The sequence below is a fragment of the Poecilia reticulata genome, linkage group LG16 (assembly GCF_000633615.1).
Source record: "Poecilia reticulata strain Guanapo linkage group LG16, Guppy_female_1.0+MT, whole genome shotgun sequence".
NCBI lineage: Eukaryota > Metazoa > Chordata > Actinopteri > Cyprinodontiformes > Poeciliidae > Poecilia > Poecilia reticulata.
Window position 1 is genome coordinate 9,330,632 of NC_024346.1, and position 72,089 is coordinate 9,402,720.

Below are 72,089 nucleotides of genomic sequence, written 5' to 3' on the forward strand. Positions count from 1 at the left end.
GAATGTAATTGAGAAATTTGCAAGGCAGAAGGAAAGGAGGGCAAAATTCATGTTCAAATAGTGCTATTTTTTAAGATTTGTTTTGTTTGTTTGTTTGTGTGCGCCCCCCTCAGTTTTTTTAGCACCAGCCGCCACTGCTAGACAGGTAGCCACTCGTTCCGGCATGCATATAATAAATGAGACACACAACCAGTCACATAATATACACTCTTAAGGGCAAGTAGAGGAGTGACTGACCTGACATGACATCCATTTTTTGGGACCCTGGTGAAGAGCCTCCCTCACCCTCCAAAAAAAAAAAAAAACAAACCGACGGACAGAATTGAATTGACTGGAATTTTGATCAGTTTTGAAAATTACTGCAATAAAATAAATGTCCACCAGAGGGCGGTATTGGGACACAAATGATCTTATCACCTTGCAACATCCCAAATCAGGTATTCCAAAATCTTAAGAAAATCATGTATTTCTAAAACTAATTAAAAATGTTTTATTTTTTATTTATTTAGTATTATTACTATTTACATTTGAAGGAAGACTGGGCAAAAAAAATTTGGTTTAACAGGAAATATCAGTCTGTATTTAAGTAGAATCATGGTGAAAAAAAAACTATTAACAAATTAATATTTTTCTTCCTATAATATTTTAAGTGATCAAAATGTAAAAGTTTTTTGTTTTTTTCATCCAGACGGCTTCCCACTCCCCCCCTGCAATGGCACAGCGCCCCCCGCCCCCTAGGGGGAACCTCTGCCTTACACTAACCTGCAAAATTCTCACAACTTTAAGAAACAACTCATTTAAAATCTTATGTGTTGCCTTAACCTTTATTTTTTCCAAAATAGTATTTGTAATTATGTATAGCTAAAAATACATTTAACATCTCATATCTATCTGCAGTTCTGTTAGCACATACAGAGAAAAGGTTTTCGTTTTGTCATGTGAACCACATTACCACTTCACAATAATTTTGAGGCTCTCTCTCTCTCTGACTTTCAGCTAAACCCATCAGACACTGAAATACAGCTGATCATCAGCAACCATTCTTCAAACTTTTTGCATACCAAACATTTTCTCTCCAAAGCAACTGCTCTAACCAAGCAGCCCAACTGCCAGGAGTGAGCAACTCCATGGGAATATAAATGGAAAGCCATCTTGAAATAAAAAAAGATGGCATCATCAAATTTCTATTTTATTTTTTACCCTCAGTTCACCCCTATGTTGTAAACCCTGCAAATGCTGAGATATTCATCTGATTGTGGACTAATGTGGATTAATTCTACTGAAACAGAAGCTTTTCTGTCAACAGTTTTGGTTGATTTGATTAATCTTTCACCATTTTGTCATCTGGCTTTAAACCAAAAAGCATTAAACCATTAAACAATGAAACAGTTAGTTTTACATTCTTTATATTGCTGTGCAGATTTGAGTTTGTTCCCCTCTGCTACAAGCATGCATTTATATGGTCGTGTTGAAAAGCAAGCTCATTAAAAATATAGTTCACCTTATAGCCCAAGCTCAAGTCAAATTTGTTGGAGAGTATATATATATATATATATATATATGTACTCTCTTCTACTATAGCTCTGGCTTAAAGCTTAGGACAGAAAAATCTGTCTCTCTGCCAGTCAAGCCTTTATATCCATAATCCCCCATATATAAATAAATCATCCAGCAGGTTGGATTGAATTTTAATTGGGGTTATTGTAATAAAGACATCAAAATAAAGCTGGCTGTGCATCACACTTTTCAATGGAAATCCCTATGACATACATTAAAAAATGTAGTTGTGATGTGATAAAATGTAAAAAAAAAAATGTGTGAATAATTTTGCAAGGCATTGAATTTCACTTCAGCTGCTCCTGTGTGATGAGGCCTCTAGCTCTTATGCTTTGGAGTTGAAGGAGTTTCTTTACAGATGCTATTAGAAATGTTACAATTAAACAGATATGTATTTCCGCAGCCAAAATGAAAAAGGTAACCCAAACATTAAATCTACCAATACAGAGTCCTGTCTTCACTTGAACCAGGGTAAATATCCGACAACTCAAAACACATTTAGGTATTACATTTCTTCTGGTTTTCAACAAACCAAACACAGACCAGGACCAGTCTTAAAACCAAAGTCAGACAATAGACTTATTTTGCCCCAAAGATGCTCATGTCTGAAGATCCCTAAAAGAATTTATCACATTCTTTTGACTCCACATCAATATAGCGTTTTGGTTCCAAAACCTCACACAGCTCCACAAACGTGCAAAATGTGCATGGAGAGAGTTAATGGCACCAACACAAACAGACTGTGTGTACTGACACATTTTGCAGCTAATGTGTTATTTGAAGTGTGGGTGTAAAATGCAAGTGAACAGAAGTGGAGTGTAAATGTGACATTTACTGCATAATCAGTGACCATGAGGTAACAGATTCCAAAACCTCTATTTTTCTATTTGCATTTATACATAACTTGATTAGCTATGAAAAGAGTCACAGATATAACGCTCTTCAAAGGTTTGTTTCAAAGGAGGTCATTTTATCGTCTTCATTAGTAGTTCTACAGACTTTCTCTTGCTTAGTCTTTCAGGAGTTTATTTTGGCCTTTCGGCTGTGCTACCATTCGCTGTACTGGACAGTGACAGCATATTGTGTAAAATGTGCTTTTAAAAAAAGGAAGAAAGTAGAAAAGTGAGGGATAAATAAAAAATGTGTCTAGATTATAACACTTTTTTTTAATTAAGGAGAAGAAGTGAAGGGACTTAACTCACATAATCACATTCATCTGAAAATATTCCTGGGTTGGACTAAAGATGAGAGGAACAGAACATAACAACTGAGGGATATGAAAAGCTGAAGAAATATTTCTCAGTCACACTTCCATCTTGCAAGTAAAGTTTAAAATTAAATCAAGAATTATGTACTACTTTTGTACATAATTTTCACATTTCTATACAATTTATGACAGTAAAAATATGCAGAGACCTCATAGCCACCAATGACAGGAACTTGGGTCTGATCTGAGCAACACGCACATCCAGCCCTGAGCTCTGGAAAAACAAGGATTTGTTTTCTTGCTGTGAGCACTCATTACAACAGTTTAAGACCTTTCCACAAGCGCAACTCCTTGACCTGTGCTGGGAGTGAATGAAAAGGACAAAAGCCAGGCCTAAACCACAGAGGCCAACTTCAAACCCTGCCAAAATCACCAGAACCACGTCAGCCCTGCATATAGATGGAGTTTTTGAAATTGCTGATGAACTCCTAAGACTGTCAAAAACTCTGATGGCGTGTTCTAATACACATTCTTTATATATATCCATATATATATCTATATATCTATCTATATATATATATATATATATATAGATATAGATATATATATATCATTATCTAAGCTGCCCATGACTTAAACATTGTGTTCTCACCATCATGCAACGCCTCAGGCTGCAAACATACAGTTAGCAAGACAATGAAAATGCTAAATTACCATCAAGAGTATAATATCGCTGACATTTTGGGTAAGCCAATGTCTACTGAGGTTTTAAGCAACAGACGAGGCTGCGGTGGACCGGAGCACTTTGTTAAGTGGACGCCGAACACAAAGTTGAAAAATACACAGGCCAGAAAAGAAAAGAAAGAGGAAATAAGGATTGTTTGACACGTGGCAGTCTCTTTTCAAACATCCTTATTTTTTTATGTAAAATTCCTAAAACAATAGCTATATGTCAAACTTGTGTTTTAGTGTGTTAATTCTAAATTGCTTTGACCCTCCCTGTCAACCACATTATTTGATCAAATTAGTGACTAAAGGAGAGATTGATGCAGTTTAGTCTGACCTAATAAAGTTACATTTCAATGGAGTGAAACCCTCAATCTATTTTTTAAACCTAAAAGTAGGAATGCACCAATATGAACATTTTACTTTTGGGAGAATAGAATCAACTAGAAACAGACAACAACAAGATAAAAAATAAATATTGGTTGTTCATATTGGCCCAGTTTATCGAACCGATACTGATATGTTAAAAAAAAAAGACTAATATTATCCGATACCAATGAAGGTGCCAATATATCGTGTATCCCTACCTGAAATAGCATTAAGATCTCCTTAGAATTGAACAAACAGAAATACAACACTCTGAACCAATCAAGTGTGGACCGATATAATCTATACTAGGGTTCTTAAAATCCAGGCTTCCAGAGCCGGTGTCATGCAACTTTTAGACGTTTCTCTCCTTCGACACACCTGAGTCAAATAATGAGGTCAACAGCAGGAGTCTGGGGAACATGACTGCATGCTGAGGAGGTCATTGCCATTTGATTCAGGTGTGCTTGATCAGGAGCACATCTCAAATTTTCAGGACACCGACCCTCAAAGCCTGGATTTGAAGACTCCTGAGATATGCAAATTACAGACTTGATAAACATTCTTCATGAAGTAAAAAAAATGGGAGTATTCCTCACTTGCCTAAAACTATTAGAAATATTTTGTTCGCAAAATCTTCTAATGAGCTGCATGTATCATCGTAGCTAACGATTAGTTTATCTTTCATTTCAAAAGGTCAGAGATAAAAGTAATTTCCACAACAGATGCAATTTTAAGTCACAGAGTTTCAATATTTTCTCTTCACATGCTAAAAAGAGGTTTGAGTGTTTGGGAATGTTGTCCACCTGGGAAAATAACCAGCAAAGTTTGTGAATGAAACCAAACACCTTATAATAGGCTCCATCTACTAATGGAAACAATTACTTTTATTCAATAACTTAATGAAGAAAGTATGTCATGCGACTGTAGAATCAGATATCAGCTCCACTGGGCTCCCTGCCATTCAGGACAGATAACATTAATCTTATTCGATTTAGACACGTCTATGTGTGATAGATAAGCTTATTAAACTTTAGTCTGTTGAACATGATGTCGTAACACTAACTCCAGTTTAATCCAAACATTAAAAGTCATTAAAACATCCAAACATTAAGTGTTTGAGGTTTAGGTTATTCTAATTATGTAAAACATTAGTGCTCTTAAGGGACTGAAAAGACAATTACAATGAGCCCTAAAGTCGGTCTCCTACTTTTAGAGACGCAAACTTAGTCAAGATTATTGCTTTATTTTTTATTTTTTTTATAATTTAAAATATCTATATATAGTTTTATGATTTGAAATTGTCAAATATTAGAAACCTTTACATGTTCACAAAAATCTGAAACAAAACAAGGAAACTGAAAAAAAAAAACAATTTGTGGCGAAAATAAGCCTGAACAATAAAGCTGAACGATGAGGAACGGCAGCAGAGCAGAGCAACAATGTTCTGGCATTTTACCAAACCAGCTGGGCCCAGTAAATACTGTGGCAACCATCGACCAATAAACAGCAGGTGAGTGCAAATTATTGGAGGGTGAGACGATAGGAGTAAAACGGCCTGAAGTAAAAAGGGAAAAACAGAAAACATGAATAACACACTATTTTGGGCTTTTATCATACGCATGTTATTGCAGGGAGAAGAAGTAGACAAGCATTGAACTAAACTGGTATGAGAGCAGAAATCTTTTCATGGAGGGTTTTATAAAGGTCTGATGCAATCTGATAACCATTGAAGTCTCAGCTAATGAAACTTCTAAATGTTCCCTTATTACTTTAGATACTCTGCTATTTACTCGTCATTACAAGTGCAGTAAGTAATTTTGATTCATTAGTTACTTCTAATAGGAAATCCCTTTTAACATACTGTCTACAAATTTCATTAACAGTTGATTTACAGATTGGTTGTGTTAGTAGCTTATGGTCAGTTTCGTAAATATTGTTATGATGTTTGAGTATCTCTAACTAGGAATAAATTATTGTTAGAGTTTCGCAATATATTGAGTTACTGACACGGTTCAGGCACTGATGGACGCAGGGACTGAGCAGTGAATTCAGAACTGGTGTTTATTGAGGGCTCTGCTTTTTCACAGTCAGACAGGCCAGGATCAGAGCCAGGGAATCCAAATCCAGGTCAGGCAGTTCCAGATCTCAGGGTCAGACAGACAGAGGGCCAAAAAACCAGGAGGTCGAAATCTGGTTGAGTAGGTCAGGACTGGGGACCTGAAGGGCAACTGGACAGAAGGAAGGAGACAGACAGGTTAGTAACCAGGCATATCGCGCTAGTATCTACTCCAGGCCTGAAGGTGTTACCGCAAAGGGTTTCCACAACAATCTGATGCTGAGTAGGAGGAAGATGTGTTTTTATATGACAGCAGCTGGAGATCAGGGTGGTGATGATCAGGTGCGAGTGGTCACAAGTTCAGCAGCAGCTGTGACAATTACAATCATCAGTGAAAGTTTAACGTGAGGAAGATCACAGTCACACTAGACAGACAGGACAAACCACAATGAATGCACACACTCATACCTGACAGGTAATGTACAGAGGCCTATAGACCCAAGAGTCACGTTTTGCGACTGTGTGAGGAATACTCAAATCTACAGATGCATGGCGAGAAAATTCCAAGATTCATTAAGACCACGGACAGGGATTTGAACCCAAAATGTGAGTTAACTGAAAATAATATTATCACAATATTTGGCAGTAAAATGAGGCCGCATTTTCCCATTGCTAACCCCTAATCATAGCACTGGTAAAGAAATGAAACTCCTTTTTAAAATATAGACACACTGACATCACTTCCTGTTGGATTTGACTGAAATTGTTAGAAAGTCCTGGAAAATACAAAATAATTCACTTCTTTTGATTGATTAATATACTGATGAATGTATAACATTGATTGGTTATTAATTCACTAATACAATTTTACTCAGTGATAACATCTTTAACATATTTAAGATTATTAGCTTTTTCATTGGTAGCTTTAATAGATAAACCTGATTACGTTTATGAGGTTTTTTATGTTCGCATCCTAAATAAGATCCATATAGATTCATTTTAGATTAACAGTGTGGGAGCTGGTGAAGCTGAATAAAACAGAATATTTGAATCAGTTGACCAACTTACAGAAAGTCTAGCAATAGAAAGATCTGATGTTTTTTGTTGTTGTCTTGGACATATTTGACATGGAAAAACGAGAAAATGGAAAAGGAGATCTTCATTTAAGACCGATCATATGATCTTTATAACCACCGCCATGATTTTGTTGCTTTTAGAGTGTGTGTCCTGTCTGACACAGTTCATTTTCAGCCTCTGACCCTTCATGTTAGCCCATCATTTCCCCTCTTGTCCCTTCTTCTAATAAATCCAGAGGGGGCCGCGTGTTAGCTGACCCCCTCCAGATGAAAGTGCCATGGAGTAACTCCAGATGTGAACATCCTCCCTCTCCGTCTCTCTCCTCTCTTTCTCCCACACTCATTTCTCTCTCTGTGCTCCACCATTGCCCTCCCCCACGCAGCTATGACTTTTCCATCTCCTTTTTTGGTGAAAAAATCTGAAACAGAGGCAGGGAGGAGGACATTTCACCAACAGCCGACAGGAGAGTGGATCTGGTGTATGTGCACTCCATCAAGGCAGGAAAACAGTCGACTCAGCATAAACAGGAGTGCATTCACGTCCAATCAGGGGCAAAACGACACACATGCGCTTCTTTGTGTTATGTATTTTGTACTTGCACATATTATTATCTTTAGTGTATGAATACACTCACTTTTTACTTCCTTCTAAACATGCATGCTTTCTCTCACACACACATTTTCAAACCCCCTCTCTGGACTCACACACACTTTCTTTCCTAGAAAGACATTTTGATCACTCCAAAGGGGTTTTCTTTGGCTTAGGCCTTAAACACAAGTCACCAGAAAGCCATGCTGGCTTAGTCTAGCAATAGATCTTCAGCATAACCACAAAAGCTAAAAATATAAAAAAGCTGTAAACACAAATCAGTCAGTGTCACTTTATTTAATTGATCTTTAAAAATAGAAGCAACAATTTATCCACAACAATCACAAACTGATTTAAAGTAAATTAAAAAGATTATCATTTTGATGGCATATTTTCCATCTTAAAACATGTATTGGCCAACTCTGACTCACCAGCATCAAAGCTGAAATAATCAAAAACAAATATTATAACTATGCTGCTGTGAAAGAAAAAAAGTATTTGCCTCATTACTGATTTCTTGTTTTTTTGTTGTTGTCACACTTGAAAGTTTGAAATCATCAAACAAATTTTAATGAGAAAGATTACCAGAATAATGATTAAAAAAAATTCCAAATGATTTCATTTAGAAGGGATAAAAGCTATACATGTCAACCCACAACTATGTTAAAATTATTAACAGCCCCCCTTCAGTAATTATAAATCTACTATGATTAACAAAACATTTGGAAAGGCCAATATTAACTAGCCACACCCAGCCTTAATTACTGCCTGACCTGTACAAAGAATGAAAACACACAAATAAAACCTCTCTGACAACATAAAGTAGGATTAAAAAAGCTCAAAAAGGCAAAATGTAAACAAAGGCATTGATGTCCATCTTCTCACCATCCACAAATATATAAAACATGGAAAGGTGGAAATAGTTCTGAAAAGTGGCTGGATGGCCAGAATTACTCTAAACGTCCATTGGTGACTCATCCAGAAGGTCACAGAAGAGCCCAGCCAACATATGAAATGAGTGGCTTCAAATACCCAGGTTAAGGTCCTTGTTCATTATTTAACATTAAGAAAATGGTATCAATAGGAAAGTTTCAAGGTGAAAATCACTGGTGATCTTTCAGCTCTCATCTGCAAAAACAACATCTTCTTTCCCAAAACATTTAGGAAAATATTCTGTGGATTGGCGAGGTAAAATTAGAATTCTTTGGAGGATGTGCATCCTGTTACATGTGGCATAACAATAACAGCCCCTAAGAAAAAGAACAGTATGCAAACAGTCATACATGGTGGTAAAGTGATGGTGAGGCTGCTTTGCTGCTTCATGACCTGGATGACCAGCAATAAGTGATGCAACCATGAATTATCTGGCTATCAATTTGTCAAGTTGTGACTTTAAAAGTACACTTTGGTTATGCAGCAGAATGGTAATCTATACCATCCCAATATTCCCACCACTGAACGACTCAAAAAACAAACAAAGCAATAAGAAACGTTTGGAGTGGCCAAGTCAAAACCCTCAGTTGAATTGAGATGTTGTGGAATTAATTTAAAAAACATAAGTTTACGCTGGAAAACCATCAAATGTTACTGAAATAAAACAATTCTGCATAGAACCGTTGGACAAAATTCCACTTAATGCAAATGCATGATGACAGTTGCTGCCACCAGGAGTTAAAAAGCCAGTTGTTAAGTGTCCACTTTTCACAGAGGATCAGGTATATGGAGTTTCTACCTTAATACATAAAATTATGATGTAAAAACTGCCTTTTCTATCTTTTTCAAATATAAGTATTTTGCTTGATGACTTAAAATGTGTGACAAAAAACAAAAAAAAACTAACAGAAGAAATCGCTAAGACTGCAAATAGTTTGATGCAACACAGTAATTTTTGACATACATGACTGGAGCTAGCTATAAAAAAACAACAAATTAAGTAATGAAACAGTGGCAAATGAAGGCATGTATACTTTTGCAATGCAAGACAGTTTTGCATTTTCTTTCAAAGTTAAACATACTGACTCTTTGTGAACAGATAATAAAAATGCACATTAAAATATAAAAAAAAGAAGGCAGAACTGAACATTTATGTAAAATAAGATAGGCAGACACGTGGCAAAAGAGATCTGTTGCTTTTGCCATGTGTTTCAACTGTGTAATTATGTGCACATAACAGTAAATAATGAAAGCACAAAAGCACATCTTTTCCAAAGTGCAAATGAAACGTCCTGAAAACCAAAAGCTACCTACACCAAGAAATCTTCTACATGTTTTCACTTTAAATTTAAGGAAAAGTATGTCCAATGTTTGACCACTTTTTACAAAAAGTGTCACACCTCCTTCTGTGTCACTGTGTACAGTAACCTATTCAAAATGCATAAGGTAAGGCATAAGATAATAATGCAATAAGAGAAAGGTGATAAAAAGCAACATTCAAAATGCATGGACCTGCAGTTATAAGAGCATTAGAATAGTAACTCCACCATACAACTGAAATATAGACCGCAGCCATTTTTATACTTTATCAGTGTTCTGTGTATTTTCTTTAGAGCCCTGAAGTAATATTAATTAAGACATTTTTGGCAAAGTGGCAAGCATTTGCAGATTTTTACCTAAACACTAAATAACATAGAAATAATGTTGTAATAAGGCACTCAATCTTTAACTTTCGCTGATGTGTGCAAACAACATTGCAACATCACGATTTTGCACACTAACATGCGCAGCTCCTCTTACGCGACAAGGTTTTTGAGAAACTAATGTCTTTATGTTAAAACGACCTGAGGCAGAATATTTTTTAGCCTGTTACCCTCCATGGTACATCTGGGTTGTTTAAAAAAGCTGCTGAAGAACAAAAGGAATGGTGAGATCAGGTCAAGTAAGTGCTTTATAGGTTGCTGTTGCAGTCACGGCACAGGATCTTGTCGCCATCAGGGAAAAAGCCAGCGCCCACGAGAGAGATGGAGCACTGGGAGCAGGTGAAGCACGGCTGATGCCACTGACGATCTTCAAATGAGATGTACTTCCCTCCTCCAAATCCTAGAACAAGAAGTCTGGGTTTTAAAAGATTGCTGATTGATCTTTTAAATGAGTTTAGTTGCACAAAGGCAGACTTGGTCGTAGTGAAGTCTGAGCCAAATAAGCATTTTTCTGTTTGAAAAGATCTAGAATGGGTTTTAATTTTTAGGCTATTCGAACAACTGCTTCACGGTATATGTTAAGCCCTAATGAAAGATGAGGAATAATATTCCTATTTTTATTCCTATTTGTGCAACTTTATTTTCAGTTTGTGCCTACGTTTTCCCCTTAAAGCTCAATCAAGTTTTTATCTCTTTGAGTCTTTCCCAGTTCATACAAAAAAATGTTCTTCTAACCTACAGCACACCAACTGATAAAGCTTTCTTAAATATTAAGGGACTGTTTGTGACTTTCACAAATGTACATAATTGGATGAAGAAAAGTAATTTCATCTTGCCTGTAATTGGTTTGCTGCAGGCCTCACACTTCTTGGCGTACAAGCTGCCAAAGCACTTCAGACAATAGGGGCTGTCATCTCTGGAGGTGAAGTGTTGACCCGCCAACTGCGTCTTACAGTTTGTGCACACAAAGCACTCCTTATGCCACGGCTCATCCCGATAGGTCACACCACCTTTAGCCAGGGCCTTAACAGAACAAATGTGGGATCATTTCTCACATGGGTTTCTGCAGCTTAAAAGTTTTTCCTCTGCCTTATATAATGGAAACCATGTTATACTGTAGATATTTGACAGATTTACAGACCTTTTTACAACGCGTGCAGCGGGGAGCGAACTTTTCCTCGTAGCAGGGCACACAGTAGTGGTCGTCCTTGTCTGGAATGAAGGACTTGGAGCCAATCGGCTGTTCGCAGCTGTGACAAATGAAGCAGCCCTCGTGCCATGTGGAGCCTGCATACTCCAATTTTCTTGTACCTGCAGAAAACGGAGACCGACAGGAATAAAATATGACTGGGTGCTCACTTAAAATGGGAAATAAGATACTTGATTGCACAGCAGCATATAAAAATCCTTGTATTTCATATTCTGATTGAATACAAATACCACAGACCCATGGTTCTTTTCTATGGCAAGAAAGTGGCAGCAAGCTTTAAACAAAACAAAAGTAATACAGTTTTTCCCTCTGTGACGCAAGCCAATTGATCTTCCTGTAAATCCCCTGGATGTTGAGTTTATTATGCTGTGATCCAGTGGTTTATGTGGGGCTGACATTTCCACAGATTGCTTACGTTTCAGTGCTTCAGACTTTCTGTGCCGCACTGCTCCCTAATCAAAAACATGAAAATAACCTGCAAAAGTCTTTCCAGATTACAAACTCATGCAGGACTCACTGTGGCTCAAGGTGGATAATAGAGCTTTTGTTGTGCACAGCTAAAAACAAGGACCAATGTGAAAGTCTAAAATCTAGTTTTATAACAACCAAAGAGTGTTCCTCAGAGGTGCAAAAGAAGAAAATTAGATATACTCCTAGATCGTTATGTATTTAAACGTATTTATTCATTTGAAAAATAAGACACGAAAACCTGTGCTGTAAATAGTTTTAGATTCCAAAATAAACTTGAGATACGTTTTTAGATGGTAGGGACCAGGGATGGAAACACAGCCTCTGTATTTGTCAGAGGATTTGACTCCAGGATGAATAGAATATCACTGACAATGGGAGCATTTAAGCAGCTCAGTCAAATAATCTTGTTAAAAGCTTCTGCTAAAGATGATTTCACAACTTCCCTGTGAGTTCATTTATGCTTTCGTGTCAGCTGGGGGTGTGAATCTGCTTGTTGTACATTTGGATCCTGGCTGGATATCAACTTGAGAACATTAACAGTGGGGAGCAAATTATGAAGTGATTTGGAGAAGTTAAATCACTTTAAATACGACAGTAAAAAAAATAAAATGTTAATGTTGTAAACATGTAGTTGTGATAGTTAAGGGGTTCCAACATTACCTGCTGCGACAGGTAATGCTGTATGAGTTTGCGACCAACAATTCTTCACACAACATCTGAATGCTGCAAGAATTCATTTTGTTTTGCTGAAGTAAAACAGAACAAGTCATAAATCATATTCTGTGTTCATGTTTTCAGCAGGTTTGTACCCCATTTTGAAAGAAAATATCGAATTAATCTAAAAGTTGACACCTTATAAAACAATGATACGACAGCAGAAACTTGGGTTGTTCACACTACAACACCTTGATAGTTTTAAACAAGAAGTAAGTCACTTCTTTTTTTTTTTTTAACCAAAGAGTATTTTTTTTACCTTTATGTTTACTAAATAAGATGTATCTAATACCATGAAACAAATAAGATAAAAAAAGGTAACTGGTGAACCTCCATAAACAGCTGCTATATAAAATATGTCTAACGGTCAGCAGCTTTACTTCTATCTTTGGGTTTAAGCCAGAAGAAAGCATCACATTTTAACAATGTGTTTCCTCTTTGAGTGAATCAGGAAAAGGAATGCGCTGATCCACTGTCATCAAATTCATCAACATCACTTATTAAATTGGGAATGCAAACCTGAACATGTTTACCCTCTGATACAGACACATGATCTTGATCTGGTCAGGCCCTGGAGCGCTTTATTAGGAAATAATTTTCTTGATGTGATTTTTTTTCATTGTGGTTGCATGACTTAATGGGTGTGTTTTTGTTTTCATGTATTCAGTGAAATCTATGCCACAAATCTGGTGAAGACATAAAGAACAGAGCATGCACAAAATAATGGCCAAACAGCAGTGCAAACATCACAGTTTTCTGAAATTACATCAGTAGGAGCACGACTAAGAGTTTGACTGTTTTCTGTGGTAACTGTCTTTTCCTATAAACTTTTCCTAAGATTGCTGGAAGAGTCTACATTTGACATAAAATTTCAACAACATTTTATCAGCAGTTTCTCTGAATTTGAGCCTCTTGAGCTTTTCTAAATAAACAGCAGTGGAATTGTTCTGGGATCTGTAAGGTGCTGAATAGGTGCTGGCTAACTGACTTCTTTATCTCCGGTTGTCATTAGTTCTGCTTGTAGGCTTCCATTCCCAAGGATTCAGTTTATAGACAACAAGTGATCCAGAGAGACAAACGGTTACATTCATCCTTGGCACCTGCTTGTTTATTTTTTTTCTGTTTCTTTTTTCTGAATTTTCTTCCTCTCACCTGTCTGATCTAATATGTAACTACTTTCATTCATCACTGAACCCAGCTGTATTTTCCGAAATCATTTGCCTATTATCATTCGAGTTTGCATACTACATGGTATTTAAGAGGAGGAACAATGAGGCTTTGTACATGAGGGAAAATAAAATTATGCATTGTAAAACAAATATTTTCATAAGTTCCCAAATCTTTTTATGGTTTTTTCATCTTTCAAATAAAATGATCAAACAATTTCAACGGATTTGTAAAAAAAAAAAAAACAATCTATTTTCACCTTCACCTGGCATGACGATCTTGTCACAGGCGACACATTTGGAGGAGAACTCATTACAGTAGCAGTCGTTGCAGAGCAGCGCGTCATCTTGGCTGGTGAAGGGCTCATCTGCCAGCGAGCGGTCACAGCGGAAACAACGGAAACAATGCTCGTGATAATGTCTGTCCTCGTAGAAGAGCTCCTAGAAGCGGAAAGGGGAAGAGACAATGAAGAGAGTGGGAGTCATTTTTTACAGCTGTAAAAACTCCACAGATATGAAGTCTCTCTGTCAGTGACTTGGGAATCAAACAGGCCAAATAAGGGAATGACAGGAAGACATAAAGTAAACATGGACCCATATTTACAACAGGAGCAGAGAGGAGTTTTAAAGTGACAACCAGATTTCTGCGCAGAGTGCCAAGCGAAACAAGGCGAACCTACAGTGCCTTACAAATGAATTTAAATCCTTGGAGCTTTTTTCATATTTTGTTAGGTTACAACCACAGAATTTAATGGGGTTTTTTTATTGGGATTTTATGCAACAGACCAGCACTAATTGCCACAAAGCTGGGAAGAGGGTTTACAAAAACAAATAGAAATGTAAAAGTTGTGGTAAGAAAATTTGTCTTCAGAAACTCTTTGCTCCTAAATGACATCCAGTCAAGCAAATGTCTTCAGAAGTCTCCTATTTAGTACCTTTATGCAACTGGAACTCGGTTCAAGTGCAGCTATTCTGTGAGAGTCTCAGAGATTCATTAGAGAACATTAGTGCACAAACAATACCATGAAAACCAACAAACACAACAAGCAGGTCACGGGAGAAAGTTGTTAAGTAGGTTAAAGCAGCTAAGTTAAAAAAACAATTTCCCAAACACTCTGGACAGCTTAGAGCACTGTTCAGACCATAATCTGAAAATGAATGGATGAAGCTACAGCTGGATCTGAACCCAAACTGACAGGCTGGGTAAGGAAAGCACTTATCAGAATAGTATTCAAGAGGACCATGTTAACTCTGGAGAAGCTGTAGCAATCAATAGCTCAGGTAGGAGTCGAGTCAACCACTCAACAAACCTGATCTTTATCAAAGAGTGGCAAGAAGAAAGCAATTGTTAGTAGAAGTACATAAGAACTCCTGTTTGCAGTTTTTTGAAGCCACGTAAAGGACACAGCAAAGAAATTTACATATGAGGTTTTTCATACCACTTTTAAAGGTCGTCTTAAAACCCATCTAATTTACTTGGCTTTTAACTCTAGCAGGATTTAGTTTTAAATTGTATGTTTGTTTGTTTTTAAACTGTAAGAGTTTTTTTAATTTTTATTATTGTTATGTTGTGTTTTAATGTACAGCACTTTGCTGTGTACAGCTGTGGTTGTTTTAAAGTGCTTTATAGATAAAGTTGGATTGGATTGGATTGGAAACATCCTTTTTTATGTGCAATTTTTTTCATGTACGATGTAGCACTGCTATATACACATCTTGTCATGTCAGCATGAAGGCCTTACCCTTGCATCATGGCCAATTAGCTCTTTGCATTCATCACAGGTGTTTGAAAACAGACTGTCGTAACAGGGGATGCAGTACGGGTTGTCATCAGATTGGATGTACTTGCGGCCGTACAGGGATTCTTTGCAGTTATCGCAGTCGAATCGGTCAGCCATTGTAGTTTTCTGAAAACCTGAAACCCAGAAAGAGGAAGGTCAGGACAACAGTGTTTTAAAAATAAAAAAAAAAACAAATGAAAGAAAAAAGTAAATAAATCAGAAAGATGCAGAGATGAGGATGAGAAAATGTGGAAAGGAATGGAGGGAGAGTCACAGCATCAGCAATAGCAGATGCTATAGCAAAAATATTTGGCTGTTCTCAGCTTAGACGAAACCATGACCAAAAATGGAACTTAATGAAAATGATGAATAAATATCTGCTGCTAAAACTACAGTAAGGACAAAAAGCTTATCTTACACAATACACACCTATAAATATGTATAAAGTATTAATGTGTTCGACTGTCTGCGTGTCTTTGTAAATTAGGTGTTGAATGATACTGTTAGTTCAGAATCTCTTGCTCGATACATCATGTGGTTTTATGTATCTAATGCTTGCAGGGAAGCACACATAAACCTGACTACTTGATTCAGTAGAGTACTTGATTAGTTATAGCCCTAATATAAATACCAAGATCCCTGAACAAATAGCTCCTTTTCAGAATAAAGGTAAAACTACATAATTCCCATAGATTTAGGGGGTGCATGATCCACCATCCTTGTTGGCCCCCTGACCATGACGGAGCACACAACAAAGTCACAGAATAACATTATGAGAGTATTACGGCAACAATATCAGGTTGCCTAAGCGTTACGACATGGCTGGAGGGCAGCCCGGTGATAAGTGATCCGGTCCTCTGGCAGAGCACACGGCTGGATATCCATTCCCACCACCCAGGAATAATAATCAACACTGATATAACAATCAATCAAACTTCAAACCAGACCCGTGCTGCCCATCTTACACATTCAAGCGTAATACACACACAAAAGCACACAAGGGGGCATGTAAACACACTCCCACACAAAAACACACAGTGACATAGGAGAAAAGGAAAAAGAACAAAACGAGACAAATTACACACAATCCATCATCAAACAGAGAATCAAGTTTCTGTATGAGCCTTCTGCAAGACAAAGGCTCCTAATGAGTCGGGGTGAGAAAGTCACGATCCAACAGAGTTTACCTGCTCTCAGCCGTTACATGAAGCCCTCTGACAGGCTTTTTGCTGTAGAATGACACATCTTTCCCCAAGGCACTTTCACCCCTTTCTGTGACCTTAAAACATTAATTATGAAGTCTAAACTCACGACAGCCCTGCAGCCCAGTGTTTATAGCACTGTAGCTCACATTACTACAGCAACATCTCTAAGTGTACTCAGAGTCTTGGCTAAATACATCACAAATATCTAATCACTCATGTTACAATATCCATCTGGAGGTTATGGCTAAATATCTGAGAGAGCAGCTGTGGTTGGTCTGTGAAATGTAACATTAAGGCAATGAACTTGTCTGCATGTGTTCAACATCCGCTGAATTTCACAAGTCCATCCATCCCTAAATTCCAGCAATGTTGCAACCATAAGTCCACATCAAGATTACGAAGAGATTAGATCAACAAGGTATATACCTAAAAAGGAGAACTCGGATCATGTTGTAATCAGCAGTGCCAGGTAAAAAAGGTACAGAATGTGCTGTCTGCGCCTGCCGGGTGAGCGAACGAGATGAGGCATGACTCACAATGACAGAAAAGCAACACTAATTTTCAAAGCAAATTGTACTGCTAAGATATTTATTGCCCTCTAAATGCGCATGTATAATTTACGTATCAGCACGCCAGAAATGCTGCCAGAGTGAGTTCAGAAACTACTAAGTAGAGACAATTTTACATCCTAGCACATGCTACTTGATATACGGTACGGTGAAGAATAATTGTTCATCTTACAGATGTATTCTGTGTTTGCTTTTTGGCCACACCAATCAGATCATAAAACTGATTTTAGTATTAGACAGAATTGGATGGATAGGCTGTACTGAAATTGTTTAGTTGTGCTTCCGTACAATAACAATAAAAGCATTCTGATTCTGACAAAAATTAGTAAAAAAGTTTTCAAAAGATAATTGAATTTATACCTATTCAAAATAACGTGTTCTATATGAAAATATAATGCTGCCCTGCTCCTTCTTAAATCCTGAATTAACTGTGATTAACCACATTTTTGTTGTTTAATTGGACAAGCAGTACCCATGTCTGACTACTGTCTGACTACCACCTGTAGAACCACAAAACCAGTTAAAAGGAAGATGTTTCATAACATAAATTAAGTCATAAGCAACAAATCATGTTCCGACTTCTGTCTGTTACATCATATCCAAACTAAGACAGCATTTCAGTAAAAGAAAACACAGTACTGACAGTTAAACAGTTTGGTGGTATGTCATCCTGTGGGAATGTTTCAGAACTGAAAGATTTGTTAATGAAAAAAAAAAACTTTGCTTGTAAAAAATCCTGATGAATAATGTCTATTCTGCTGTATTTTGGTAATGAAGGGTTATTATGTATTGGCACATAGCCGCATTTTATAGCACAATCAAATAACATTGTCACTTTCAGTTGTTATGAAAATGTTGCACATATCAAACTTGACTTGACTTTGCATCATAGCCATATCTGATTTCTTGAAATTGGCCTGTGACTCTTTAAGAACCTCCAACCTTGTGCAACTCTCCCTTCATCTTATCACAACAATGCTTCTTCCTGACATCCATTGATGCCAAATGTTCTTCAGAGCTCAACAGACATGCATTTCCATCACATTTGCTTGTTGCTGCTGCTGCTAGTCTGGTGGAGCCGTGTGGGGGACGGGTGCTCTGTAGGGTCAAAACTTGTCTGGGGATTTCAAGAGTAACGTAAACAACTTCTTTTCACCATTGCAATTGGTGGTACAACTACTTTCTAGGGTTAGGGAGACTTTCATTGCATAAGGCCAGACTAATGTGAAAGACTTTGATCCCCCCCCCAAAAAAAAAATCTAATAATCACTCCAAAATTGTTTGTATTGTATTGTATTTGTCTGATTAAAAAAATTGCTTGAGGATCAAAAACATTTAAAGGTCACAAAAAATATGTAAAAACAGTTGAAATCAGCAAGGGGCAGATACTTATAGGACAAAATATTACAGTTTCCCCTCATACTTTGTGTTCTCAGAAAAAAAAAAAAAATCTGAGGGAGATCTAGTGATTTGGTACATCAGTTAAGGCTGAAAAACTGTGAAAAAAAGACTAGAAAGCCTAAAAAACACATACTACCCCATAAAGAAGAGTTTGTTTTTCCTGGCAGATCTTCTCATCTTTCGTCTGCAGATTTGCTTCCAGTATCAGTGTTTGACAAGCCAAAGTAAGGCCTGTAATGAACTTCTGATGACACAGTCTCACAGAGAGGGGGCATGACGTCAACCCACTGACCCCAGGGGTGACGGACAAAGACGTGAGTGCATGCACATGTTGCTGACCCGACAGAGAAGAGAGAAGAGGTTCCAGACGTGAGGCTGTGTTTCTCACAGCGCTGTTTACAGTCTCTACTCTGGTTGCTTCCCAGCAGAGGTCCATCTCCTTTATTTCCAGTGCTCACAGACTAAGAACCTTACTAATAATCCTAAAAAATACCAGAGCTATGACTGATTTTAGGCCCCTGGGAAAGTTGTGGGCTTTTTCAAGGAAATCATTATTGTACCAACACAGAACAAAGAGTCGCGTTTATTGTCCTGAGCTATTTTTGGTATTTTTCAACCTTCCTAAGATTATACAATGGTATGCATTATTACAGATAGTCTGTGTTAGTATTGCACATAATCTTAGTACCTTTAAAGGGCCTCAAATATATTTTTTACCTTTTTAGGAAAAATTCCTACTTTTTCCTGAAATGGCATCACAAAGCAAATTATGTATTGCAAATATATAACTATTCAGACATAAAGATTCAAGAAGACGTTAAAGAATCAACGTAACATGCAATTTGGTTACTACCAGTCCCAGATGACTACTAATGTAACTTTTTCATATTCTCATAGAGAACTGCAGTTATTGTCTTTAAATGGCGGTAGGACAAAAATTTATAAGCATGAAAAATAAACATGAATGTATCTGGTAAGGTGTTTCTGTTCAGGGTTAAATTACTCTTAACCCTTGTGTCTAGAAATGGGGTCCAACCAACCCCACACACGTAAAACTTGTATCATTTGCCACAGTCCTCTACGTTTGCCTCAGTCCTCTCATGCACAAGGGTTAAACTATTTCACATCTTGCCTTTATGTTGGCATCGTTAAAAAGGTGTTTTACGTAGTGCTGAGCAATACAACAATGAAAATATATATATCAGAAAATTATAAAACAAAAAAAACAATGAAAGACAACAATTTTTTAGCCTATCATGCAGAGGGGAGCCACCATTAAAAGATGGAGAAGAGATTGCAGCCAGTAATGTAAACTTCAGTTGCATTATTTTATGCTTTACTGAAACATATCACACTCATAACAATGGGTTTTGTACATCAAAATATTGGTAATTGAAAAAGTGTAACATGTTCCAAAAATACTTTAGTGTTAAATTTCAAATTATATATTTTATAATTGCATTCATATCTGCAGGCATTATGCCAGATTTAAATCAAATGTAACACAACATACTTATGCTTCCAAGTTTCTTGTTTGTTTTTTTTTATTAAAGAAAAACATAATTTCCTAATAATGCAACATTTGACAAGCAACTAAATTATTTGAAATAAATTTGTATAAATGCAAACATTTTGGTCTAAGCACAAAGGCAAAAAAAAATTTGTTGCCTATTTAGGCACATGTGAACTTGCACAAATATCACTTACAAGCAGCTTGCTGGATTCTTAACTTGTTGTTGCACATGTGGATATGAGATAAGGCAAGAATGTGAAGGTTGCATTTGCTAGGCATCACAATACTCCCTGATTGGCAGAAGAAGGTCATATTCAGGGACAACTGTGAGACACAGCAGAACAGACTGATGCATCCAAACCAACATCAAAGCTGTCCCTGAGAAACAGTCATGGACGGCTACTGGAGAGTTAGCATGCACCAAGTTCACTTCTTTCCCACAGGCCAGAAATCCCCAGCTCAAACTTTGCTTACTAGCTGCCTAATTCTAAATGAAAAGCCTTAGGAACCTAATAGAAGATCGTCTCCCACATTCCCACTTTTCTTCCATCCACTAGTGGAAAATAAGGCTAGATAAAGCTTGACATCCATCCATATGAGCATAGTCACAGAGAGAGCTCATCCTACCTCAGCCAGCTTATGTCTCAGTGTGGTAGTAGACGATCTGATTTGTCACGTGTGCACAACGTTTCTGCCCAACCATCCTGATGAAAACAGAAATATTCCTGCGGTGATGAGTTACTTCTCGTCCCATGATGACGTCATTCACAATTAACTCAATTATACAAACATCCTGCTAGGAGGTCGCCATAAATATCCCTTTCAAACTTTTTCTACATTTCAATTCAGCCTGTCATGAAGATTAATATATTCAATGACAGGAATTCACATTCATTATTTATATATGACATTTGGGAAACTAAGTGGTTTATTATAAATGACCTTTTTATTATGAAACATCCTGATGATGGATGTTTTTTTTTCAAGCATCTGGATTTATTTTAAGGTTTGTCTAATATGTAGTTACAGTACTGAAAAGTAGAATTTTCCGTTCTATATTAAGCTGACTGGTAATGATTTTACTCTGAGTTGGGAGTGATCTCTCTCTTGAAATATAGGTATCGAACCTGTAGACATTGGCATCGAGCCATACATCTGCCCACTGATCCAGACGTCTCTGTCTGATATGCGATTTCAAATAGCCAAGTTCAGCACAAAAGTTTGTAATAAAGTAGTTTGGTGTTTTATAAAGCCAGAGTGGATAAGCGCAAGGTTAACTGCTGAAATTGTTAGGTTTGCGTTTTATAGGCCTATTATGACTGAGGGGCTATTTAGTTAAAGTGGATACTTCAGCATGTGTGGATTTTACTGTGCTCAGTAACATTTAATGTACTTCCAAAGTAGCAGCTTAAAAGGGCACTTGATCGCTTTTGTCTGGACGGATCTTCTGGCAACAAATCGACTGAGACACCAGTGGAAGAAGTGTGTTGAGTATTTGAACTCATTTGAACTTAAACACTTCAAATACTCAAGTGTTTTTTTTTGTTTTGTTTTGTTTTTTTAAAAAGGTCCAAATTAATCCAGAAAATGTGACGGTCAAGGAGAAAATTCAACCTTTGGGCAGGATCAATATCTTATGAAAACATATCTCAATGGGGCAGTATTATGTATTTTCCAGGCACATAGCACCATTTCGTAGAACAATCAAGTAATTGTAACCTTCAGTTGTTATAGAAATACTACATATATCAAACATAAGAAAAAATTGATTCACAATTTGACACAATGAATTTGGACTCTCTTTAAGAAATTCCTATTCTTTCCAATACTCCCCCTTCAGCATGTCATCACAATAATAGCATTCCATCTTGCTGTTTACAACCAGTTTTGGAAGTATTGGACTGAGAAGTAATGTGTACAATAAGCTCAGCAGGCACCCATTTCCAACAGGTATTTGTTAATTGCTGCTGCTGCTAGTCTGAAGGAGCTGAGTGGGGAAATTCATGGATTCTGCATGAAAGAATAGAAGCAAAACTGTAGGTATGTTTTCATGAGGGAATAACTTTTATTTATTTATTTTATTTATATTTTTAAAGCTCAAAAAATAGATTTTACATAACACCCCTTAGAGGAAAAACATCTTTGAACAGATAAAACATCATTCCTTGCTTCAAAATGAGGTAAACTAAAGCCTGAGACACATGAAAGCCCCTTGATAGAGATGTGGTCAAATGCATTTTCCACCTCATGACCTTGAAAGAATTTTATTTTTGCTGACTAAACACAATGGCTGAAATACTCCCAAATGGTTCAGAAAAAGACAATTACCACACAGCATCAGAGGGATTCATTTTATGTTTTTCAGCACATTACATACTTAAGAGTCACAACAAAACTAACCACAACAACTAATTGCTGTCTAATTGGTTTATAAAAAAAATAACATAAAAACATTTGGATTTTCCAGGTCACAGTAATGCAAAACAGAGCTGGACTCAGAGAATGTGTGTGTGTGAATGTGTGTGTGTGTGTGGGGGGGTTACAAATTACTTAATACTGCAAAGCTTTGTGTTTTGGCTTTCACTAGATCAGATAAATGTAGAGAAATAATCAAAAGGACACATTGAGGCAATGAATCTTATCACAGGAAGAGAGGAAATTGTTCATGAAGAGGATCTATATACAGACTCATTTTATAAACATGCAGTCTTGTTTAAACAGACTTCTGATGGCTGGTTCTGGTAACACAAAGGATTAAAAAACTGAATCAACCTGAATGCCGCTTGTTTACTTGGAAGCAAAATACATCTTGGTCTGATCTGACCAAAGCACACAATTTCAGGTTCAGTAGACTACAATAGAATGTTCATTCTTTCTGTGTTACGTCAGCATTATATCTTAGTAAAACAAGAAAATATGAAAAACTAATTAGAATTTCTTAGGCACTCACAAATCAAGTGATTTTTTTTTTCCCCTCCCCAGAATAAATTAATGTACTGACATTAAAAGCTAATTTTTTTAGAACCCTAATAGATTTGAGAGATCTTTCTGCATTAAGAGAGTTATTTATGTTAATACACATTTTTAACAGGAGTGCTAACTTATAAGCAATCTACAGTCCTCTGAGTTTATACTACGAGTTTGGAACTGAGCCACTGTTAAAATAGGGCTGGTAAATATTGGGATTAACTATGAATGTTGTCATAATTGTTCTTTCTCCTTCTTGGATAAATGATAACCAGGTCTGCCAACGGCACATTACCCAGATGATAAAGGTTTGTAAGAACATTAGTGACTGAGAATAAGCAGACTAAGGTTAATCCAGGCACACCTGAGGCTGCTCCACAGTGTGAGCTGGGTCAGACTTGACGACAAGGTACGTGCTGCAGGACCAGACACTGGAACACAAACCTGTTATTGTGCCTGAGCTCTTAAACACCGCCTGGCGTTGAGTGGGAGGTGACAAAAGGTTCAAGTCAAAGCCAGCATCATAAACAAAAGGGAAGAAAATGACTACCTGTCGCAGAAAATGTCACTTTGCTCTTTGTAATTTATTCTCTTTGGCAACATTTAATAACTATGCTACTGTGGAGATATGGCTTGATATTAGCCTGTACTGTATACAGTGCCCACGACAGGGTTAAAGAAGAGCTATTTGTGGTGTAAAATCTTATAACCTCATTTATCAAATGGACTAGATCTGCAAAAGATAAACAAAGGTCTGGTAGATAAAGTGCTGACATTTATTTAGCTAAAGTTAAAACACAAATTTGTTATACTGCGACAGCTGTTTGGCAAGTTTAGACTCAAGGATCTGCTAAAGAAAATAACAGCATATGCTATGCTCACTCCAGCATACACTGCTGTGAAAACATATGTATCCCCTTGCAAATTTCTTGCTTAGCTTTTGTGACACTATTAAATGTTTCAGATCATCAAACCAAATTCAATATTGGACAAAATAAGCAGAGTATATATAATCCTTTAATAAGAGAAGAAATTGACCTAAACAAGCCTAGTTCTGCATGAAAATATATTCAATCCCCTTGTTAAGTCATAAATTAACAACAACCTGACCAATAGCATTAGGAAACAACTTGAAAAGAACTTGTCTGACAACATGAATAAAGACCTTAAAAATTAACACAATGTATATAAGAAAAAGTCAAGAACATTGGAGAATCAGTCTCCAAGGCTTGGAACAGGGGTGAACCACCCCAGGAGAGGTCCAATCAAATTTGTTCCAATAGTGTGCCAAAGACTTCTCCATCTAAGGCCCTGTTGTCCTCGACGACTTGCAACAATCAATGGAACCATGAACTCTGCTCTCTGTTATAAAATCTTGATGTAAAATGTCCAGCCTCAGTTTGTGGCCTTTAGTTCAAGTGCAGTTCGCTTATGTAGCAGGGAAAGCTAACTTGAAGCATACCAGTAAATTCATGTCTTAATGGCTCAAAAGACTTCAAACAGAAGTTTTGAAGTGGCCAAATTAAAACCCTGACTTAAATGCAATTGCGATGCTGTGGGACAACTTTAAAATTCATGCTCCATAAAACGTTGCCTTTACTAAATTAAAACAATATGGTCAGACAGACTGGACCAGAATTTCTCCAGTGATGTAAAAGACTCATTGCTAGGAAGGGATAACCAGTTATTAGGTTAAAGGAGCAATTGCTTTTTACATACAGCCATGGTGGTTTGGGTAGCTTTTTCTTCCCTTAAATGAAGTAATCATGTGAAAACTGCTTTTTGCAATTACTCAACATATGTTGGTGTAGCATTAAGTTATTTTGATGTGGAGAAAAAAAACCAGAGGAAAGTTGTAATGGGGGTAAATACTTTTTCAGAGCACCGTAGTTCAACTACAAAAAGTGACTGACGGCTCATGTCACCTTTTCTTTCCAAAAGCTTGTTCCACAATACTCTGCCAAACAATAACATTGCAATTACTGCAAACCATGCAGTACTGACCCAACCACCCTGAGAGGAAGTTTGAAACTGAAATGACTGTATTTATTTCTATATCATCATGACTGGAGGACATTTTTAGCCTACGTTTGTCTTCCTTTTGGAAAAAAAAAAACAGCACTGCCATACATTAGTGCTTGACATCTGGTTTGCATTGACGAAACTATGCAGTTAACTCCTGTGTGCCAGTGGAGTGTCACTGCTTTCAAAATCCACGGAAGAGTGTCCTTTTTTTTCTCCTTTTTCTGTGCTGGAATTTCCCAAAAAATGTTCAAATGACAGGAAGAAACTGTCAAAAAGATAATCTTCACAGTACAAATGTCAGAAAACAATAAGGTCAAAAACTATTTGTCATTCTGAGATTACTTGTCAGTTCTCTTTGACTAATCCAAATCAGTCATTCAAATTAACCCATTACATCTAAGTGACTTGTCACTTTCATTTCATCTTCACATCCTCCTTGCCATCCTAACCTTTTCTTCCAAAGGTGAGGGAATTCTTTTGAAATTTGAAGCCATCCCTTTTAACTAGAGCACCATTTCCCTTTTTACACCATGCTGTATTTTACTCAAGAGTATTCTTTTAAAACAAAACAGTAAACCTGAATGAGCCTTTTAAGGAAGGCCTACACAAGAGACAGTCTCAGATGAGAGTCGAGAGGAAAGTATGCTAAGTGAGGTCAGAATACTTCTACTGGCATGCTGGCTGATTTAGTAACTAGTTTGTAACCCCCCAGAGAGGATGTTGTGCTCATAAGACCACCCCTAATTCTGATGCAATACCTTCAGTGACAAAACAGGAAAATATATTTTTCTTCTTTCTAACTGCTTTTGCTTTACTGCCAGGCAAACTCAGCGAATATATCATTAGGTCAATTGTTCCAACTTATAAAGCCGAGTTCTCTAAACTGTCTGATCCCACAAAAAAATAAATTAGGGGCCAATTTGGAAAACTCCCTCTATTTACACATTCTTGGATTTGAGGCACGTGCCTTTGACGAACTGATGTGGGTTTTTAAGACCACAAGAATCTGAAGACATAAGAGTTGGAGAATGCTTTGACCTTGCTGTTAATGGCTAATGAGAGGATGATAATATTTGCCATAAAAGCTACTTTTATTTTCGCATTATGGTGTTTATACCATTCTTAAAGTAATGATCCATTCAATTTGACAGAGATGGGAATCAGCCATTAAGCAATTCTGATGACTAATCAGCAGGTCAAGTACTTTTTAAACACATCAGCCAACAGCATGCTGTTTTGTGTACTTTTTAAAGGAAAAAATAAAACAGTATATTTTTCAAATTACCTAAAAAATAATTTTTAGGTAAGAAAAATTAATATTTTTTGTGTGTTTAGCTTTTTGGAAATATAATATACATTATCCACCTGAAAATACAACCATTTAGAATTGACATTCATGTAATAGTTGGTAGAATACTACTTGATGTCATAGTCTGATCCTTCTTTAGAGTCCAGTGAGAGATCATCGTCACTTATTTTATATACTTATGGATAGAAAATTGTTCCTTATGCTTCCTAGATATTTTCTCAATGTTGCTGAATCAGCACAACCTCGCAGGGCATCAAGAAAGCAGTGAAAAGTTTCACAGACTGCAAAGTCAGCAATGAAAGAGATGCAAAAGCTGCAAGCAATCATTTATAGCACAATCAGACTTATAACTCATGGCGGCAGACATGGCACCAGACCATAAGGGTCAAGCCTAAACCAAAAATCTTATTTTTTCAGTGTAAACAAACATCCCATCATCCTCTGACATGAATATTAAGAGTGTTATGAAACAATCTATTTTTAAGGTAGTTGTACTATATAACTGTATAACTTCTGTAATATTGTTATTAATATTGTTACACTGCAAGAAAAATCCACATTTTTAGCAATACTTAAAGACAGATATTTAGATACAATGATTAAAAAGACATACATATTTTTTCTGTCTGTCTAAATCAAACTAAACTTATTTTTTTAGATTAGTTAGAATTGCCAAAACTTTTTCTATTTGCTAAATGCCAGAGAACTCAGCAATAATATTTTTTGGACAATTTTTGTAACTTTCTAAAAATTCATAAGTTTACATACATTTGGTCAGTATCAATTATTTTTGAGTTAATTGGAGGTACACCGGCGCCTGATTTTAAGGGCACAGCTGGGACACACTGCTTTCTTGTTTAACACAATTGGAAAGTCAAAAGAAATCAGCCAAGATATCAGGACGATAATTGTGCAACTGCACAAGTCTGGCTCATCCTTGGGAACAATTTCCTGATACTTGAAAGTGCTGCATTCATCTGTTCAAACAATCACATGCAAGTACAGACATGATAAGAATGTCCAACAATCATACCGCTCAGGCAGGATACAGGTTCTGTAAGTCAGAGATGAACAGGTTTTGGTCCAAAATGTTCATGTTGACCCCAGAACAAAAGCCAAAGATCTTGTGAAGATGCTGGCTGAAGCTGATAAGATAGTGTCATCATTCACAATCTAACTCTCTTTACTTCAAAAGAAACATAAAAAGCCAGATTGCCGTTTGAAAATGCACACAGGTACAAACAACTTCATTTTTGTAGGTATGTCCTGGTCTGATGATTGGTCTTCCAAATGGACGTTGACACAAAGCATGCAGACAATGTGGTTCCAAAGTGGCTTAAGGACAACAAAGTCAATGTTTTGGTGCAACTATCACAAAGTCCTCATCTCATTCCCATGGAGAAGTTGTGGGTAGATCTGAAAAGGCAGCCTATCTAACGAATCGGACTCTGTTACACAAGCTCTGTCAGAAGGAATGGACCAGAACTCCATAAAACTACTACAAAGACACTTATGGAAGGAAACACAAAAGGTTTGACCCCATACATATAGTCTTGGAAACAATTATCCCTGATACTGACTGATAAATGAGCTTCTAAAAAAAAAAATCTCAAAAAAATGTCTTCACCAAGTTTTCTGGCATTTAGCAAATATAAATAATCTGGTTAATTCTAATAAGAGAACTTTGGCCTGATTTAACTTCAGATAGTGGCATTAAATCATGTGATGTGTATGGTTCAATTCTATCTATCAATATCTTTCTAAGTCACAGGATTCAGCTTTGTCCACCACAGACTATAAATCTAGAGGAACTGGCTGAATAAACATAACACTGTTTAAATTTGGGGAGACCAGGGATGACCAATTCATAAGTCATTTCCAGTTTAGTAGTCAAACTTTCCTTTCTCTGACTTGTCGCTATGGATACAAGTAAACAGTGGCTACATTGCTGAGGATCATAAAGCTTTGGCAGCGACATTCAGTCACACTTTATGCTGTATGGTCTTAACTTAGGTCATAACCCTGAGGTTTTATTGAGAGCATGGTAGAAATGAGAAATACAACCATTTGTGTTGTAGGAATACATATCAGAAAAAAAGGACTTTAATACATTGGAAACTGATTGTTTTTAATAAGTTAAACATACATTTCAGAGACAATACTGCAAAACATAGAATTTTTAAAAACTAATTAAAATAAAAATTGAAGACCTCACGTGTAATTGAGGGTTGACCTAAAACATATCATTCAGAGCTATTTCCTGTCATAAAAACATCGTGTCTTCTATCTTCTTCCTTTACACTGGTATTTTGCTAAAAAAAAAAAAAAAAAAAAAGCAACTTTATTTTTCTTTGGGCAATGACCCGGTCCACCCGTGCAGGGCTGATAGCAATGTCCAAGACATTATGAATTCACACTGTGCTTCTTCCTGTTACCCCAAACAGAGCTGTCTCTGGAACTTCTCAAAAAGACGGCCGCACATATACATACTAGCACACAGTTACAATGAAAAACAGCCTTATTATGTATAAACACACAGACACTGTCCTGCACAAGGACTAAGACAGGGAGACACGGACACACCTGCAGGCTCTGCGAGTTGCCAAACACCTCCAAGGGGATGCATGAATTCACACTCATGAAAACAAAGATGAAGGTTGCTGTAGAGGGATCAAAGAAAAAACTCACAGCAATCAAACTGAGTGGCGCAGTGACACGGACATGGAAAGCACATACACTGAGCAGCTGCAAACACACATGCAGACTTTGAGTCTTTTTGTGGGGACTTCCTGTGGAGTGTAATTACTTTTCCTAGCCATGATCCCTGGTCTTACTGGTTGCATAAAATATACTGATAAGTATAAACAAGCTGATGGATATGGGAAATGAGTTTTTTAAAACAAAGTGCTAAGATCAGAACATGGCAGGTGGATAATGAATTTAGTCTCAAGAGCTGGTATTTACTACTGGTGTATGTATCAAACATCTTTGTCTTCAACACCTCATGAAGAGAAAGACATGCTTACGTTAAGTGGTATTGTGATGCACTCACCCCTTTTAATTCCGTCACAATGTGATTATGGGTTAGAGATCCAGAAAAAAAGAAGCAGATGGTGGCTGGAATCCGCCTTTCTTAGACTGAAAATTCTTGACCAATGATTTTTGACTAGTCATTAGTGACTAGGACCTCTAATGCTTTAGAGGCATTCGGTGGGTCAGTAAAAAAACTCAAAAAGTTTGTATTTCACAATATAAACACAATCGGCTTGTATTGTATTCCCAATCGGTTTGTATTTCCCAATCAGTGTTTACATGTGACAGTGTACACACTGTCAATATGTGAAGAGGACTCGCATACAGCTACGTTCATGATAATTGATGGGTTTAACGTGAAATCAACAGGAGGCACAGAGACGCGAGAAGTTATCTAATTGTGTCAATGTCTGCAAGAGAGCAAGACTTTAGCAGATAACAGGAGAGCTGAGTGGAGTACAGCAAATATGTCAGTCTCTCTCACGTAACATGGTGGATTTGAAAATGACGACCCAGTTTTAAGGTTGGGGTCTGGATGAGTTTTTTTTTTTTTTTTTACCAGCCAAGTATATCTCTGTGTTTGAGGCGTGCTGCTGGAATATGTCCTATTGAAGGGATAGATAGTACAAACCCTGTAACCTCTGAATACGTCACAAAAAGTTTGGTATGCCCCAAATTTGTAGCACAAATATAAGTCTGGGTAAGAGGCAGACAGAAATGGGGAACAGTATTTTATCTTACTAAAAAACAAATATGATTCCCTGTTTGCACTGACCTTCAAATATGTTATTGATAAATGAGTGACACCCACACTGGATGTTGCAGCAACACAATTTTTGTGTGATGGAAAGCAAATGCACACTAATGACTACCAAAACCTCCAGCTGATTAATACAATGGTAAAGATTAATGAGCAAAAAAGGTTTATTCACTGTCACTTAGCTTTCAGCTAAGTGACAGTGAAAGCTAAGTCTTCATCTACACACAGACGTGTGTAGATGAAGACTTTGAGGTTGCACTGAGCTCACTTTAGAGTTATCCATAAATCATGCTGCCATGAGTGCAGACTGCCGGCAACATTTGATCACATCTGCCTCAGTCTTTTCTGTTGTTCTGCTGTTCTATAAAACCTTCAGCAAAACAAAATCTGTTGTGTTTTGAGTTTTTGTATCAATCAACTGGGCCATGAATGAACGCTTGTGAAGGGAGGTTTTATTGTTCATGAACCTTAAAAAGAATTTCATGTTAAATCCAACATAGCCCTACAATGAAGAGTGAGTGACATTGTTATATGTCGCTTTAAAAATGATCATTGCTATAAAAGAAACAAAACATTTTTATTAACATTAACAGCAAATCTTAGCAGCTGAGTCTTAAGAAGGCCTTCAAGTTCAGAATTGCTGCAGTTACTTTCTTGACTTTGCACAAAGAGAGCTGTAATCCTTCAGACCCTTATCTTAGTGTCACACACCAGGATCTCTTTATCATGCACTCATGCAAAACACCATTCATCTTCCCCCACCTAATTCATTACAAGTGATAAAATGCACAGTCCCGTCTGCTTATGTTAAATGGAGAGACAAAGAAAGAACAGGTGCTTTGGTAAATACTGATAGCATGGCTGAATTACCCTGCTTCGCAGTGCAGACCGGTCAACATCTTCCAATCTATCAACAACAAATCTTTACCGACCTTATTTCACTTTTATCCTGCTCCTTTTCCTATCCAGGGGGAATTCTGGCTTCCATGGTTATAAGGGAAGCAAAGAACCCAAAACAGACGTAAACAGCATGCAGACTCTTTGTCATTTAGGTCAAGTTTAAATATAATCCACATTTGAGTAAATTAATAAGATATTTAAGTATTTCTACAATTTCTGGACTGGAAGAATCCAATGGTGGAAATCTTGCGGAAACAAATCACATATGTGGTCTATTACCAATAAATTCAAGGCATGATGTGCCCAGCAGTCATGAATCAGATCTTATACTGCAACACATTCACTTCATTCTTTTTCAGCAGTCATTAAACCTTAAACAGTTTCCTCTCACCAGGGTTGAGAAAGCAAGCAATGGGATGAGGAACGGGGTTAAGGGGGGCCAAATACTTCAAGAGTGAAGTCATGGTGCTTGTGTCATTGGCCCTCTGCAGTGCTTTGCTCACCGTCTGGCCTGCATTTTACCCATTGATCTAATTTCCATTGCCAACAGTGAATGTTGCTCTTTTTGAAGCAGAGTGTTTAGGCCCATTAAAGTAGCAGACAGAATTGCAAACGTATGGTGGACCTAAGGACAAGTAGAGAAGAAACAACTAGGAGATGTCTGTCAGATGTATGAGAAGACCGACGTAAACGGAATCTGCCATTTCTGGAGGCATTCATTGGAGAGGAAAATGCACAACTCTATGTGTACTTGAAAAATACATCAAGATATGTGCAGTCAAAAAAAAAGGAGTGTATAGCTTTTCTTACAAATACACTGATGCAATAACAATGAGCACATCCATTGTGATCTACATTATTGGCTAAAGGCATGAACGCTGAAAAGGTATCTGATGATGCACATCAACTGTTGTTTCCTTAAGGATGGAATGACATAACTTTTTGAAATATTTGAAAATTTTCTCAATTCTCCACAGTCAATATTACATATACAGGCTCCAAAAATGTGAATATGCATACATCGTGCTAACAATTGATGAAATGCTCTTTAGCAAGCTTCAGCACTTAGACCAAACAGATTCTTCTGCCATCAGCAAGTTTCTGTCACAATCCTGGTTAGGTATTCTTTCCATATCTTCAGTATAAGTAGGACTGCTTTCAAATTGTTTGGAGACATAACTAAAGTCATTTTAAAAAGAAACAGATTTTTAAATTGTTCTGTTTTTTCAGGTGCATAATTGTTGGCTCCTGAACCATTTCAAGTTTCCAAGTTCTCTTTAAGAAAACAACTAACAGACCCTGGTCCATCTGTGTATCTTTGCCTCCCATCTGATAATCTCCACATAAGGTTGAGCAAACCAAAATAAGTTCACGCTTTGCAGAAAAACATGGTGTGACAGTTCTCACTTTTTAATACTCTAAAGAAATTGTTACATTTTAGCTTGGAGAACTGATAGTGCTTGTCCTGCTTTGTTTTCTATTCAGGCATTCCCATCCGGATTTCTTTTTTCTATGCTTTTCTTATTAGCCACCAGGTTTGTTAGCCTTTTGCTCTCCTTGCAGTTTTTTTCCACTGCCATGTCTGTTTAGTTGTGCAGCAAACTATCTAATTGATGCAAATGTCTAAATGGAGTCTACATCTGTTCCTGACTAAGAAATGAATGAAAACCAGGTCTGGCTCATATGCATACAGCTTCATAAGGAATAAGGTCATAAAAAAATGACACAAAAGCTGGTGAACAAAGCAGGTGTCCACAGTTTTAAACATAATACTATCGTATGTGTTGCAGTGTGACTACTGGTGTTATTGTTCTTCTTACTTAGTAAAACAGTTATTATTATAACAGCTATTATTATATCAAGTCAGTCCATTTTTTATGACAGAAATCTGTTATAATGTGAAGTTGCTGATGAAACTGAGCCTCCTTTTCTGTAGGTGGTTTTGCTAACTGCCCAAAACCATAAACACATTATTACTGGAAATACAGAACACTTAATGCTCAAACAATATAACCTATGCAGTATGGTTAAGTGAATGAGGTGCAATCCACACCTGATTAACATTTAGAACATGTTATGGTCTGTCTACTAATGAAGGAAATCAGGAAGATACTGCTGATTGCTTTTTCCTATTCAGCCTCTATGCACCTCAAATCTGGAACAAACTTTCATCACCCTCCAAACAGCTGAAACGCTGAGTTCATTTAAATCAAGACTAAAAATCCACCTCTCTAGAGTTGCTTTAGAACCCTAATAAATGGAACATTGACCAACATTTTTGATGTATATTGATGATTTTGACGATGGCACTTGACAAAGTGTAATCTCTATTGTTGGTTTTTACAACTGTTGACTATATGATGTGTTTTATGTTTTCACATTGTAAAGCACTTTGAGCTGCCATGTTGTGGAAATGTGCTAGCTTGGCATGATTAGACAAAAATACAAAAACTGCTATACTTTTGTGGACTCTTTCGTAACAGGAATATAGCACAGGTGCTGATAAATTAAGAGAGTTACAAGATGCTTCAAGATGTAGATGTTGGAAAGTTGGATTTCAGCAGATAAATCAAATATGTAGAGAAAATGTAATTTATGTGAATTTATCAGATGTCTCTGTATTCACCTCCCAAACAGCCATTATTTACATATTTGAGAAGTCATTAGATGCTCTCTCAGTCTCTCGCCACAACAACAGAATAAGCTCTTTGTAACTATCCCCTCGTACCTCGATGTGATGTGTCCCTGCCGGAGCTGATGTCCTTTTATAGACACAGGACAGACACTTTCTGCCATTTATGGCTCCTCTAAAGCACAATATGAGGGTGGGTCAGCATCCAAGGTGAGAGAAGGCAGAGGCAAAAGAAGGACAAGACAGATCCTGTCAACTTCATACTTCTTCACACTGAACCTTTGGCAGCTTTAAAAATGAGTGCCAAAGTGTTTGTAAGCAGTGCCAAGTGCAGTCTCCTCTGTGTGTTTTGAAAAGCACCCAACTGTCATATACAGTTCAATTAAGTAAGAGGCATAAATCCTCACCTCAGTGTATCTAGCAACCATGACTTGTCTAAACCTGCCTCGGCTGTGGAGACTATTGTTTCTCTCTCAGAGCCGAAGAGACAAAAGTGAGAGGCCACAGCTTGCAAAATGTGTATGCTTGTAAATACTAGTGAGTGAAAAGACATAAAAAGGCAGATGATGGAGAGAGATAGCGTAATGCATTCTGGGTAAGAAGTTACATTCTTGATAACTTGCTAGTTTCATCATGCACAGCAGGCATTTTCACAGTGTTTACTTTGAATGAGGGAATACTCTTTCCAGCAGCTGCACTGCAAATAAACACCACTGCACTTATCACAGAAAGGCTAATGCACTTCTAATCTGAACAAATAACACATTCTCACATCCTTGTGTTTCCTTCCTGGAAGATACTTGTGCAACAGGCAACACATTCATGTGCATTGAGATAATAGTGTAAACATGCTAAACACCAAAATCCTTAACAATACTTCTTCTGCTGTGGTCTGAGTTCATTTTTTTTTTTGCAAGTGTAAGATCCGTCTCTATTAAATGCTTTGGAAGCATGTCAACGCCTGTGCAGTTGTGGAAAACTGACGTTACAAGGCATATAAAACCGAGCAATCACAAAGACGTGAGATCCAGGTGGGGATATATGAGGGAACAAACAGTACATGGACATGAATGCCAATCTTTAATTATCTAATGCAGAAAAGAGCAAAGTTCTGCCAGGTTGAGGATAAAGATAAAAAAAAGCTAATTATCGGCCTATTCAGAAGAGCTACAGTGTACTGAAAGATGGCATTTTGAGCTTTGGGCACTGTTGAATCACTTCATGCCGGGTGTGCAACTGCTTGCTTGACAACAGCATGACCGATGCTTTGAATGTATTGCTTAATTTAGTCAACCTAGAAGGACACTCAGTGGGAAAGATGACGAAAGTGTTGCTTCTACAGAAACAAATACACTTTGTCAGATTTATGTTGCCTAGAGCTTTGCATGCATAAAATGTTATTTGAAGCTAAGAATGTCATGGTGTGATGAGCTTGTGTGGTGAACAGAAAAACCTCAAATATAACCTCTCACACACAGGGCTATTTCAAGCACTCTGAAATATATTTGCCTGGACTTTTAGATTCTCCAAGAAACCTCTTACTACATCTTGATAATTTGCTGAGCAAATTAATGTTAATCTTAAAGTGTTATTCTAAAAACTCTAAATACCAAATCACGTGTTAAAGTGAATTCTCATGTTTCAGATGTTCATCTTCGACTCAAATTGCGTATGATTGAAAGGCTTCGGATTTGGGACCTAGAATGTGCTAATATCTCTGACCAGCAGATTATTTATCTGTAATGATTTTTTACATTTCAGATTCAGATTCAGATTGGTTTATTTTTCATATGCAGGTTAACATAATTTCAACAATGAAATACAATGCTTAAGATGACTTCCCATAAAATAAAATAAAAATACTATTACTAATAGGATGAAATAAAAAAAAACTGTACAAAAGAAATATGAGCTATCTGGTTTAAATTATGTGGCAGGAAAAAAATAATAGAATAGATTTTCTTATTGGGTATATAGAGTCTCCATCTAGTTGGATGATCACCTGCAGGTGAGTTGGTTCTCACCTGCAGTTCTCACCTGCAGTGAGAACTGCAGGTTCTCACTTTCCTCACAACTAGAACTTCAAAATAAGCCATACTGCTTCTTTGGCTAAAGTTTTTTTTTTTCCATAGAAACTAGTGTCCAAGTGTGTTGGAAACTTTGAACCCAACTCCATACATTAACATTCTATCAGCCTTTTCTTAAAATTCAAGAGACAGTAAAAATTGTGGTGAAAGTTTTTAAATCATATTTAGTAATATCTTAAAAGTTCACAAAACCACTTGATCCATTATAGATTACCACAAGAATAAGAGGACCTCAGCTGGTTAATGCATTGGGTTGCTTAACAGAGATCCTGTGGTTTGTTTGCCAACTTCAGTTTAGGACTGTGAATAAGAGGGATTAGTCAATCTTTTAGCTTCTATTCCACCACGGTTTTAAAGTTTCATAACTAAAACTACGACTTTGATACTGATAACAGCCCCAAGCCTACTCCCAGTTCAGCACTAAATTCTATACTAAGCTGGCAAAACGTAAAGCATACAGCAATTTAATAGTGGTATACTTTGGACAGAAGCTTTGATAATTACAGGCCAAGGCAACAGAGACTCCTCTAATAGAAACACGATTCAAGAAAAGATTTTTATTTTATCCCACGTAAAACAGTAGCATTACATCATGAAATGTCATTTTTAACTTTCTCATCATTCCCAGAAGAAAAAAAATCAGAGTGGAATATTTTTTTTCTCCTTGTGTCATTAAAAATGCACCTCCATTTTCCATATACAGTGATTTGGACATCACAGTGTAACCATTAGGTTTATGATCCGGAATATAAACTGCATGATAAAAGTTGTATGAAATAGTGGTGATTTGTTTCTTTCTGTGTTTTTCAAAAAAAAAAAAAAACAACATCCACCATTTATGCCCTCTGTAGAAGCAAACTATTTTCCCAGGATAAAATCTTATACTAGTGCCAGAATACTGAGTAAGTCATGACATCAACACAATCCTAAAGCGATTTCCACACTTTCAGCACACATTTTGTTTACCCGAGGCAGAGGTGAACTGAGTTTTACGTACATCCAGACAGGTTCTTCTGGGATCTCGTTCCAATAAGCAAAACAAGCCAGGTTAGAAGGAAGGAGACTGTTAACTGCTGCAAGTTTGCATAACATTCCTTTAGTCAGGTCTTGTTAATTTGTGTGCACGCCATGGACTTCTGTTGCACAGCCCTGCCCTCCTCCCTTTAGGCAAGGGTGCAGAAGAACAGTCAGGCCTGACTCACGTTTCCTCGACACAAGGCAAAATGCGATGATACAGCTGTGAATCTACAGCATTTCTGCACCCAGACAACATCTGTTACATGAGCGATGTTTCAGAAGGGACATGTTCCGTCACTTCATGGTGTATGAAATATAATAAATATCACGTACTGCAGGGTCAAGTGAGGTATACCAGCCCCATTTCGTTCATGGCATGTAATTAGTCTGCATTAAACCATGTAGTTACAAGGCATCTGAAATTCGGCCTCACAATTTGGTATTTCCTCAAAAACAGAATTTCCTTTGAGTGTACCAGGTAAGTGCTAGGTATGGACCTGTAATTGTATCCCTAGAGAAACGTAATTACCCCCATTAGCAGGGGAGTCGGTTCCTATTCACACTATTTAGCAGACTATATCAAGTTTATGTTCTCTTTTTCTCTGAAATCTGGCACTGACTGAGCACTGTGGAGGAGACGGATTAGCAAGTGAGGCGAGATGACTGGACTTTGAAGAGGGGGGGCCAACACCTCCCACAGGGGCCCTGACTTAAGGGATCAAGTTTCAGACGTTTACCAACAGAAGCATCCATGGAGGAAGTCTCTGGACCCCCACGACACTGCTGCACCTGGCGATCTCTACACAGGAAATCTGAGGTCACTTCCCCCCTTTCAGGGAATGTAGACATGCTATTCCATCCAGCCACGTGCCCCCACATCCTAAGGAGGAGGGAACTGGCTTACCATAACAAGCTACAACAGAAACTTATGCCTGTGTATTGCAATGATTTTACTGATCTGTCAGAGGTGCTAAGCTTGAATTTCATTCAAATGCTCTGTTGATTTACAGAAATAAAGTGTTGAACACTGACAGTGATGAAGGAAATGCTGATCAGCGAGACTCCCGTCTTGTGAATTTGATGACACATGCCTGCACTAGCTGTGTAACAATCAAATTCAAGAGCCGCCCCATTCTGAGTCGAAAACCTTTCAAAACCTTTGGGATTAAGTGCCACTGAGTAATTAGCCAAAGAACAACTATACACAGTGCCCTCAGAAACACCACTTAGGAACGGTCAGCTTCACAGTGTCAAAAGGGAGCAAGTCCAACACAAATCTAAACTCTGTTTCCAAAGCACCTGCAAACACTTGACCGCTGATTCCTCCGTCATTATCGTTGGCCTGTTTTCAAACAGTGCCAACACATGAAAACCAGCCACAACCAGTCCAGGTCGTTTAAGCCGCAGTCCCACTGCAGTTCGGAATTGGCGGGGGTCCAATCACCATGCGGGGGCTAACCTTTGGAAAACACTGAGCCCTCTGAAGAATGTAACCACGGTCAGTGAGACGGAGAGGGAGAGGAAAAAAGGCAAACAAATACATTATACAGCCCGTGGGTTCTGTCAAGGCAAACTTCCCAGATGCTAAATGGGTCAGAATGGCTGGCTTTTTTTTTTTTGCTAGTAGAGCATTATTTAAGCTTGTTACTTTGACAAAAATGTTGTGTAAAAATAACCTGCCAGCCATGAGAGCACAGTGGGGTTCCTCAGAGACCAAATTCCTGCAGGGTGTAAATTTTGCAGCAAAACAACAAAGATGCTAAAAGGAGTTTTGCTTTTGGTGTTTGTTAGGCTGACAGAAAGGACACTGATATACCACCAGCATGAGAAACAATGAATTAAGAGAGTTTATTGAGGAAAAAGATAGCTAACTACTTGGACTGGACCATAGGGCTTTTGTGCAGTTTATAATGACTCTTAATACCATTGATGTTTTCTAATTCAAGTTCTAAAATAGACTGTGAACAAATGTGAACTTGATCATTTGACACTAAGCAGAGATTTAGCAAAACACAGTTAGCAATTTCAGAAACATTAAAACCAGGCATTACCCATGGACTTTCTTTTTAAGTTAACATCACAGTTAGCAATACCAATGGATTTTAATGACCCAGAAAAAGCTACACTTTCTTAACACTTTTTAAAGTTAATTTCTGTAGGATAATTATCAGTAATTGTCTCCTTACTTGTAGCAGAGAGATGTCATATTGCTGTGAGTTTGTTGAATACTGAAGATATTCTCAGAGCAATAGAGGCACTAGAAGAGCTAGTCAGACAAATTGTAAAGGATCTTATTTACCAAACTGTTACAATGCAAAATTACTTTCAAGTAACCACATCAAGTTGTCTGATCAGTTGATAAAGAGGCAGCAAAAATAATTTCCAAACCTAATTACAATAAACAAATGGCAGTCAGCAATAAAGTACAAATTTGACTCTATTCTTGGCAGACATTGAGCAGACTGGCAAATCTCAGCTGATCAGGTGACAACAGGCATTACCAAACAATGTCGCATACAGGTAGTAATGTGGATGATTGTCAACTAAGAAAAAGACAAAAAAAAAAAAACAACTTACAAACAAAGTCTACACATTTAATATCTACTAATGTAGTATTGTAACATGTTATTTTCTGCTAAAGTTGCCAAAAATAAGGGTCTGTCCGATTAGCTGTGACGCTTAACGTATTGGTATTCTTGACTTTTCCACAATATCACTTCAATATGACACCGGTCTACAGCAGATAGGGAAATTGCTACAAATAGTAACCTCACAGAGCCTCAGCTGAAAAATATCCAATCCAGCTTTGCGTTTTTAAGACTTTGCCACTAAATGTTCTACAGAGTCAACGCAGAGTCTTAAGTGTACCTTTCGTTCATCACAAGTTCATTAATGTTCTTCCAATAAATCCAGTACAAAACACGGAGGCCTTCTGTGTAAACTGGTAAATAAAGCAGCTTCTCCGTCCTGACACTGTTCCACCATTGACAAGTCCCAACACTTTGCTCTCCCACCATGCCAACTGCACGCCTCCATGAAGCAACAAGTGCGCAAAGACAGCCGTCATGATGATGACAACACTATGAGCTACACAGTACTGATGTACTGCCAACACAGCTCCATAGACGCTGCAGCACAGACACACCCTTCGCAGACTCACATTGCCATACTCCACTTCCTCCTGCCGGAGAGCAGACACGTTGAGCCTGAGGGACTTTGCTCTCTGAAGTTTCACACACCATTTAGATGGGAGCTTCAACAGTTGCTGCATATTTCCCCCACAGACTCCTCATTTGATAATACAAGTCAATAGTTTCTTTAACAAGGCAAATTTATTGCTACCCTTAATTTAGTGGAAATGTAGAGGTATATAACCAGAGGTGAAAGGTGAGGTTTAGAAATATTTTCCGCAGCTTAAATCCTAATTAGTTTGAACTTTCAGTCTTTTTTTTTTAAATCTGTGTACAATTAAAAAGGAATAAACATGGCCAACATCAATATGTGCAGAAAAACTCTAAGGATTAAACTTTCTAAATGAAAGCAATGAATTATTTATATCCAAAGGTACCAGGGTCACAATTATCAAACAAATAACACTGACATGTCTACCACCTGTTCAAGCAATTTTATCTATGCAATCTTTCTGAGATAACAAAGCTATGGAAACTGTTGATTCTGTTTACAAAGTTTTAATCATTTATGCTCTAAGAGGGGTTTTTTGCAGTTACCTTAAGCACAGGCAGCAAATATGGATGAAAAATTACAGCTTGGTACTATATTTCATTGATTCATTTTAACACCTTTTGTTACACATCAACTGTGCTCACTATGATTGCAACTTTTTCCATAAAAAAAAAAAATAAAAATCGGAAGTAGGTTGGATATGGATTAAGGGCAATTTCCAAAGGGAAACTAGCAAACTCATGGATAGATAAAACTAAGAAAGAAACGGGGAGGAAAAAGTTGATTGAAGTCTTACCAGGAGTAATGTGTGAAGTCTGGACTCGCCTTCCCAACGTGTCTGCGGTAAGTCTGCTGCTGTCAGGATCTGATCTCAGATCAGTTCGCTCCTCTGACGGGTCAGGAGCTTCACTCTTCCAGCTGGAAAACTTTCTACGCTTCTTCTAACTGCAGTCAAGCCTCTGTGGCGAAGATGGATGCGGCTTGCCGGCTACTTTTGTCCTACTACTGAGGAAGTTGCTTGTGAGTCACAAGATCCCGCCTCCCAAAATACATTCCTCCCTCCCCTCCCAGCCTCTGCGACTTCAAACAAGAACAGACAGAGGCAGGAGAGTAGAGTGCTTCAGGGCCCTTTGTGTCGTTCAGAGTTTAAGTCCGTGTTCAAAGTGTCTCACTTTCTTTTTTAGCGAACGGGCAACATTCTTGTACATAGTGGCTAAACATATTTTCAGTTGACTGAGAGGTTTGATCCTAACAGGAAATGACTCATCTCAAAATATGAAACTTGGTTAAAAAAAAGGGATCAGTTTGAATGAATAAATATGTATTTATTAACATTTTATTTTTAAAAAATGTCATGTCAATATTTATTTAGACCCTTCTTTATAAGCATGGAAAAAATTATGTTATCTTTATTTTTATTTCAGTGACCACTGGAGACAGGCACCAGCACCCCTGGCGACCTCTCTATATGGATGGATTGTATTTCAGCAATAAAACCCTTTTTCTTAAATTGTTGACCAGCTTTTTACATGCTTCATCTGGAAATTTTGACGATTTATCTTTGGCAATGGACTCCAAGTCTTGGAAGGCCCTGTTGCCATCACCCTAACCTTTACATCTCTTAATAGATTATCTATGAGATTTAAGCCGCCACTCTGGCTCGGCCACTTGAAAACATTAATGTTGCTTCCAGTAAGATGATGTTTAGAAGCTAAGAGATTACTTCGAAACTAAATCTATCAGAGGTAGGAATAATTTTGGGCTCCACTGCCTAATTGAATTTATTCAACAAAGTGTTAGAAACATCATCAGATAATGGTCCATATTGACAGTATCACTCAGTTGAATGGATTTGTCAGCTTCACATACATTATATGAATCAGTCATTGCACTTCATCCTAAAGGAGCTCTGTTGGATTGAGATCCACTGACTGTACAGGCTATTGAAGAAAATATTATCATATAAAAAAATAGATTGAAAAACTTAAAGCTTTTGCCATAGGGTGCATTAACCATCTGGTGGTGGCAATCATAAAGCCACAAAAGTTTTATCAACTTTTTAATTAAACATAAAATAGTTAATGTATCTTAATAGGTTTTTGTCATCCCCCAAAAATGTAATGCTACATGTGATATTTCCCTCACATTTACATGTTCATGGTGCTGATATTTGGTCTTTTGGTTTTACCAAACCTCTTTTGTGTATTTATCTTTATTGTTTAGATATTTTAGAATACTTTTAAATGTTTTCATTTTGGACAGATTAGTTCATGCTCCATTGAGTTTCACTTTTATTTAGTTACCGTTTTGTTTGTTTGTTTGGTTTGGATGGCTGGTTAGTTGGTTGTTCATATAAACTTTTTACCATGATACTCTTGAATAGCTTTGTCTTGACTCCACCTCTAATCCCTCTACATATGATGGCAGGACATGTCTCCCAAAGTCATCTTATGGCCCCCATCTGATCACCCCTTTCCAAACTTTCTCCAGGCACCCTTAACCATTCCGGGGAAACATTACATCCAAATAAATACTTGTGGACAGACTGAGCACTGGCCAAACCATAACATCTCTTGCACTCTGTGACCTTTGCTGATCTGTCTATGTCCTAATATGACTAGAGCAGACTCTGTAAAGACCAACCCAGTTATTGAATTTCACTTCCTTCTTTTACAATGTGTGCAGGCCTGATGTTTAATCTTTTTCATGACTCAACAAGTGGGAGAGACATTTGCCCCAATGCAGAAGGCTATGTGTGTTATTCAGGAAAGGGCTCTCACCTATGATCAGCTTAGTCATTAGTTACTCAGTTATGTATTAAGACAGGGATGACCTTGTATACATTAATACAAGGTCATCCCTGTATTATGACCTTATGTCATCCTTGACATTATTATTATTGACCACTGACTTTATGTGAGTGGTCATTTTGTTATTGCGTGTGTAATCAGAAAGCTCAATGCGATGTATTTTGGTTTTCATTCTTACCTGCAGCAACTCAAGGAGATAATGACTTTGATCTAGAACAGGGGTGTCAAACTCCAGTCCTGAAGGGCCGCTGTCCTGCAGTTTTTAGATGTGCCACAGGTACAAAACACCTGAATCAAATGGCTTAATTACCYHMTCRGBTCTCCAGAGCCTTGCTAATGACCTAATTATTCTATTCAGGTGTGGTGCAGCARAGGCACTTCTAAAAGTTGCAGGACACCGGCCCTCGAGGACTGGAGTTTGACACCCCTGATCTAGAAGAAAATGAGTTGCACTGTTTTTTGCTTGCTTCATTCCAATAGAATTTCTGTCATTATTTCATATCTGTTTATCTGTACGCATATACTGTATTGTAAATAGTCTGTTACATCTTTTTAAAGTTTAACAAACATGTACCTTTAAAAAAAAGCTATCCTACTCAGTTACACATTCCTTTGATGGTGAATATATTTCTACCCAACAATATCTTTGTTATAATCCTGTACAGTATATTATTATTATTATTGCTATTATTGCTGTTGTTGTCATTGTTAATCTTGTTTTTTTACATACTTGTAACACTTTTGTAACACTGTTCTTATATATATATGCTGCTGTTACACCTGCATTAAAGGTTATTTCTATTCTATTCTATTCTATTCTATTCTATTCTATTCTATTCTATTCTATTCTATTCTATTCTATTCTATTCTATTCTATTCTATTTTTGTAGATGTGAAATTGCTAAATAAATACATATCGGCCAAAGCTTGTGACTTGTGTTTTTCATGGTCCTGTGACAACTGGGGGAATGTGATCTGCACCGCGCTGACCCCTTAACTCCCACAACCCCTTAATTATAAATTCTACTTTTACACTCCAAGGCGTGGCCCTGTCAGGCTGTATGCTACAAATTAAAGGATACACATGCCTGTCAATTCATTGAGGTAGATTGGGTAGGACTTGCACATTGCATGTCTCTTTGAAAAAAGGTCAAGGGTGGCTGATTTAAAATGTCTCTTTGTTTTGCATTTTGAACAGCAAGCTAAAAGGGTTACAGTGAGATTTAATTTAGTGCCACAAAGTAAACATTAAATTATCTTAAACATTTGCAGTTGTAGGACACCTGAGTAAAATTAGCTCTAATGAGAATCATGCCCCTGATCACAAGGCCACACTTTATACTGCTTAATGTTGCACTTCAGTTATGTGGTTATAGCTATGAATCAGATGACACCATCTTTATGTCAAGCAGGAAAGTAACAAACTGTGATGGAGAAACCCACGCACAAAAGGCAAAGGTTTTTAGGCAAAAGATGTTGATTTTTAGTGCACTCTAAAAATATATATATATTAATTGCACTTAAATTTTGCTGTACCACAGAGCTACAAATGTTCAAATGCTCATTCCACCTCTCCCCTGATGCCTTGCTGTTGCACTCATTCCAAGGTTTTGCATATGTTGCAAAAGACTGTGGCGGAAAATGACCATGACTTCTGGCCCATCTTAAGACAGAAAATGGAAAAAAGAAATCAGTTTAGGGATATCAAGATACAATCCTAAGTTGGAATCTCAATCGCAGCATAAAAAATCCCTCACTAAACTCACTTCCCAACCAAGTTGTTTGTACAGTTTTCCCAGTAAACTTCAGCCATTTTTGTTTTCATAACAGTCACAACCAATTATTGTAGCCATCCTTGCAAAACGTAATTGTAGTTCAATCTTAATTTTCTGCTTTGAATCCGACCCTTTTCGCCATTTACAATGACTTTGACATTAGGAGAGAGGCTGCAGCAACTCCCTGTCTGCCTATGTCATCTGACCTACTCAGCCTCCTGCACTGAGATTTTAAACCACATGAATGTTAATAACTCGAATGAAGAATATGATTGGGACTCTGCATCATAAATGACTATGATCCCTGTTTGAGAATCTGAAATCCTGATCAGAACATTTATATTTTATTTGTCACTTGCAAACTAAGTTATCCAACTATTTCTTAAATGAGTAAAGTGAAATAGCATTGTATGTATGAAGCCATTTGAGGTTATCTCCAATCTAATAAGACTGCTATTTAAATGTTTAGTACAAAGTTTGGAGGTATGTTTGATGTTAACTGTTACCCTCATGCCACACTAAATAGACTGGGTTTGGTAAATATGACTTTCTGAAAGACTCTGATCGTCTCTAGCTGATAGTTTTGTTTTTAATAATTTATGCTCAGCACGCTATGCTAAAAACTATCCCACTAGTGTCCTTAAGTTGCACTGGGATCAAACAGAAGAGAACAACAAAAGAATGCTTAGAACTGCAAATCGAATAGTCTCCATTAGTGTCACACTATGACATTTACATTATTAGATTGTGGACACTGATGCATCAAAACAGTTTATATGGAGTTACTTTTATCAAATAACTCAAAGCTATTTGAAGGAGTAGGAGAAGTGTCCTTTCTGGATAAAACGAAAGTGTCACCTATTTATTCATCAAACACCTACTATTTAGCGTTTGGTAATGTTCTTCAGCTTCTATAAACCAGGGCAACAATTCATTTTAGATATATTTACAATTAGTACTAAGTATTTTAGTTCTAAAGTTAAGAAGCATACTTGGGGCAGATTGTGGTTTCGTACCAAACCCAAGGACTAACATTTTACATAGTAATCCTGTCTTGATTCTTTTCAAGTGGTTCTTGATATATATTTTTTGTGCAAAAATATAAATTTTTCACGGAACAGAACAAGTACTCCTGCGACAATATATATGGTTTGTTGCATATTCATTTGACCTCCACATTATCTAGCCCACCCAGCAGACAGAAAAAAGCGTTTGGATAATAGAGATTTTGTACAAATTAAAAAAGTTAAAGTAAATTCTTTTCCCCCCCAAAAAAAGTTAGTTAAGTAAGACTAACTAAATGTAAGTAGTTACCACATGTTGGTGCCATCCATCCATCTTCTTGCACCCTTGTCCCTTGGTGGGGTTGCTGGTGCCTATGTCCAGCTAATGGCGGGGTTCACCCTGGACAGGTCGCCAGTCTGTCACAGGGCAACACAGTGTGCATGGACAAACAACCATTTTCACACACTCACACCTAGGGGCAATTTGGAGAGGCCAATTAACCTGACAGTCATGTTTTTGGACTGTGGGAGGAAACCAGAGTACCTGGAGAAAACCCACCATGCACAGGGAGAACATGCAAACTCCATGCAGAAAGACCAGGGCCGGGAATCGAACCCAGAACCTTCTTGCTGCAAGGCAACAGCTCTACCAACTGCGCCACTGTGCAGCCCATGTTGGTGCCATTAAAAAAAAAAAGAAAGTCTCAGTGAAAAAACAAGATCTTCAAGGCACTTTGGAAGTGGTAACTTTTTAGGAGAAAATATGCACTTTAAAATTGGACTTTGTGTTATAATTAAGAAGATGAATGCGAAAGAACAGAGGATTTACTGCATTACGTTTCACCGAAACCAATAAAATGAGATGCGTCTAAACAACCATACGGGGGGAACTTTTGTGTCATGCATTTTTTTGACTTGGCTTGCTTGGCAGCTCACTCTCGATGAGGACCAACCATAGAGTGGGGAGACATACCAAAGTTCTGAGCTAAGCCTGAGCACAGAAGTCTTACAGTATGTCAGCAGTGTTATTTTTACAGGGTCATATTAGCAAACCAAACGGTTCTGCATCTGCTCCACAAGGGCATTCCTCCACTGCTGACCCTGAACAAACCCACAAGCTCTTGTGCTCCTGCTCCTGCATCAGCTTCTTACGAGCCTCTGATTTCCAAAGTAGTATTTACCCCTGCTGTGGCTCACCAGGCATTTCACTTGTAATGATAAATACTCACATGAATTAAACAGCACGGAGCCCAGTAAGTCAGAGCGCAAGATGTGTTGCCTGCCGTCTGTATTTGCCTGGTTGAAACATGCTAGTGGTTGAGTGGATCAGACGGGCCTTGGGCTGAAACCTTCACAAGAAAACGGGGTCATTGGCCATCAGACTGATAAACACGCTTGTGACATAATGTGGAAACACTGATCCCATTCACAGTTCTGCTCACCCACAAAACATTCTGCATGCCAGGCAAATCTCACACATATAAAACAAATTCCTTGTGGTCGGCAGGGGATAGTGACCCTTCCTAGAGGGGGGGATGGTTGTTGTGTGGAATATTTCCCTGTCTCACTGGCTTCTTCTCACATCCACAGAGAGCTTGAAATCTGTGTAAGATTAGGGGACTGGTGCCACTGTGGCTTTGTCTTTGTCTTGCGTTGCAGTAGACTATATCATCTCAGGAAGTGGACAGTGGTTTCTCCCTGGGGTAGAGCAGTGACCCCCTAATCTTCTGAGTTCCTGCAGGAATCACTTAATGGAAAAACAACAAAGAGACTCCATATGTATCTGTCTCAAGAGCAAAGTCCTGATTGTACAGTTCCTGTGTGGTTCAAATTCATAATATGCTTTAAGTTCAAATGGGAAAGTTGTACAGTTTGTTTCCTGCTTGAGTTAATCTCTTTTAAGTCTGTTGAGTCGGTCCATAAATCAAACAGAGTTTGTAAACCCTGAGGAACTAAACTAATGTTGGAAAAATACAGACTTGTTACCAAATTAATGTCAACTGTTCATTCTGGCAAAAGCTAATCCTTATCATAATTACTAAAATTATTTAGTGTCCATAAAGGGCAGCCAATACATATATTTTGCCTGGCTTGTGGTCTTTACAACTGAAAATGATTCATCCCATTAGGATTTGGAGTTGATCTGTGTTGTGCAGCTTTTACAGCTCTGGATACTTAAAGATAAATTAATAGGTACATGAAGAACTTTACTTAATGGTTTACATCATTAAGTAATGATGTAAATATGTTTTCTATTACACAGATATATTATTATGAATCTTTCAGATCCAGTCGCTGCAAGAGAGTTGTAAGTGTCGAATCTAGCCTACTATCCCTGCGGTGTGAAGTAAAAGACGGTGGTTGGATTTAACTCACACTCACGGTTTTTGTTTGCATGCCACTTTCTAGTTTAACTCTACAGCAACAATTTTACAAAAATGAACACAAAATGAATACATTCTTCATTCTACATTGTGATAAAAACAATTCAATAGAAGCTAAAACATATTTTTAAAAGAGATCATTCAAAAAGTCATGGTAATTCTTTGAAAAAGGAGGATCTGCAGAGTCTCCTGTATACATTCGACCTTCATACAAAAAGAGGCAAGAAAAAAAAAGTGTTAAATTAAAGTCAGTCCAGTATGTGGTTTACAGCAGGCCATGCTGTAAACCACATACTGGTTTACATCATGTGGAAGAAGGTGCTTCGGTGAGATGAGACGCTGAACTTTTGAGCCTAAATGCAAAATATCATATGTGATGGAAAACTTACACTATCACTCAGAGAACACAATTTCACAGAATAGAACATGGCATAGACAGTTTAATGCTTTGGGGCCTTAGTCAAAAATTTAATTGGAGTTAATGTTTCTTTCAAGTACATCGTAAGTATTTGTGAACAAACCAAAACAGATGTGAGATTGAAGACGTGACATGTGATTGTACCCATGTTAGCACAACAACAAAGAATGAATATTCTTTACTCTATTACAAACTACGCTTGCAAGTTACCTAAACCATTTGTCAATATTTTCATTTGTCTATAAAAATATATAAATATTAAACCACATTAAAAAGTATTTTAATTCTCAATAAAAAAATGTATACAAATATTAAATCTCTTGTCTGTGTTAAGATTCAAGAATTGATGGGAGGCCCCTCATGGACTTTGGAGCCCATAACAATAGCTTAGCTGCGTAGTTCCAGATTTTTTGTTTATCTGGACCAAAAAATCAAGAGTTTCTAAAATGGGTTTATAGGTTGGTAGAAAATAAAATATCAGCATTCTAATCTATTATAAAACAAACAAAAAAGAAAGAAAGCAAAAAAAAAAAAAAAACAACTGGTGATTTGCAGTTGATTTCTGAAGTGTGAAAAGTGAGTTAAGTCTTTACCAAGACCAGCAGGAAAAGGGGCAGACATCTATTAAGAGCTTATTTAAATAACAGACTTGTGTACAAGATAATTTAAAACATGGACATAGGTAAAGGATGTAGCACATACTTCAACACTATACTTACTCTTAAATAGTGACTCTTGATTATAAGACGGTGACTACAAAAATTAAAGGCTATACATCAAATAACAGTTGCCACTGCTATAAATTACTCAGGCATTAAAAAGCGCCGCGTCTAAAACTTCAATGTTCTATGCAACAGCTCCCTCTAGTGTTGTTATACTCATCTGCAGTACCCACAAAAGAATACCACAACAATTTGACTAAAGGGAAAAAATATATTGTTCTGTATTGTCTTTTATTTAAGTAAGTAATAAAATAAAACAATAACATTTATTTGAAATGTCATGATCCGTTAAGTTTCTTTTTTGTAAAGTTTTACTATAAAGTAGCGAATCTGTGGTTAGGAAATGAGAAACACGCCGTGAGACAGGCAGGAACCCACGTGCTCACAGGAAGCAACAGAGCCGGTGTAGCAGTTAGCTTTCTGTGTTTGTTTTACAGCTAAAGAAACAACATTGATCTATTTTGACGGTTTTTAGGAGGTCTTAGGTCTGTGGACACTAACTAAAGATGTCTTCATTTAGAAAAGCGCTGAAGTCCCGACAGAGGAACCACCATGAGAGATCTCAGGTAAACATTTAGACGCTTATACTCAAATTCAAGAATGTGTGGTTGTGTTTTCGTTTCAAGACGTATTACTAGCAATAATAAACTCGTATTAATGGTTAAATTTTTTCCAACCAGCCTGGTTTTAGGAGAACTATGGGTTTGTTGGAGAAGAAGAAAGACTACAAACTACGAGCAGAGTAAGTTCTGTTTTATTTCTTTTTATGCTTAAACCTAATACAAAACATGTTCATCATTGTGTTGTTTGATGTTGTTATAGCGATTATCACAAGAAACAAAACACTCTCGCTGCTCTGCGAAAGAAAGCTCTGGAGAAAAACCCAGATGAGTTTTACTTCAACATGATCAGCTCTAAACTGGAGGTTAGAAGTAGTTCAGCATAATTTTGACTATTTTATACAGATTGCTATATATCTGGATCTGACAGAGGAGTTATGTGCTGCGTTCTGTCATACTGACAGGATGGAGTTCATGTGATGAAGAAAACTGAGGAGGAGGTGACGGAGGAGCAGAAGAAAGTGATGAGGACTCAGGACATGAGATATGTGGAGATGAAACGGGTTGCAGAGGCCAAGGTATGTCAGCTGGTGCCAGGCCTTTGTTTATTTCCACAAAGACTAGTACTGTTGTACCGCAAGAAAATGAAATATTATTGTAAATGTACTGTAATTATGTGAAAGTAATAATAATAAAACTGGTATTCTATGTAGTTTATAGTGAGAGTTTTCTTCTGGTATTAATAAAGTATATTAATTTATGACGTAAGTTTACTAAATAAATTAAATCCATCTGATAATAATAAAAAAAAAATACATAAGACCAATAAATATATGTTTAATACACAAATGTTATAGCCAAGATATGAGCTACACAATTATGACAAACATCTCTGACGTTACACTAGTTATGTAGATGGTCTTTGCGCTCCACAGGAAGAGTAAGTCACAAGTCATTGCTTGTGCTGGATCCAAGTGTATTACTGAAAAGTTGAGTGGAAGAAAAAAAGTGCATAGGAAACGGGCACAGCTTTCACCTTATGAGTATTGTAAAGCTAAATGCCTTTTAATTTTGTTGAAGTTCAGAAGGTGCAGTTGACAAGTTACTGAAGGATTATATAGAATACATGCACAATTTAAGACAGATGGCTTAAACATATACCTGATAATAGTGCTTTTTTTCTTTTTCAGAAAATAGAGAGACTGAAAGGAGAGCTTCATCTTCTGGATGCAGAGAGCAAACAGAAGAACAAGCACACTTTTTTTGTTGATTCCAAAAAGGAAGGTAAGTACAGAGGTTATATATATGAATATTTGAATAGTGATTGCTTGGAAAATGATTACTGCCCACTTGGGCTGTGTAGAACAAACAGTTCTGCAGAATTGTTTATGCAAGATCAATTTTTTTAGCTTTTATTTTTGTGCCCTCAGTGGAAACATTTAACCTGGCCAGCCACCTCGGTACTGATCCAAAGCTGGTGGATCGAGTGTACAACAGACCAACTCTGCAAACATTGGAGACCAAAAGCATCAAAGGAGCTGTGAAACCATATGTTATTAATGTTAGTTTATACAGTGTTGATTGCTCAGTTTTTTGTTTTATTTTTTTTTGGCTAAAAATTCAGTCACTTGTGTTATTGACTGACAACTCCTTGTCAGTAAAGAGTACTTACTATCTTCAGCGATTTGGTTGTTTTGTTTTTTTTTTGTTGTTGTTGAGCCCAGTGAGGTAAAAATCACTGTTTGCTTCCCCTGTAGAAAATGGCCAAGCAGAGGAAGCATCAGTATAAAATCCTCTCTCAGAGGATTGACAGAGAGAAGAAAATGTTTGTCATCAGCCAGAAAATCCAGTCCCGTAAAGACCTACATGTGAGTAGTGCTAAACACTTGAACACCAGTATTCTTATTGTCAACATATTTATTCTTCTATATTTTGTTTACTTTGGCTCCAGGATAAAAACAAGAAAGTGAAGGTGAAAAAGGAGACACCTGACAGAGCAGCCATTTACAAGTTTGAGTCCAAGAGGAAACGCTAAGAAAGGACAACTGAGGACCAAGTTAGTTTTTGGATAGGTTGCCTGCAAAGTACTGAACTGACCTTTGAGCCAAGGAGATCCAGAAGAGAAGGAATCTTTTTCACCAAACTGTTTGAGTATTGCTGTTTAGTGCATATTTATCCAAATATTTTAGGGTTTTTTTCAAATAAAAATCTAAATGCAAATTAATTTGTCTCATTCGATGAATTCAGTGAGATAAGTCACTGTTGGCTTTGCTTACAAACTTATGAGTTTCCATAGTTTTGGAGAACAAGTGGATGATTTCTGAAGTGGCCCTAGGCTGAATTTGAAAAGATGCAATCTGATCTTACGAGCTGCTTAAATGGTGGAATTAAATTTTAAGTTACCACTAGGGGGCATTAGTGTTCTTTGACCAAAAGAAAAAAAAAATTCTATTGGAATTATAGAGAGAGGAGGCCAGGATGTTACTTTTGTGATTTACATTTTAAACACGTTAAATATTTATTTTAACCCTATAGACTCATTTAGTAGTCTTTGCATATTTTGATCTAAATATGAGAACCCCTCTGACTGGATTGTTCAAATCCAAACAAGCTAAACAAAGTATTTTAAGGTGTTTTCACCACCTTACATGTTAAGAAACAAATCAGTGCAAAATAAATCCTTAACCAGGTGTAGTTTTCTCTGTTTCTCGTTTTCTGATTCTACACTGTTGAGTTATTGTTCAATTGCAGTGGATTACCACCATGTTGTGTTTTGGGTCATAGCAAGATAGTTCAATAAGTAAGTTAATGTGATTTGTGTTTGATAAACAACCATCTCTGAGTTTTTCATCTGTCACTCGGCACAAAAATGGCACCTTTTCAATGGCCCATTCTGCCATTTGATTAAGGTTTTGATATGCTCAGTTGCTGTTGAAAGTTTTATAAATATGGGTTTGATTCTGGAAACTAAGTCACTTTCATGACTCAACCAGTGGTGCCAGTCACTGATTTTTACTTTTCTGAAGTTGTATTTTCACTTCAATTCAGCTTGCTTAAAACCCTGGCCAAGTAGATATAAGGAGCTGGTACCAGTATCTAATCGAAAACTCTGAAATCAAGTTAAGCTGTGTTGGTACATGTGGAAATGTGGCTTTTGAGTGCAAACAGGATCCCACAAACCAAGAAACGCAACAGATGTGTCAGGGAGAAGTGTAAAGCAGAGTTAAAATATAAAACAATATGCTAAGCTTTAAACATTTGATGAGGCATTGTTCAGTACATCGTCTAAACACCCAGGAAAAGTTTAGATCTAAATCCACATTCAAATTTTTGACAAGAAATAAAAAATGCACAATTCAGATGCCCTCTATTTAATCAGACTGAGCTTAAGCTAATTTGCAAAGACAAACTGGCAAATGTCTCCATGTGCAAAACTGGTAGAGAGATACCTCAGAAACATGCAACTGCTACCAAAAGAGTACTTAATATATATAAACCTTTTCAGGGTTATTATAGATACAGCAAGACAACTACACACTCACTGACTACATTTCATTTCTGTCTTTTTTTTGTGGTTACACGTATGTGATGAGTTTCAGCACCTTCTTCAGCCGAAATTGGAGACTATGCCGAAGATCCGGCTCCCAACAGCAGATCACAGTGAAGCTGATTTGACTGTTCATTGTGGTTTCAGCAGCTTCATAAGCAGAGCCCATCCATCACCTTCAACAGGGAGACACTGAAGGGAAAGGAAGGAGAGAGGGCATCGGACAAACAGACAGCTCAGGATGAACCACAGTCCACCTCGTGTAGCTGTTTAAATTTTAAATTAAACCCATCAGCCTTGAAATCATTGAAAGCCTGAAAACAAATCATTTAACCTGCGAGCAAGTGGTTATTTAAATGTTTAAAGCTAATTATATAGACACTGGAGAGCTTCACTTCCATGTCCCAGAACTCGATCATTCGCTTCAGACCTGATGTATCCTGAATGCGTTAGTGAATCACATTCATTCTCAGCCTGCCCTGCGATACTGCGTCACGATGCTGAGAGAGCGTGCGTGAACCAGCACCCCGGGGCCCACTGTCCGTAAGCTGAGGGGGTGTAGGTCGTTAAGAGGAGCCCAGGGGTCAAAACACTGTATGCGCAGTTCCGGGACCCGTCCCTGACTATGAGACCTGAGCACAGACAGGCCTCTGTCTCTTCTCAAGCTCTCCTTTTATTCCCTCCTCCACCAAAGGGGCTCTTACGCCGGGGCGCAGTGGCAGAGCTCAGGGGTGGGCAGAGGGTGACCTTCTGATTTTAAAGATATAAACAGGCATTCCTTCTATTGTCGTAGACCTCATAACTCATTTGGCTGCTCGCACAGGCCATTTTTTCATCCCATATGCCATCTCTAAAGTTAATCACCCGTGAGGTTTGTTAGCGAATAGTCACTTTTTTTGTGACTATTGGGAACTGGAAGTGGAGGACAGGGTGTTAGTGGCACTGCTGCAGGGTATGACATTGACCCTGGTGCTTTTGAAAAGGGAAAGTGTAGCCTGGTTAAGAGGAAGTAATGAACAAAAAAGGCTTTGTTCACCAAATGTAGATATTAGAGAATAGAATGGTCTAAATTCACGCTTGAAGGTTAAGATGAGTAATAAGAAAAAACATCCAAAGTGTGTAAAAACGAGGAAAATCCAACCCTTTTTTGAGCAATTTTTTTTTCACTGTCGACCAAAAACTTAACAAATTACCTGTTACAAGCAAAACCGCCTTTCAAAATAAGTTGAACTTTATTTACATTCGAGGCACTTCTGCTTAAGAATCTGCAAGTTTCTGTTTCCCTGGGGGGCAAATATGACACAAAACAGAGGGACCATTTCTTTTAGCCACTGCCCACCATGCACATAGAGCAGAATGGTAAGGGAGGCAAAAAAAAAGTAAGCCATGAATTCCATGGCTTACTGTGTGACACATTGGGGTCACCAAGTCACTAAGTCTCAGTAACTATCAGAGACTATATACCTGTCTGTCAGTTTTCTGAGAGACATGCCAGGAACAAGTACTTTCTTTCTGTGGTCTTAAGTATAAACATAACATGTAAAGTTTGCTAAACTACACAACTGAGGTTTTTTCAGGTGGACCATTGTTGGGTACAGAGGAGGATGTGTGAAGTTGTGCGTTTGGGAACCTTGTAAGAATGTTATCATAAACTTAAAAAAATGATGATGCCATATAAAGCTAAAAATGGGTTTACTCTGATTAAAAAAAGAATAAAAGCAAGTCTGAATTTGGCCTTTCAATAGGTTAATAATCCAAAACACGAATCAACCTGCTTCTCAACTACCAGATCTAAATCCTATGGGAAACCTGTGAGGTAAACTGAAGTTTCTGCAATAAAAGCTGAACTTTTTTAAAGTTTTTTTTTTTTTTTACACATACTGACCTCAACAAACTGGTCTGCGTCTGTAGGCTATGTACAGATAATGTGTTGTGCTTCTATTCCTAACTCATAAATGGTATACAAATGTAGTTCTCCAACATGATTTTTTTTACCTTGCACTTGCTCCTCTGAAAATCACAAGTGCAGCACCTCCATCCAGCTCCTCCACCAGGTTGCCCTGCATACTGATCCGAGGTTAAGGATGGTTAAGGACAGTGCTAATCGATCCCCCAATTACTGAGAGCTGAAGAAGGAGAGGTGGGGAGACGAGAGAGGTAGCATGGGATTTTAGTGTTAGGAGGGCTGCAAAGGGACGATGAGAGCTAGTATTTATCTATGAATCCCTTCTCTCCTTTAACTTAAAGCTGGGTGTCATGGGGCTTTTGAAGTTGTGGAAAGACAGTAGGGACAGAAGAGTGGGGGGAAGGAAGAGGCAGTGTCTTTCTCCAAGCCAGAGGGAAGATGTCTGAAGGAAAATCTTTGCGGCCTTGACAGTGCCCCTGATGTGCATGCCTTTTTTATGTGTGTATGCGTGTGCGTGTGCGTGTGCGTGTGTGTGTGTGTGGATATCAATATGTATCGTAGCATGTTTGTGTGGGTTTGCATGTGGATGCCCGAGTTAAAAGTCTGGCTCTTGCGAAGAGGTGGGGATCACAGAGCCTCCTTTTTAAATTGCTGCTAATGAGCCCTGGCTGGCGAGAGGTACTCGAATTGATTAAATTTGCATGGGAGCCTAAATCATGACAGGGGCCTCATACTTGTGCACCCCACCTCTAGATGTGCACACACACTCACATTTATACACACAGGACCCCTGCTAGGCCCCCTCCTCCCCATCAGACCTACAGGGGGTATCTCTCTGCAGGAGAGAGGCCCAGGATGCACCAGGGGGAGGGTGTGTGTACACACTGGTGTGCGTGCGTGTTTGTGTGTGTAGTGTTGAACGGGGCGTGGAGCGCACCCATCTGCCTCGGTATTACTGTCAGTCCATCATTCAGGGGAATGCCAGGTTCGTGCCTTGGGGACGTGTTCATTACGCTTTAACTACCGGATCTGTCCTTGTCGCGCAGCCTCCTTGTGTCATTGTCTGCCTCAGATTGCATGTATGTATATTTATGCATGCGTCAACATGCATCACAACATTTCCTTCACACGAGGACCGGTATTTATGGAGTTTCAAAGAAATCAGGGATTTAAATAAAACGCACAAGAGGACAGGTTTATACAGTAAGCTGTGGGTTTGTCATGCCCCTTTTCACTCCTTTGTAATATTCTCCGCATCTTAATCCACCCCAACTCAAAGTTTTTAGTGTGTTTCTCTAACCTTCACTTCTCTAATGGGAATTGTGTGACAATGCATGATGAGAGCTGTTTCGCGTCTGCCTCGTATCTGCTCAGATAGCACCGTGGTGTCAGGATGAATGTGTGCGTGCGCTGGCAGGGGGACAGTGCTCGTGCGTGGTTAGCCTGGGTGATTGCAGTAATCAGATGGTTGTGTTAATCAGAGTTTGTTCGTCAGTGGCCTGATGAGGGGCGACGAGGGCCGCTGATTGTAATGCGATGCTTCGATCGGCATCTCTGACTACTTACGCAGACAAACCGGCAAGAGAATCATTATCATACAGTTTTGTTTTCTTCCCCCCACCCTTTTCGGTTATCCGCTCCTGAAAACACCACGGAAGAAGTGTAAACAAACAAGCAGAACAATACGGTGATAAATGCAGAGAAGTACTGTTTTACTGGAAAGAGCCAAACTCAATTATTATTACACGGAACGTTTTCATTCCAGTGGACAGAGCAGCACATTGTGACATGATGGGTTATATATCACTGTTTAGGTGTCAGTGTCACCCCGTTTGAATAACAAAGCCAGGGGGAGAAATGTGATGGGGTGAGAGGGGTTGGGGGGCGGGGAATAGAAATGTGACCCCCTGGTTTATAGTCTTGCATCAGATCTTTGTCTACTCCCCCAACCTCATCCCCCTTTTCTTTTTTTTTGCGGGAAGGAGTTGCTGACGCTATTATGGCTGCCTCATCAGCCAAGTCCCTACAAGGGCTGATACAAATTAATTAACCTAATTAGAGACTGTGATTGCGGGTGTGATTATAGGGGATGGGAGCGAAGGGAGGGAGGGATTGGGAAAATGTGGCAGGAGGGATGGTTCATGGAGGTGGGGGTGCGCTGGCAGCCATGGCCCAGGCGATGATGAGCCGGGAGGTGTGGGAGAGGAGCCAAGATGCTCTGCATGACTAATGAGGAAAGCTAAAGCCAGATTCACTGCCTCTTTTTATTTTCTTGATTTTATTTTAATCCACACATTTTATTTACTTTTATTTTATTGTTCTACTTTTCTTTATATTAAGCATAACAGTGCCAATCAAATGTATTCTAATTTTTCTTTCTTCAAAAATCCACTGCATGTTATTGACAGTTTTTGTGATAGACCAACACAGACAAGTATGACATGCATATGGATTTAGTCCAATATAGTACCCCTATATAACATAGTATAAAAGTTAAATAATAAGCAAATGGTGTGGAATAAAGTAATGACATAAATACAGCTGTTCTGTTAAGTTGATGTTAAACAGTCAGGAGTATGCCACAACTTGAAGCCAATCATAATATGGTCGGTCCACCTATAGCTCTAGAGGAGCTGCAGAGATCCTCAGCTTGTTGAAAGAAATCCATTAGAAGTTCTTCTGGTAGATTCACACACATTATGTAGGAAACACATTATGGTGAAACATAATGAGTACAGTATCCTATTACAGGGATGTTCAGCTTAGCAGAGACCAAAAAGCAGAGTTGATGGAAGAGTAATAGAAGCTAAATGCAGGGAAATCCTGGAAGATAAACTGTTAAGAAGCTGCACATGACTTAAGACTGGAATAGAGATTTATAGGGCAGTATTCCAAATCTGGCAGCCAGATCTACATCAGAACGGTTTAGATCCAATCGGTCTTAGTTTGAGCTACTTTGCAATGGAGAATTTTCAGTCATTAGATGTGCAAAGATGCTAGTTATCTACTGCAAAAGAATTGCAGATGCAATGGAAAGGAAAGGCATTTCTATAAAACATTGACATATGGTGGCTGAATGCATATTCACACCACACACATTTTTATCTTATAAAAAATTGAAAGCCATATATGCTTCTTCCACCCCTTCACAACTTTGAGCTGCTATGTCTTGGTCTATCACATTGAATGTCATAAAATTTAAAGTACATTAAGGGTGTAATAAAAAATATGAAAGGCTCAAGGTTTATAAAGACTTTTGCAAGCTGCTGTATCTGTAGAGGTATTCTGTTCTTTACTGTGCCTCTGTTGTGTTTGCTAAGAGGTTTATATGACCTTCATGGCAGAAAAATTTTCATTTCTGAATCTATGGAGTTCAGCTCTGCACTGTCTCTTAACTGGACTCCCTACAAGGAACAGAACTGCCTTTTGCGAACACACAGAGTCGCACTCATACATACAAGCTCATGCAATATCTCATCCTTTCATATATACTCTGAACAGCAGCTCAGCTTCAGATGCACAGACTCTCTTCCTTACCCCACAGGCACACAACAGAGGAATCACATTTTAATCTCAGTGTATTTGTACTGGAAACAAAACAAACGTAGTCCTCAGACTGAAGCAAAATGTATTTTCATGCTGGCATCAGCAATTCTAATTTTTGTAATGAGCTGAAGAAGGGTGAGTGTAAACATTTAGGTATCAGTAAATGAAAAGAAACTCCTTAGAAGGTGCTGTTTCATTTTTTTGTTGTGCCAGAAGTACAATAAATGCTGGTAGTGCTCACCTACATTGTCAAATTTGAATACAAGTATGTTTTATGCACCATTCTGAATTTTGCCTTTTGAATAGTTGTTTACTTTCTCCATTCTGCGCTCCCAAATATCTCCTCTGTCTTCTCCCTTACTGTCTTATTCAGTCTCAGCCACAGCATCAGATGCAGGGATACGATTAGGAGCCCACTAGCAGTACGATGTCTTCATATCACTATTCTAATCTGCAACCCTAGTATTTTATGCTTACTTCAGATAGTTGTCTTCCAGGTACTAAGGAAAAAAAATCTTTAAAATGTGTCCTTTTTAGCAGTTTTGTCCAAATTCAAACAAAAAAAAAACATGTTAAAAGTCAGGCTTTGCTAGCTCATTTTTTTCAGCTTCAATTGAATTTAAAATATATATGAGTAGACATCTTCGTGTTGTTGACGACTCACCTTTAACAACTTACTTGTTTGCATGTGTTGTTTATAAGGACAGTAAAGTTGTCTTTTGGATGTCATTTCAACTTAGCTGTCTTGTATTCCTCTCTTGAAGGTCTACAGCTTTAACTCTAACTTTTTTATATGTACGAAACATATCAAGGGCAAGTGTTCAAGAAAAAAGCAAGAGAACAGTAAGAGGGTAAAAATCACTGCAAGAGATATTTTACTATTGCTTTCATATGCCAGTGAATATAGCGTGCACTGTGCCTATGTTTTAATAAAAATGACTAATTTTGGACTTTAAATAAATACTAATCATTTATAATTTTTTTCAAACTGGTTTCAAACAGGAAATCAGCTGTCTTAAGATGTTGAGGGATTTTTCTTTCAGAAATTTTTGTCTCTTGGTTTAGAAACAGTACAGATAAGCAACAACCCTGCCAGGTGGAAGGTAAATACAGCACTTAAGGATTCCCCTTTCATTCTGTGGTCATACGTTTTAATTAAATCCCAGAGAAAAAGAGGACAAGTGAGAGCGATACCCCTGCAACAAGCTGATGCTATCAGGAGTTCAGGTAAAACCTCTGGGAGATGTGCTACAGATCATGTCTATGTGTAAACAGAGCACATACACACAGCTGTGAAAATGCAGTATATGTTTAAGCATCTGCATATTACACATGAATGCACACATCTACAAAAAAAATGGTTTGTGTGTTTGTGTACATGTGGTAGTTTCTTTGCACTGCTTTGCCAGCTAAACTGTTGTAGCGAAGCCGCTATCAGGTATTTAGAAAGAGTCATGAATATGGATGGGTGGTGAGATGGGACTGATGTTTGTCCTCTAAGAGAGAATGTAAGGAGAATGTGCTCCCTTCCCTGAAAGATCAATTCAGAGCCGCTCACAGAGCCGGAGCCGGAGCGAGAGCTCTGGAGTTAGGTGGGTGCTGGTGGTTCTGGATAGATGGTTAATGAAATGGGATATGGAGTCTCCAAATAAAAAAACATGTTAACTATCGCTCCCAGTTTCAAGATGAGTACAGATTTGCAGAGTTTCATTGTAGAACTTTTAATGTGGAGACAACATATTACAAGCAAATTATACAGACAAAGCTGGCTATGATGTTTCTGTGAACCTGTTTACTGAGGTGATAAATTTGACAAAAGTGCTGTCAAATTAGTTGGATTTGATAAAGAGATAATTTATGTGTCATAACAGGCTAATATTTTTGTATTTAAATTGCTAGCATGCATTACAGTAATTTCATGGACAATACTTGAAATACTTGGCTATAAAACATGTGGCAGTTGGGAAGTAAACTATCAATCAAACAAGGACAATCAGACTGAATTTGAAAAGAGCTCAAAAACATGTAATAAATAAATACAGTGTTCCTACTTTGTACGTGCTGCTGTGACACATTACATTGACTGCAATAAACTATCGAAACCATTTGAATCTGCAGAAGTTTCAGACATGTTGAGGAAAAAAATGGAGAGATTTAATGATCTGAATAAAGTCTGTTGGAGCATGAATGCTTCCATAAAACAAGCACTGGCCCCACAGGACTGAATTAGTAAGTAGAACTTTGTAGCACTTCTTACATCTAAAAATGACAAAGTGCTTTATAATAAATTGTAATCATAATAATAGAAATGCATTGAGAATAATTTTTCACTTGGTTTATCTTTAATTTTGAGTGTCATTCTTTAGTCTCCATAACAAGCCTTTCCTCTATTCGCTCTCTCCCTTTCACATTTGTCTCTTTATAATTGTCGAAATCTGTCCCTTTTGCTTGCTTTAAAAGATTTGGGTTGTCATTCCTTTAATTGTATTTAGTAACATATATATCAAAGGTTTCTTTCAGTAAACCATCTAATTTTAAATGGATCTTCATCATAACATAGACAACCAGACCCACCATGCTGTTTGTGAAGCAGGACACAACATGGAAGACAATACGAGAGTAAAATTGTAAATCTTTTTAATACTCATCACATTTGACTATTGTCGTGTAGTGTGTAGACTGACTCCATTTGAACCAAACGTATTACCCATTTTTAAAGCTACGCCTCAGTCATTATCTTTCCAGGTAATGCATGTTCAATCCAAGGTTGTGTCACTGAGTTCCTGAATCGAACATTTGGTTCTTTACAACTGACTAAAAAAGTCCACAGCAGAGGTCGTTACACTGAAAAAAGGGATCAGAGGACAGGGAGCATAGGGGCAGGCTGCAGCGCTGTAGTACAATGTACCTTTCAATGCTAATCACTGAGTCATCTATCAGAGTTAATATGTGGGCGCTAAGCAACCTGTACATGCATTAGACCTACCCAATTATCATAATGGGTTGGTTTTTAATATGGTTAATAGGCTGGCACGACCTTGCCCATTCACTGAGAAGGTACATGAACCCTGCTGATGTGGGATGGACATATTTAGAGACTAAATGACCATTAGAGACTTTTAGCTGTTATGGGTCTAAAGTAATGCATGTGAAAAGGGGAAGCTAGATTGAAGGACAGTCTGTTAGATGACAAACAGGAACATTTATGACATAAAGTTGATGAAATTAAAGTGGAGAAAAGAGCAGAAAGGGTGACGTGTGCTGCACAGAAAGGATATTATTGTTTGTTTGCTTGTCTGGATGCGCATAAGGGTACAAAAGAATTTTTAGCATGCAGCCATCTTCACATCTGAGAGTGCTGCTGTAGGAGCACCCTGTGGGCACCACTGGGGAACTACGTCAGCGTGGGTGCAATGTGGTCTCAAAAGGGCGGCTGGACAGAGATGAGAAGGGGCAGAATCTGAAAAATGCGCCTCCACAAAACCCCGGGAGGGGTTAACATTTTGGTTTTCGCTCAGTCTTTGTGGTAGTGGACAAATGATCCCAGGAGTCGGACAATAATGTTTTTTATGGGACTCTAAATGTTGAGCTCAACGAGGTCATTGTGGGAGTGTAATGACCAACACGTGGCCAGGCTTGAACTCCAGCAGCCTCACAGTTGGTCAGGGGGGCAGAGGGGAGGAGAATAGGTGGGAGTGGAGCATGGAGTTGCCCCTCCGGGTTTTCTAACAAGTCCTCACTTTGTTCGCATGGGCGACAAGAGCCACTCAGAACAAAATACCTAGATGGTAAAACTATGTCAGGCCTGAGCAGACTTGGTCTCGTAAACTAGCCAGAGAGATAATGTTTCCTTGGTGCTATTCTGTTCCTGGGTGCCCACGCCCTTGCAGCTGGTGAACAATACCCCCTTCCTGCTTCAAACAAAAATCCTTTTCTCAGTCCCTCTTGTCAGATTTTACTGCCTATCTCTCTTCTTCTTCTGTGTATGTGATTTATCTGCTCCTCAGTCATGATAAAGAACTTCACTGTAGCCTAGCTCTCCACCTCACAGTCATGTAAGAAAGCTTTGTGAATTTTGAATGGAAGATGTTGATACATCATATTATAAAACAGAACTACTGATTGCATAAGGAAACAACATAAGATATTGTGTGAAGCTAACAGTTAAATTTATTTTATTTTATTTTATTCTAATATATGACTGATCCATATTAAACAGACCTGACTTTTAAAATAATGTTCACCCAGAAAATCTTTGTTTTTGAATTGGATTAGCATTTAGGTCTGGGCACTGAAAGGCCTATATTGGACACCTAAACATACCCAAAAACTCAAACACTTTCACATATTTCAAGAGTGGTTAACATTTATTTGAATCTTGGATATGGGGAAAAGAACAAGTTCAGCAATGTCCCCTGAGCTGCAGTCCCACTAACCAGTTTTAGCTATATCAATGAAAATCTACAACATGTTTATGAATGTAAAAAAATAAATAAATAGTGATACCCAAAACCAAATAGAGCAAATTTTCCTAAATCAGGTCCTAAATTATACATCAAATTAACATTAATTCTTCTTTGTTAAAACTTAGCTTGGCTGGGGAAAAAAACTGATGATAAAACTGACCAAACTTAAATGGTTTAACCAGGATTTAGTTATAGGTTTTGACAAAAACTGATGGCTACTGGATCCTTCTCAAGACAAAAAAAAACACCAATAACCAAACAAATGTTCAAGGAGGAGCACCCATAAAATTGCTGGCACTAAGCAATGAAGAAGCCTAACAAGCCTTTGAATCTCAAGGGAAATGGGAAATAAACTATTACTTCTCTCTGCCTTCAGTAACAAAATATAAATAGTTGGATGACAAAACAAGGTGTTGTTGAAACATTAACAAGCTTTTCACCAAGGGCAGTCATGAAAAGACACAAAGGTGAGCTGTTCATGTCAAGTCACAGCCTCACAGACAGACAGCTTTCTGGGCTAATTAAGGATCTGCTAATGATCAACCAGGTGAGCATAGGCCAGGGCCGACTCAATCAGCAACAACAACCACTGAGATAACTGGAGAAGGCAAGCTTAAATTGAAAAAAAAAAAAAAATCACAGACCAACAGAGTCTACTATAACCACAATGCAAAGACCACAGAGTAAATCAGTGGTGTCCAAAGTCAGTCCTCAAGGGCCGCAATGCTGCGTGTTTTGGTTATTTCCCTGGTTCAACATGTCTGAATCAAACAATGGTTCATTAGCAGGCCTCTGCTGAACATTCTGACATGATGAGAAGCAGTTGGACCATTTGAATCAGCTGTATTGAAGAGGAGACAGACATAAATCTGGCAGGACACTGGCCATTGAAGACTGGAGGTGGACACTCATTGAGTAAATTAAGCTCCAAAAAGCATGCTCACAATGACTGAAGGCCTTAGCAATGTCAAATATGTAAGGGCATTATAAATTACATCCACAGAAGCCCCAACAAGATTTCAAACAATCAACCAGAGCCACTGCTTTGACCAAAATTTATTAACTTTTACTTATGCCAGTGCAGTGGTGTTTAAATCCAGGTAATGCACCATTTTAGATGCACAAATATATATGACAAGATAAATAATTTGATGATACCAGCTTGAGACTGGTCTGAAGAAGTTATAAAGAAAAAAAAACATTCATCTGCAACTCATTCCTCTCCATTTTCTACGTTGTCTGAGTTGTGAGTGTTCTCACAAGTGAAAAAACCTGTCCTTACAACGTAAATTTCTTTTGGTGTATTTTTATCCCTTTAAAAAGTTTAAAATAAATGTTTTAATATACAGGTCCTTCTAAAAAAATTGCATATTGTGATAAAGTTCATTATTTTCCATAATGTAATGATACAAATTAAATTGTCATTTATTTGAGATTCATTGCACACCAACTGAAATATTTCAGATCTATTATTGTTTTAATACTGATGATTTTGGTATACAGCTCATGAAAACCCAAAATCCCTGTCTCAAAAAATTAGCATATTTCATCCGACCAATAAAAGAAAAAAAAGTCAACCTTCAAATAATTATGTTCAGTTATGCACTCAATACTTGGTCAAGAATCCTTTTGCAGCCTTCAATGCGGCGTGGCAAGGAGGCAATCAGCCTGTGGCTCTGCTGAGGTGTTATGGAGCCCAGGATTCTTCGATAGCCGCCTTAAGCTCATCCAGAGTTTTGGGTCTTGCGTGTCTCAACTTTCTCTTCACAATATCCCACAGAMTCTCTATGGGGTTCAGGTCAGGAGAGTTGGAAGGCCAATTGAGCACAGTAATACCATGGTCAGCAATACCAGTGGTTTTGGCACTGTCAGCAGGTGCCAGGTTCTGCTGAAAAATGAAATTTTCATCTCCATAAAGCTTTTCAGCAGATGGAAGCATGAAGTACTCCAAAATCTCCTGATAGCTGCTGCATTGACCCTACCCTTGATAAAACACAGTGGACCAACACCAGCAGCTGACATTGCTCCCCAGACCATCACTGACTGTGGGTACTTGACACTGGACTTCTGGCCTTTTGGCATTTCCTTCTCCCCAGGCTTCCTCCAGACTCTGGCACCTTGATTTCCGAATGACATGCAAAATTTGCTTTCATCCGAAAAAAGTACTTTGGACCACTGAGCAACAGTCCAGTGCTGCTTCTCTGTAGCCCAGGTCAGGCGCTTCTGCCGCTGTTTCTGGTTCAAAAGTGGCTTGACCCTTGACCTGGGGAATGCGGCACCTGTAGCCCATTTCCTGCACACGCCTGTGCACGGTGGCTCTGGATGTTTCTACTCCAGACTCAGTCCACTGCTTCCACAGGTCCCCTAAGGTCTGGAATCGGTCCTTCTCCACCCTCTTCCTCAGGGTCCGGTCACCTCTTCTCGTTGTGCAACGTTTTCTGCCACACTTTGTCCTTCCCACAGAGGTGCCTTGATACAGCACTCTGGGAACAGCCTATTCATTCAGAAATTTCTTTCTGTGTCTTACCCTCTTGCTTGAGCGCGTCAATAATGGCCTTCTGGACAGCAGTCAGGTCGGCAGTTTTACCCATGATTGCAGTTTTAAGTAATGAACCAGGCTGGGAGTTTTTAAAAGCCTCAGGAATCTTTTGCAGGTGTTTAGAGTTACCTTGTTGATTCAGATAATTAGGTTAACTGCTCGTTCAGAGAACCTTTCATGATATGCTATTTTTTTGAGACAGGGATTTTGGGTTTTCATGAGCTGTATGCCAAAATCATCAGTATTAAAACAATAAAAGACCYGAAATATTTCAGTTGGTGTGCAATGAATCTAAAATATATGACAGTTTAATTTTTATCATTACATTATAGAAAATAATGAACTTTATCACAATATGCTAATTTTTTGAGAAGGACCTATATCTGGCCTGTAGAAATGAACAAGTAGTGCAGTTATGGATCTGTTTTCACACATTAACTGCAAGGAAGTTCAGTTCATAATACTTTACATATCAAATTGCTCTTAAATGTATTTCACAATTACAAACTAATTTGACTTTTATATAAGCAAACAAAAAAGCCTCTAAACGGTCGTTTAAAACAGTGCAATAAGAGCATGCTATCTTGTTTCAAAGCCACCACAGCAGCACCTGTGACTGAGTTGCTTGAAACACAGAAATGATAGATTTACTGATGCATTGCTGACAAAATAACTCTGAGGCAGCTGAGTTAAATTTGTATTTTTTTTGGAAACATCAATATGATGGAAACTACAATAAAACCATGACTAATGCACATAAGAAAATCCTGGATTTATGTACTATTTGAACACTAAAGCATTTTGACTTACAGCTCAAATGATGAAGACACCATGTTAAGTAATCGCTCGGTCTTGAGTTTCAGCCCAGCTCGCTCCTCTCTTGTTTTACGCTTGTCAGTCTGGGCTGAAAATAAATTAGACGCAATGTGTTATAAAACATTAAGAAATCTTTCACTTTTAAACTCAATATATATCAGTTTTAACCCAAATGTTCGGTATCATTTAGATATTGTTTAGATGTATTGCTATCTAAAAGTGTTTTCTAACTTGTTTCTCTGTCATTATATCCCCAGTGATCTCTCAGTTTTCAGCACCTCACATCAGCTACATATCCACTAATATACACGTCTCCCAACCTGCCAGTCACTCTTTCCTGTTTACTTTAAGTTTTTTGGACATCTTGTATTTAATAAAATGTTCATTATTTGTCTACCTGCCTACATTTGAATTCTTTTTTACAATTTCAAAAATTACCATATTCATGCAATCCATGACATTTGAAAAGATTTTGTTTGTCACCGTGATATTGATTGAGCCAAGATTTATAGTCAAAACATACTTAAGTATTTTTGCATTTTGTGTAAATGTTTGCTTAAATTTGGAGGAAAAAAAAAAAACATTGTCTCCAAAGGCCAGGTTAGTACAGTGCTGAATTCACGTTCTTCAGTGAGCTTCTCCTATCCTCTTAAAGGCTGTTTGGCTTGTTTGTAACACTGCTATAATTCATTTCAAAAAGACAAAGGTCACTATTCCTTTGGTATTTTAAAGGGTGCAAATGTTTTTTTAGTGTCCTTTCAAACATCTGTGCCTTGGCACAACCTTGTGTCATAGGTGTACAGAAAGTTCTCTCACCCTCAAGGTCTGTTTTTCAGACTAACAAAAATAATTTACTCTGGGAAAGTATTGTAAATAAATTAATTCCAGGGAAATATCTAGCCACACTGTTGTCTCTTGCTTATAGAAAAATAATGCAACTGTCCTTAGTTACAGTATACCAGTCATGATTTTATTATTGTTGCTTGTGATTGTGTGACATTGTATTCATAAGAAAAAAATGAAACTTCAAAGCCTGTCTACCTCAGAGATACTCTGACAGTACAATTTAGCAACAGGGATTGAACAGCTGAATTTGAGTGTAGTTTTAGCTGTAGATTAGGAGTTTTTGCTCCCCTTTCTTATGAAAAACATAATGCCTTCTCATGTAATGTCAAGAAAGTGTCTTGCTGTCAGTGCATTGGCAGCTCAAGTGTGTAAAAGCACTGGAATAAACTGTGGGTTGCTTCTATTTCCCAGTACAGTACAAATATGTAAATATGCTGTTATATTTACATTATCCTCTCAGTTTTTAGCTCCCAGAGCAATACAATCTTCTTCCACATTACCCTAACATCACAACTGAAAAACATTAAATTCCTTCATAGTGAATCAAACAAAGCTGAATCTTTAATGAGGCTGTTCAAATCAATCCAACGCATTCCAATGCGATAAAAATAGTCACATTACTATCCAATTAAATATGGCCTGCTCCAGTCTTGATTAAAACACTACAATCAAAGTTAGTTGATCACAGAATGCAAGTTGGTAAAAATGTATCCATCGAAGGAAGCAAAACGGATTGCACTTAGTCATTTAGTCCACTTACACAACTGCTATACTGCTAGAACAGCTGTTTAATAGGACATCCTCTTCTTGTCTTCCCTTTGTCTCATAGTCCTGAAAGTCACATGGTAAATAGATGATCTGTGTGCTTCACAGCCCAACGTTTCATGGTCCCCCGAGTAAAGCCGTATGTCGGCTGTTAAGATGAGCTGAATTACCAGACAGCTAATCAATAGATCAATCATAACATTTCCACTTCAAATCAATTACACTTTGACTTCCTATCCATCTTGGTTACAATTGACTGCTCTTTGTCTTTTAAACAATTACCACCATCATTTAAGGTTGAATTAAGTATTAATTTATCCTTCTGGCCGTGTAGACGTTTTTGTAGCACATTAAAAGTGTACTATACTGCAATTTGTACAATTGGAACAATGATCCCACAGGGTAAACAGGATGAAAATTACAGCTACATTTTTACAGATGGAATGATTCAAAGTTACAGAAGAAAGAGTGACAGTGACAGCAGTACAAAGAAAAAGTAATAAAGAGGCCACTTTGTTTCCAATCTGCACGCATGAGCTTTTTCTCTTCGACCATGTTAAATTCCAGCCATTCAAATGACTGAAGTGCGTAGGCTCGACTTCCAACGCGTTTCCCCGTCACCATCACAACGGCTGCCATTCATGAGGCTTGACTCGCTGCTGGGACATCTGCACCACAAGTCTTGTCACCTCAGCCACTGTTCTCCACTGCATACTGCTTTGACGAAACAAAACATGCTCTACACTGCCTCAGACTGCCTCTTACAAGTGCACACGCAGGGAGCCTCTTTTGCTAAATGCCAGCAGAGAGAGTCAGACCGCCATCAGAGATAGCTGTTGTTTGCATACGCCTATGTGTGGTTTTGTCTGAATGGGAACTAAGAAAGGGGAGTTCTCTACAAGAGGATACCCGTGGGTGTGGAACATAGCTTGGCCCCCTTGGGTGTGTCACAATGTTTTGGAGAATTGGGTGTAATCTTTAGACTTTGTAATGTGGGCAGGTTAGGTGATCTTTGAGCTGGCAGATTTCTCACATATTTCTTAATTTTTCTTATTTTTTTAATACATCTACAGACAATGTATGTGTCTGAATTTATAGACAAAATTTTGTGTCTATGCTCAGTAGCCAAATGAACAGCTGAGAGCTTATGGACTGCATCTTTCTTCAACTACAACAGCACAATGTGTAAAGTTTTGCTATGATAATATTTATAATGATGCAATTCCCATTCATGATATTCCCAAGCTGGCTCTTTGGCTGGTATTTCACAGTTTTGTGCGTTGGGCGTCGACACAGAGGTTTGCTGGATAAACATCCAATGCTGAGTAGGAGCGGCAAGCATCACTGTTATTGTTACTGCTTAATGCCATGCACCAGCATTGTTGTCTTGCAGCAATCAACACATACATATGTAATAAAGCTGAGAGGCAGCGGGACAATAGAAGCAATTGTGACGCCTCCAACTCAGATCAGCACAGAGCTTTGCGCTGCCATTTTTGCTGGGCTCGAGGTAACAAGTTCACTCGTTGATTTTGCAGAACAAGACAAGTTCCTGTTTGATCTGGCTGGGTTTAAACTATCTGTTGAGGACATTGAGATTTTTGTAAACGAAACAGGCAGATGGATGGTGATAAGAATTCAATGAAGGGCAGCGGTAGAGGTAACAGGATACTTTGGACTTGCTGCTGTACATGTGCTGCTCTGGTGTTTTTGCACATGTGCATTTCTAAGGGCAAACATTGATGGCGGTGTCAGCAGTGAGTGATAACCCTGGTCTTTTCAACACCATGGGCTGGGTCAGAAGGACGTGATGGATGGTTAGCAGTCTGGCCCCTCTCTCCACGCCTCCTACCACTTGGGTGTCTGGAGCTCTGGGCTGAATGGCTTAGCGGTTGGGGGTGAACACGTTTTTGTAGACAATGGATGGCTGAGCTGAAGAAATGCAAAATGTTTCACTGTTTTAGCTAAATTTTACTGTAATAGAACAATTCAAAATTAACAAACAGTACTTCAATAAAAACCCTGGAGCTGCACTTTGACATAACTGAAAAGCACAGTTGGCACAAAATGTTTACATTTAACAATGTTAATAAAAAAGGGTTATACATTTTAGTTTATTTTAATCTAAAATATGAATACTTTGTGAAACATTGAAAGTTGTTTTCCACTATTATACATGTTTCTTACTTTCCTTTCTATTCTTTCCTCGCTTTGTTCCCTTGATCTCAACACTCCTAATATTTCTTGGGAACAACCAGATCTTTGGGATGATAGGAAACTCTATCAAACAGTTCAAATAGATCTTTTCTGAGAAAGGACTTGCGCTCCATGACTCAGCCGGTGTTTTTCTCCTGTGTTTAAAGCCTCTGTGGACTCTGTCTTAAGGAGGTGAAGAGAACAACCAAAACCCCAGAGAGAGCTGTACTAACGTGAGTTGTGCCTTTTCTCGAACTTCAAACACAGAGGAGACTGAGAGTGGGAGACAGAGACAGAAGCAACAAAGGCTTGTGTGAAAGACCATGATTTCTTGAACACTCACTAATTGAAGGCTGCAGGCTGTACGAGGGAGACTGAAGCAAGCCACCAGACCTAGGTTGAACTGTTTAGATATCTGGAACATATAAACCTACATGTCCTGTGATGACAAATTTTGTTTTAACGTTTACCGTCCTCGTAACGTTAACCTGCAAATCCCTCATTGGACACAATAAAAAATTGCTTCATCTCATCTGCATGAAGATATGTATATATGGTACCAGAGAAAAACCTTCAAATTTCTTCCAGCTATCAGCGATATTGTGACAAACCCAAGGCCTAGGGCCATCATTTAATTGCATTGACCATGCAAACCAACGAGGTGCCACTACAGTTAATCCCCTTAATGGTGGAGGTTTTTGCCCCCACACCCCCTGGCAGGGGCAGAAGGAGAGCTTTGAGTGGAAAAGCACAAACAGAACCTTCAACCAACAACATAAACCATATCTACACCGCAGCATGGCCTCACCACCGAGCCTGTATCAAAATTGATGGAGGCCTTTCATCTTTATGTTCAGGCAGCAAACATGTGACCAGAATATGTTTGATGCCAAAGTCTGCTATCGTCTAATAAAGTTGCAGAGTTGGTATCATGTGTTTACAGTGGAAAATATCAGTGTGGCAGTTTGGTTTTATTTTATTGACATATCAGAGGTTTGGTACAGTGAGGCACCAAGATGCTGCTAACCCAAACCAGGAATATTAATTCCAATAATAGCCAATCCTATTTCAATGCTTTTAATACATTTTTATGAAGGTTGCAAATGCTTGTAGACAGTGCTGTACCCCACCTCTTATTTTGATAACCTCAAAACACCTTTAATCCAAACCCTATGTTCCAAGGCCAACAAAGTGCCTTCAACCTTTGATTATTAACTCCTGATTCTGGACACTTATCCAATTTGACCAGCATGAGAGAAGCTGCAAGTAAACAGAGTGATGGGAAGGCCCATCACAGGTGGAGAATATTAGGAAGCGATAGGAAAATGCATTGCTTTACCTTCAGCTAAAACTTTTCTCATCATTCTTTCAGTTTTTCGCCAACAAGGTAAAAATTAGATCCCAACGAGAGAAGTAGATTGCTGTGAAGACAGGGCAGGACCACGACTGACCTTTTATCTTATTTAAAAATCAAAGAGTACCACTTCTGCGTCCATGGGGGAATCGAGTTTTGCCGGGTCGAGGCGAAGGTTGCCTGGGTGCTAATCCATGGGACCACAGATGACCTCTGACCCCACAGGGCGAAAGGCTGGGTCCTGCCGAAGTTTTCCTGTAGAAATCAAGATTTTCC

At 38.0% G+C, this 72,089-nt stretch overlaps 2 protein-coding genes across 4 annotated transcripts; one reads left to right on the top strand and one right to left on the bottom strand.

Annotated features, from left to right (window-relative positions):
* Window positions 1–8,256: 8,256 nt before the first annotated feature.
* On the bottom strand, window positions 8,257–41,169 carry fhl3a (four and a half LIM domains 3a). Of its 3 annotated transcripts, none has more exons than XM_008431091.1 (6): window positions 40,956–41,169; window positions 15,520–15,692; window positions 14,038–14,218; window positions 11,358–11,527; window positions 11,053–11,239; window positions 8,257–10,616 (listed from the first exon to the last, which is right to left on the bottom strand). In XM_008431091.1, the coding sequence occupies exons 2-6, from the start codon at window positions 15,673–15,675 to the stop codon at window positions 10,465–10,467; spliced, it is 846 nt and encodes a 281-aa protein (XP_008429313.1). In that variant the 5' UTR covers window positions 15,676–15,692; window positions 40,956–41,169; the 3' UTR covers window positions 8,257–10,464. The 3 variants fall into 3 exon arrangements, with proteins under 3 accessions (XP_008429313.1, XP_008429315.1, XP_008429314.1); XM_008431093.2 differs by having other exon boundaries at window positions 14,044–14,218; window positions 40,956–41,168; XM_008431092.2 differs by lacking the exon at window positions 40,956–41,169 and adding an exon at window positions 39,845–39,956.
* Window positions 41,170–49,641: 8,472 nt separating this feature from the next.
* On the top strand, window positions 49,642–52,056 carry utp11 (UTP11 small subunit processome component). The gene is made up of 8 exons (XM_008431090.1): window positions 49,642–49,838; window positions 49,953–50,014; window positions 50,095–50,197; window positions 50,297–50,410; window positions 51,023–51,116; window positions 51,263–51,393; window positions 51,590–51,700; window positions 51,784–52,056. The coding sequence occupies exons 1-8, from the start codon at window positions 49,779–49,781 to the stop codon at window positions 51,865–51,867; spliced, it is 759 nt and encodes a 252-aa protein (XP_008429312.1). The 5' UTR covers window positions 49,642–49,778; the 3' UTR covers window positions 51,868–52,056.
* The last annotated feature ends 20,033 nt before the right edge of the window (window positions 52,057–72,089 follow it).

What these genes read in the sequence shown, in the direction of transcription:
- utp11 (XM_008431090.1), top strand. Translation starts at nt 49,779, where the DNA reads ATGTCTTCATTTAGAAAAGCGCTGAAGTCCCGACAGAGGAACCACCAT. An exon ending in TGATCAGCTCTAAACTGGAG is followed by an intron (nt 50,198 to 50,296) that starts GTTAGAAGTAGT and finishes TCATACTGACAG; the next exon opens with GATGGAGTTCATGTGATGAA. An exon ending in TGTTGATTCCAAAAAGGAAG is followed by an intron (nt 51,117 to 51,262) that starts GTAAGTACAGAG and finishes TTGTGCCCTCAG; the next exon opens with TGGAAACATTTAACCTGGCC.
- fhl3a (XM_008431091.1), bottom strand. Translation starts at nt 15,675, where the DNA reads ATGGCTGACCGATTCGACTGCGATAACTGCAAAGAATCCCTGTACGGC. An exon ending in TAATTGGCCATGATGCAAGG is followed by an intron (nt 14,219 to 15,519) that starts GTAAGGCCTTCA and finishes TTCCGCTTCTAG; the next exon opens with GAGCTCTTCTACGAGGACAG. An exon ending in CTGCAGCAAACCAATTACAG is followed by an intron (nt 10,617 to 11,052) that starts GCAAGATGAAAT and finishes TTCTTGTTCTAG; the next exon opens with GATTTGGAGGAGGGAAGTAC.